The sequence below is a fragment of the Delphinapterus leucas genome, chromosome 5 (genome assembly GCF_059928025.1).
Source record: "Delphinapterus leucas isolate spDelLeu-1000000601 "Yukka" chromosome 5, BTC_Dleu_Yukka2, whole genome shotgun sequence".
NCBI lineage: Eukaryota > Metazoa > Chordata > Mammalia > Artiodactyla > Monodontidae > Delphinapterus > Delphinapterus leucas.
Genome location: NC_143133.1, coordinates 122,141,847 through 122,213,935, shown reverse-complemented (window position 1 = coordinate 122,213,935; position 72,089 = coordinate 122,141,847).

Genomic DNA, 72,089 nt, shown 5'->3' with positions numbered 1-72,089 from the left:
CCATTTTTGGATTGGGTTGTTTGTTTTTTTTTATTGAGCTGCATGAGCTGATTGTAAATTTTGGAAATTAATCCTTTGTCAGTTGCTTCATTTGCAAATATTTTCTCCCATTCTGAGGGTTGTCTTTTGGTCTTGTTTATGGTTTCCTTTGCTGTGCAAAAGCTTTGAAGTTTCATTAGGTCCCATTTGTTTATTTTTGTTTTTATTTCCATTACTCTAGGAGGTGGGTCAGAAAGGATCTTGCTGTGATTTATGTCATAGAGTGTTCTGCCTATGTTTTCCTCTAAGAGTTTTACAGTGTCTGGCCTTACATTTAGGTCTTTAATCCATTTTGAGCTTATTTTTGTGTATGGTGTTAGGTGGATAGACCTAGAGTCTGTCATAAAGAGTGAAGTGCTGACCTCTCAGCAGAAACCCTACAAGCCAGAAGGGAGTGGCAGGACATACTGAAAGTGATGAAGGAGAAAAACCTGCAACCAAGGCTACTCTACCCAGCAAGGATCTCATTCAGATTTGATGGAGAAATTAAAACCTTTACAGACAAGCAAAAGCTGAGAGAGTTTAGCACCACCAAACCAGCTTTACACCAAATGCTAAAGGAACTTCTCTAGACAAGGAACACAAGAGAAGGAAAAGACCTATAATAACGAACCCAAAACAATATAGAAAATGGGAATAGGAACATACATATCGATAATTACCTTAAATGTAAATGGACTAAATGCTCCCACCAAAAGACACAGATTGGCTGAATGGATACAAAAACAAGACCCTTATATATGCTGTCTACAAGAGACCCACTTCAGACCTAGAGACACATACAGACTGAAAATAAGGGGATGGAAAAAGATATTCCATGCAAATGGAAACCAAAAGAAAGCTGGAGTAGCAATTCTCATATCAGACAAAATAGACTTTAAAATAAGGACTATTACAAGAGACAAAGAAGGACACTACATAATGATCAAGGGATCAATCCAAGAAGAAGATATAACAATTGTAAATATTTATGCACCCAACATAGGAGCACCTCAATACATAAGGCAAATACTAACAGCCATAAAACAGGAGATTGACAGTAACACATTCATAGTAGGGGACTTTAACACCCCACTTTCACCCATGGACAGATCATCCAAAATGAAAATAAATAAGGAAACACAAGCTTTAAATGATACATTAAACAAGATGGACTTAATTGATATTTATAGGACACTCCATCCAAAAACAACAGAATACACATTTTTCTCAAGTGCTCATGGAACATTCTCCAGGATAGATCATATCTTGGGTCACAAATCAAGCCTTGGTAAATTTAAGAAAATTGAAATTGTATCAAGTATCTTTTCTGACCACAACGCCATGAGACTAGATATCAATTACAGGAAAAGATCTGTAAAAAATACAAACACATGGAAGCTAAACAATACACTACTTAATAATGAAGTGATCACTGAAGAAATCAAAGAGGAAATAAAAAAATACCTAGAAACAAATGACAATGGAGACACAACGACCCAAAACCTATGGGATGCAGCAAAAGCAGTTCTAAGGGGGAAGTTTATAGCAATACAAGCCCACCTTAAGAAGCAGGAAACATCTCGAATAAACAACCTAACCTTGCACCTCAAGCAATTAGAGAAAGAAGAACAAAAAAACCCCAAAGCTAGCAGAAGGAAAGAAATCATAAAAATCAGATCAGAAATAAATGAAAAAGAAATGAAGGAAACGATAGCAAAGATCAATAAAACTAAAAGCTGGTTCTTTGAGAAGATAAACAAAATAGATAAACCACTAGCCAGACTCATCAAGAAAAAAAGGGAGAAGACTCAAATCAATAGAATTAGAAATGAAAAAGGAGAAGTAACAACTGACACTGCAGAAATAAAAAAAATCATAAGAGATTACTACAAGCAACTCTATGCCAATAAAATGGACAATCTGGAAGAAATGGACAAATTCTTAGAAATGCACAACCTGCCAAGACTGAATCAGGAAGAAATAGAAAATATGAACAGACCAATCACAAGCACTGAAATTGAAACTGTCATTAAAAATCTTCCAACAAACAAAAGCCCAGGACCAGATGGCTTCACAGGTGAATTCTATCAAACGTTTAGAGAAGAGCTAACACCTATCCTTCTCAAACTCTTCCAAAATATAGCAGAGGGAGGAACACTCCCAAATTCCTTCTACGAGGCCACCATCACCTTGATACCAAAACCAGACAAGGATGTCACAAAGAAAGAAAACTACAGGCCAATATCACTGATGAACATAGATGCAAAAATCCTCAACAAAATACTAGCAAACAGAATCCAACAGCACATTAAAAGGATCATACACCATGATCAAGTGGGGTTTATACCAGGAATGCAAGGATTCTTCAATATACGCAAATCTATCAATGTGATAAACCATATTAACAAATTGAAGGAGAAAAACCATATGATTATCTCAATAGATGCAGAGAAAGCTTTCGACAAAATTCAACACCCATTTATGCTAAAAACCCTGCAGAAAATAGGCCTAGAGGGAACTTTCCTCAACATAATAAAGGCCATATATGACAAGCCCACAGCAAACATCATCCTCAATGGTGAAAAACTGAAAGCATTTCCACTAAGATCAGGAACAAGACAAGGTTGCCCACTCTCACCACTCTTATTCAACATAGTTTTGGAAGTTTTAGCCACAGCAATCAGAGAAGAAAAGGAAATAAAAGGAATCCAAATCGGAAAAGAAGAAGTAAAGCTGTCACTGTTTGCAGATGACATGATACTATACATAGAGAATCCTAAAGATGCTACCAGAAAACTACTAGAGCTAATCAATGAATTTGGTAAAGTAGCAGGATACAAAGTTAATGCACAGAAATCTCTGGCATTCCTATATACTAATGATGAAAAATCTGAAAGTGAAATCAAGAAAACACTCCCATTTACCATTGCAACAAAAAGAATAAAATATCTAGGAATAAACCTACCTAAGGAGACGAAAGACCTGTATGCAGAAAATTATAAGACACTGATGAAAGAAATTAAAGATGATACAAATAGATGGAGAGATATACCATGTTCTTGGATGGGAAGAATCAACATTGTGAAAATGACTCTACTACCCAAAGCAATCTACAGATTCAATGCAATCCCTATCAAACTACCACTGGCATTTTTCACAGAACTAGAACAAAAAATTTCACAATTTGTATGGAAACACAAAAGACCCCGAATAGCCAAAGCAATCTTGAGAACGAAAAAAGGAGCTGGAGGAATCAGGCTCCCTGACTTCAGACTATACTACAAAGCTACAGTAATCAAGACAGTATGGTACTGGCACAAAAACAGAAAGATAGATCAATGGAACAGGATAGAAAGCCCAGCGATAAACCCACGCACATATGGACACCTTATCTTTGATAAAGGTGGCAGGAATGTAGAGTGGAGAAAGGACAGCCTCTTCAATAAATGGTGCTGGGAAAACTGGACAGGTACATGTAAAAGTATGAGATTAGATCACTCCCTAACACCATACACAAAAATAAGCTCAAAATGGATTAAAGACCTAAATGTAAGGCCAGAAACTATCAAACTCTTAGAGGAAAACATAGGCAGAACACTCTATGACATAAATCACAGCAAGATCCTTTCTGACCCACCTCCTAGAGTAATGGAAATAAAAACAAAAATAAACAAATGGGACCTAATGAAACTTCAAAGCTTTTGCACAGCAAAGGAAACCATAATCAAGACCAAAAGACAACCCTCAGAATGGGAGAAAATATTTGCAAATGAAGCAACTGACAAAGGATTAATCTCAAAAATTTACAAGCAGCTCATGCAGCTCAATAACAAAAAAACAAACAACCCAATCCAAAAATGGGCAGAAGACCTAAATAGACATTTCTCCAAAGAAGATATACAGAATGCCAACAAACACATGAAAGAATGCTCAACATCATTAATCATTAGAGAAATGCAAATCAAAACTACAATGAGATATCATCTCACACCAGTCAGAATGGCCATCATCAAAAAATCTAGAAACAATAAATGCTGGAGAGGGTGTGGAGAAAAGGGAACACTCTTGCACTGCTGGTGGGAATGTGAATTGGTTCAGCCACTATGGAGAACAGTATGGAGGTTCCTTAAAAAACTACAAATAGAATTACCATATGACCCAGCAATCCCACTACTGGGCATATACCCTGAGAAAACCAAAATTCAAAAAGAGTCATGTACCAAAATGTTCATTGCAGCTCTATTTACAATTGCCCGGAGATGGAAACAACCTAAGCGCCCATCATCGGATGAATGGATAAAGAAGATGTGGCACATATATACAATGGAATATTACTCAGCCTTAAAAAGAAATGAAATTGAGCTATTTGTAATGAGATGGATAGACCTAGAGTCTGTCATACAGAGTGAAGTAAGTCAGAAAGAAAAAGACAAATACCGTATGCTAACGCATATATATGGAATTTAAGGGGGAAAAAAATGTCATGAAGAACCTAGGGGTAAGACAGGAATAAAGACGCAGACCTACTGGAGAACGGACTTGAGGATATGGGGAGGGGGAAGGGTGAGCTTTGACAGGGCGAGAGAGAGTCATGGACATATACACACTAACAAACGTAGTAAGGTAGATAGCTAGGGGGAAGCAGCCGCAAGGCACAGGGATATTAGCTCGGTGCTTTGTGACAGCCTGGAGGGGTGGGATAGGGAGAGTGGGAGGGGGGGAGACGCAAGAGGGAAGACATATGGGAACATATGTATATGTATAACTGATTCACTTTGTTATAAAGCAGAAACTAACACACAATTGTAAAGCAATTATACCCCAATAAAGATGTTTAAAAAAAAAAAAAAAAAAAAAAAAAAAAAGAGTATCTGGAGCAACTGCAAATTGAAGGAGGATTATCTTGGATTACTTGATATATTTTAAGATTTATTTTTCCTCTTTTTAATGCCCTGATTTTGTTTCTATAAAAATATTCATTAACAATAAAAACATGGATTATAAAAAAAAAAAAAAAAAAAGAGTGAAGTAAGTCAGAAAGAGAAAGACAAATACCGTATGCTAACACATATATATGGAATTTAAGAAAAAAAAATGTCATGAAGAACCTAGGGGTAAGACAGGAATAAAGACACAGACCTACTGGAGAATGGACTTGAGGATATGGGGAGGGGGAAGGGTGAGCTGTGACAGGGCGAGAGAGAGGCATGGACATATATACACTAACAAACATAAGGTAGATAGCTAGAGGGAAACAGCTGCATGGCACAGGGATATCAGCTCGGTGCTTTGTGACCGCCTGGAGGGGTGGGATAGGGAGGGTGGGAGGGAGGAATATGCAAGAGGGAAGAGATATGGGAAGATATGTATAACTGATTCACTTTGTTATAAAGCAGAAACTAACACACCATTGTAAAGCAATTATACCCCAATAAAGATGTTAAAAAAAAAAAACACCACTGAGGAACATAAAGCCAAAAAAGATGAACAAATGGCAATACATATTCTATCATTTGCTAGGAAAACGCAGTATTAATTCTATGAGGTCTAATATCAAAATATAATCACAGTAAAATGTTATTTTTTTTACCTTACTGGAAATAGTGATGCTAATTCCAAACTTATTCTAAAAATAAAATAAAATAATTTAGCATCTGTACATTCAGAGTCTCACAAATCAATGGAAAATACAGAATTCAAAGATAGACATGGCTAAAACAATGATGTAGTGTGTGAGTAGAATACTTTTTGCTATTTATTTAAATCTTAATTTACTCTTTTAAATGCCCGAAGTACAGCTCGTATGTAGAGACTATGAACTCCACAGTTTAATGATGCTTTACAAAGTGAACATATAGTGATAATCCAATGAAGATACAGAATATTACCAACATCCCAGAAGTCTCCATATCATTCTCTCCCAGTTATTAGCCTTTCCAAAAGCAATTTACTCATTTGGTTAAGCTTTACATAAGTGAAAGCAAATAGTACATATTATTTTGTGTCTAGCTTCTTTCACTCACCATTAAGTGAGTGAGATTTATCACTTTGTTGCTTATAGCCATAGTTTACTACTTCACTGTTGGTGGACATCTTTGTTGTTTAAAGTTTTTGGAAAAACTGACATTCATGGTCTGCACTTAATGGATCAGAGAGTATTTATAAGCTCAGATTTAGTATAATAAATACTGAAAATTCCAACCAGTAGTGAATGAGCTTTTCATTTGCTCCTCATCCTCATCAACTCTTGAAATCATTTTTTTGTTTGTTTTTTTAGCTTTTTATGACTGTTGTGGTAGGTACATGGTGGTATTTAATTGTGTCTTTTTTCTTTATTCCCTCATGACTACTTATGTTGAAATTCTTTACATAGGCTGTTTGGTCATTTGGATATCATCTTTGTAAAGAATTAATTCAAAATTTTCTATTTTATAAAATGTGGGTTGTCTTTTTTCTTATTGATATTTAGAAATTCTTTGATTATTCTGGATACAAATCCTTTGTTGGATATAAATATCTTTTCTCACTCTGTGGTGGCTTGCCTTTTCTCTCTCCTAATGGTTTCTTCTTGCTGAACAAAACTTTAATTTTAATGGAGTTCAATCATCAGTATTCTTCTTTATGATTACTGCTTTTTGCTGCTAGCTTAAAAATTCCTTGCCTCCTCCACCTCCAGAATCATAAAGATATTTCTGCCTTATCATCCAAATAGTTCCAAATTTTGATTTTATGTATGGTATGAGGTAGATAGGTTTACATTTTCTTACACAGGTATATAATTAACCCAGCCTTATTTATTAGAAAGAGCATCTTTCCTTACCAAATTGCAGAGGCATCTTTGTCTTAAATCAGGCTAATTTCTCTACTATTTATTCTATTTCATTAGTCTACTTGTCTATTCTTGAGTAACAGCACTGTTCTAATAACTATGACTTTATTATACATCTTGATGACAATTATATCCTCCAGCAAGGTTCATTTCCTCAAGACTGTCTTCACTATTCTTGATTATCTCATTTCTACATGAGTTGAAATCAGCTTGTCAACTTCACACGCTGAAATTTTTACTGAGACTGCATTGAATCTATAGTTTTACTCAAGGAGAAGTGACAAGTTTACGATATATGATCTCCATTGATTAATCTTCCTTACTTTATCTCATAAATATATTTTTCTTGGTATAGAAGTCTTATTCAAGTTTCTTAGCTTTATATTTTGATAAATGATATATTTTCAAAATTACATTTCTTAATTGCTTCTAAGTGAAAAATAGTTAACTTTTATATTGATATTTAATCCAGTGACCTTTTTAAAGTCACATATTAATTTTAATCGTCTCTTTCTAACATTCTTTTGAATTCCTATGTACTATATAATGTCATCTGTGAATAATGACAGTGTTACTTCATCCTTCTCAATACTTGTATCTTTTATTTCTTTTTCTTCCATCACTGAACTCCCTCGAATGAAATATTGAATAGAAATTGTATTACAAAGCTTCTCCATCTCTAACTCATTCCTAGTTTCACAGTGAAATTTTACAATATATCACCATTAAACAGGATGTTTACTGTAGAATTTTGGTCAATACTCTGTTGTATTAAGTAAGCTCCCTTCTGTTCTTGGTCTGCTAATTATTTTTAATATTCACGAATAGCTGATGAATTTTGTTAAATATTTTTTTAGTGTCTACTGTTATGGTCATATGATTTTCCTCCCAGATCTTGTTAATGTGGAGGATCACACTGATTCATTTTAAATGCTAAACCTATCTTGAATTTGTAGAATAAATCAAATTTTACAGGATGTCTTTTTTAATATGCCTGAATTCAAATTTTTAATGATTTTTTTTTTCCTCACTGTTTATAAGTTGTCCCATTCTCTCGCCATTCCTGGGACTCCAGTAGTGTGAATATTATTTATTTCTTCCATACACCTTATATCTCTTATGGCTTTTAATATATTTTCAATGATTTTTTTTCTCTCCAGACTTCAGTTTGAAATTTTCTACTAAACTATCTTTTTCTTCACTAATTATCTTTCCTTTTCTGTCTAGTGTGCTGTTAAAGCCTACTGAATTATAATTTCAGTTATTTTATTTTTAATTTTGGAATATTCATTTGATTTTTCTGTGTGTAGAGTTCAAGCAGGTCTGCTAAAATTCTCCACCTTTCTATATTATTGACCATGTAAATTAACATTATTTAAAAATATCTGTTACCCCAATGGTCTGTTTCCATTTCCTATGTTTTTCTCTAGGTTTTTTAGTTATTTTATTCTGTTACTTGATATAACTAGGTCAATATTATTGAACCTTTTAACATTAGTAAAGGCTCTGGATATTAAGTTTTTCCTGAAGAGATTTTCTTCTGGCAGGCAATTCATACCACTTTTACTTACTGTGGGATTGAGGAGATATTTGCTGATATCCTTCTTCACTGTCAAACCCAAGCAAAAGTGGAAACATTTAAAAATTTCTATTTCCAACATGATTTTTCAAAGATTCAGTTTCTTTTCAAAGTGTAAGAGGCTTGTCGCTCCACAGCCTGGCAGAGAGAGACTTGTTCAACCAGTTCAAGTGAAGAAAGAGTACCTACTAATTAGGTTAGTTTGGGCAGCCATTTATCATTTTCAAAGCATTCAACAAAATTTGTATCAATATTTCCTTAAATGTACTACTGAAATTCACCTTCCACCTCAAACACTTTGACAATTTGCTGAGAACTCTCTCTACAATGAATCCAGATTTCTGTATGTACTAAACGATGCATGTGCTCTTTGTCCCAGTTTTACATGCTCAAGGGAACTGATCATCCTTTAACAAAGTTAATCATTTTATAGTGTCATTCAGACATTTTAGTTTTCATTTCCTCTCCTAGTTTTTTTTTTTTTTTAAACATCTTTATTGGGGTATAATTGCTTTACAATGGTGTGTTAGTTTCTGCTTTATAACAAAGTGAATCAGTTATACATATACATATGTTCCCACATCTCTTCCCTCTTGCGTCTCCCTCCCTCCCACTCTCCCTATCCCACCCCTCCAGGCTGTCACAAAGCACCGAGCTAATATACCTGTGCCTTGCGGCTGCTTCCCCCTAGCTATCTACCTTACTACGTTTGTTAGTGTGTATATGTCCATGACTCTCTCTCGCCCTGCTCCTCTCCAAGTTTTTTGAACCCAGCATTTATCTGTGAATAAAGCACTGTATTATGACAATGTCAAGATTTTATTTTATAACAATAGACGAAACCTCTCCTGGAGCCAGCCACCTATGGGATAACATCGGTAAAGAAGCCAACACAATTCCTCCTGGACAGCACTTTCTCAATATGAAGACAAAAAAATTAAATGTACCTTGACCTTTTTTGTTTCAGATGGAAACTTGCAGCAAGTAAATATCGTTTATGAATTTTGCCAACATTTACAATTTTTACAAGAGCTAGAGCTTGATATCTAATGGTGAAATCTGCTTACTCACCAACCTGGAAGGAGATGTCATTTTTCCATTTACTGATCTCAAATCTCTTCAGTTTCAGGTGATACTTCTTCAGTATTTCAACTTATACTGATGGAGAGTGGAGTCTTTGATTTATCCAGCTGCATCTTGACCTAACATTTTCTCACTATAACTTTACATGCTTCCATCCTTATGTTCTCACCAACCATGTGAAACTTTTCTTTTTTGGGGGGGGGCAATAATTCCTGCTACTAAATAACTTGATTCTTGAAACATTTCATTGAATGCAGGTATTTTTTTAAAAAAGAGCTTTACTGAGTTTAAGATTCCAAGAACTATTTCTCAGTACTTTCCTTGTTGAGTGACTGTGGTTTGTAGTTATGTCATTTTGATCTTGTTGCTTCACTTAGAGATTGTTTGCAACAAACTATGTACAATGGGATTAGATAACTTGGATTGTCAGCTCCTATAAAAATAATTGGATTTCATGGTAAATATAGGAAGTTTTTGGTTTTATTGCTATAGTTTCATTTTTTCCTTTGTTGCTCTCACTCACTAACTTTGAAATGACTTTGAAGATTGTGATTGTTTATTTCCAACCTTACCAGAAGTATCTGTAGACCTAAGATAAAGAATCATCCTCTTCCATCTCACACCTCGTGTCCAGAAAACACCATACTGGATCCTCAAACATGTTTGTAAAGAGAAACATTAATAAAACAGATGGGTAATAAATAATTTTACGGAAAAAAATCACAAAAAGTATTAAAAGTTCACAACTCTTCCAGCCTACATATCCACATTTTGCAACATTTACAATAAGAGCAAAGCCACAGGAGGACTCCTGACCTACAGTGAATAAAAATTTTATCTTTGAATCAAGATAGACATTTTCTCTACCGTGCTCATTTCCTTCTGGGCACCAGAAGCACTTTTTTTTTTTTTTTTTGGCTGTGTTGGGTCTTCCTTGCTGAGCGCGGGCTTTCTCTAGTTGCAGCGAGCGGGGGCTACTCTGTTGCAGTGTGCATGCTTCTCATTGCAGTGGCTTCTCTTGTTGTGGAGCATGGGTTCTAGGCACGTGGGCTTCAGTAGTTGTGGCACGTGGGCTCAGTAGTTGTGGCGCACGGGCTTAGTTGCTCCGCGGCATGTGGGATCTTCCCAGACCAGAGATCGAACCCATGTCCCCTGCATTGGCAGGTGGATTCTTAACCACTGCGCCACCAGGGAAGCCCATGTTTAATACATCTTAAATTCTATACCTACCTTGTCAAATAGCGTAGCCATGAGCCACGTGTGTCTATTTACATTTACATTTAATGAAGTGAAATCTAATTAAATTTAAAACTCAGTTCCTAAGTCACAGGAGCCACACGTCAAATCCTCAATACCAGCATGTGGCTATGGGCTACCATATTTACATCATTACAGAAAGTTCTACGGACAGTGCTGTTCCACAGGTATACCAAGGTTACATATTTTCTTTTTCAAAATAAGGTTCAGTTTACTGTGTTCAAAACATATTAACTCTGTTACTATGGCAACTGTGAGGAATTTCTTCCAATTTTCCTTGGAAGATTTACAAAATATTTCTAAGAAATAGAAGCATCTAAACAACACTACACTTATGTTTTCTTTTAGAATACACACACACACACACACACACACACACATATAGTATATTCATAGTTTTGTACTTGAAGGTTATTAAAATGTGACTTGTAATTTATCCACTGCTTTCTCCAAAGGGCTCAGCCCTTAGAGAGATAATTTTAAACTAATTCCAACTTTCTGGCTTTTATCTATCTCTTTCCACTCTCAGTAGTGTTGTAATCAATAGAAACATGTCTAACTCACTTAAACTTTCTAGGCTTCTTTTCACTCTGTACTGTAATAATGAACTTTGCTTCTCGGTGCTTGAGTTGCTGGAGATGCAAGGGCAATCAAATGTTTCTTGCTTTAAAAATAATATTTTACTTTGATAGAAAGAACCAAAATCCTAGGTATAAGATACATTACTTATAAAATTACATGGTGGAGAGAGACCTTCAACATGGCAGAAGAGTAAGACGTGGAGATCACCTTCCTCCCCGAATACATCAGAAATACATCTACATGTGGAACAACTCCTAAAGAACACCTACTGAACGCTGGCAGAAGACCTCAGACCTCCCAAAAGGCAAGAAACTCCCCACGTACCTGGGTAGGGCAAAAGAAAAATGAAAAAACAGAGACAAAAGAATAGGGACAGGACCTGCACAACTGGGAGGGAGCTATGAAGGAGGAAAAGATTCCACACACTAGGAAGACTCTTCACGGGCAGAGACAGGGGGTGGCTGAGGGGAAGCTTCGGAGCCACGGAGGAGAGCGCAGCCACAGAAGTGCGGAGGGCAAAGTGGAGAGATACCCGCACAGAGGATTGGTGCCGACCGGCACTCACCAGCCCAAGAGGCTTGTCTGCTCACCTGCCGGGGCGGGCGGGGGCTGGGAGCTGAGGCTCGGGCTTCAGTCGGATCCCACGGAGAGGACTGGGGTTAGCGGCGTGAACACAGCCTGAAGGGGTTAGTGCGCCACAGCAAGCCAGGAGGGAGTCCAGGAAAAACTGTGGACCTGCCGAAGAGGCAAGAGAGCATTGTTTTCTAGTGCACGAGGAGAGGGGATTCAGAGCACCGCCTAAAGGAGTTCCAGAGATGGGCGCGAGCCACAGCTATCAGCGCGTACCCCAGAGACGGGCATGAGACGCTAAGGCTGCTGAGGCCGCTACCAAGAAGCCTGTGTGCGAGGACAGGTCACTCTCCACACCTCCCCTCCCGGGAGCCTGTGCAGCCCACCACTGCCAGGGTCCTGGGATCCAGGAACAACTTCCCCGGGAGAACACACGCTGCGCCTCAGGCTGTTGCAACGTCCCGCTGGCCTCTGCCGCCGCAGGCTCGCCCCACATCCGCATCCGTACCCCTCCCTCCTCCCGGCCTGAGTGAGCCAGAGCCCCAGAAGCAGCTGCTCCTTTAACCCCGTCCTGTCTGAGCGAAGAACAGATGCCCTCAGGTGACCTACACAGAGAGGTGGGTCCAAATCCAAAGCTGAACCTCAGGAGCTGTGTGAACAGAAAAGAGAAAGGGAAATCTCTCCCAGCAGCCTCAGGAGCAGCGGATTAAATCTCCACGATCAATTTGATGTACCCAGCATCTGTGGAATACCTGAATAGACAACGAAGCATCCCAAAATTGAGGCGGTGGACTTTGGGAGCAACGATATATATATATTTTTTTTCCTTTTTCTCTTTGTGTATGTATTTATATGATTCTCTGTATGATGTTGTCTGTATAGCTTTGTTTTTACCATTTGTCCTAGGATTCTGTCTGTCCGGTTTTGTTTTCTCTTTTTATTACTTTTTAATTTTTTTAACAATTATTTTATATTTTTAATTTAAATAACTTTATTTTTTCTCTCTTTCTTTCTTTTTTTTTCTCTCTTTACTTCTGAGCTGTGTGGCTGACAGGGTCTTGGTGCTCTGGCCGTGTGTCAGGCCTGTGCCTCTGAGGTGGGAGAGCTGAGATCAGTATACTGGTACACTAGAGACTTCCCGGCACCACATAATATCAAATGGTGAAAGCTCTCCCATATATCTCCATCTCAAGGCTAAGACCCAGCTCCACTCAACGACCAGCAAGCTACAGTGCTGGACACCCTATGTCAAACAACTAGCAAGACAGGAACACAACCCCACCCATTAGCAGACAGGGTGCCTAAAATCATAATAAGGTCACAGACACCCCAAAATACACCACCGGACGCAGTGCTGCCCACCAGAAAGACAAGATCCAGCTTCATCGACCAGAACACAGGCACCAGTCCTCTCCACCAGGAAACCTACACAACCCACTGAACCAAATTTACCCACTGGGGGGCAGACACCAAAAACAACGGGAACTGTGAACCTGCAGCCTGCGAAAAGGAGACCCCAAACACAGTGAGTTAAGCAAGATGAGAAGACAGAGAAACACACAGCAGATGAAGGAACAAGGTAAAAACCAACCAGACCAAACAAATGAAGAGGAAATAGGCAATCTACCTGAAAAAGAATTCAGAGTAATGATAGTAAAGATGATCCAAAATCTTGGAAATAGAATGGAGAAAATACAAAAAATGTTTAACAAGGACCTAGAAGAACTAAAGAGCAAACAAAGAACGATGAACAACACAATAAATGAAATTAAAAATTCTCTAGAAGGAATCAATAGCAGAATACTGGAGGCAGAAGAACAGATAAGTGACCAGGAAGATTAAGTAGTGTAAATAACTACTGCAGAGCAGAATAAAGAAAAAAGAATGAAAAGAATTGAGGACAGTCTCAGAGTACTCTGGAACAACATTAAACACACCAACATTCGAATTATAGGGGTCTCAGAAGAAGAGAAAAAGAAAGGGACTCAGAAAATATTTGAAGAGATAATAGTTGAAAACTTCCCTCATATGGGAAACGAAATAGTTAATTAAGTCCAGGAAGCACAGTGAGTCCCATACAGGATAAACCCAAGGAGAAACACATCAAGACAAATATTAATCAAACTATCGAAAATTAAATACAAAGAAAAAGTATTAAAAGCAGCAAGGAAAAACAACAAATAACACACAAGGAAATCCCGATAAGGTTAACAGCTGATCTTTCAGCAGAAACTCTGCAAGCCAGAAGGGAGTGGCAGGACATAGTTAAAGTGATGAAAGGGAAAAACCTACAACCAAGATTACTCTACCCAGCAAGGATCTCATTCAGATTCGACAAGGAAATCAAAACCTTTACAGACAAGCAAAAGCTAAGAGAATTCGGCAGCACCAAACTAGCTTTACAACAGATGCTAAAGGAACTTCTCTAGGCAGGGAACACAAGAGAAGGAAAAGACCTACAAAAACAAATGCAAAACAATTAAGAAAATGGGCATAGGAACATACATATCGATAATTACCTTAAATGTAAATGGACTAAATGGTCCCACCAAAAGACACAGATTGGCTGAATGGATACAGAAACAAGACCCATATATTTGCTGTCTGCAAGAGACCCACTTCACACCTAGGGACACATACAAACTGAAAGTGAGGGGACAGAAAAAGATATTCCATGCAAATAGAAATCAAAAAAAAGATGGAATGGGAATTCTCATATCAGACAAAATAGACTTTAAAACAAAGACTATTACAAGAGACAAAGAAGGACACTACATAATGATCAAGGGATCAATCCAAGAGAAAGATATTACAATTGTAAATATTTATGCACCCAACATAGGAGCACCTCAATACATAAGGCAAATGCTTATAGCCATAAAAGGGGAAATTGACAGTAACACAATCACAGTAGGGGACTTTAACACCCCAATTCTTTCACCAATGGACAGATCATCCAAAATGAAAATAAATAAGGAAACACAAGCTTTAAATACTACATTACATAAGATGGACTTAATTAATATTTATAGGACATTCAACCAAAAACAAGAGAGTACACTTTCTTCTCAAGTGCTCACGGAACATTCTCCAGGATAGATCATACCTTGGGTCACTAATCAAGGCTTGGTAAATTTAAGAAAATTCAAATCTTATCAAGTATCTTTTCTGACCACAACACTATGAGGTTAGACATCAATTACAGGAAAAAATCAGTAAAAAATACAAACACATGGAGGCTAAACAATACACTACTTAATAACCAAGAGATCACTGAAGAAATCAAAGGGGAAATCAAAAAATACCTAGAAACAAATGACAGTGAAAACATGATGACCCAAAAACCTATGGGATGCAGCAAAAGCAGTTCTAAGAGGGAAGTTTATAGCAATACATCCCTACCTGAAGAAACAAGAAACATCTCAAATAAACAGCCTAACCTTACACCTAAAGCAATTAGAGAAAGAAGAACAAAAAACCCCCAAATTTAGCAGAAGGAGAGAACACATAAAGATCAGAACAGAAATAAATGGAAAACATAGAAAGAAGCAGTAGCAAAGATCAATAAAACTGAAAGCTGGTCCTTTGAGAAGATAAGCAAAAATGAAAAACCATTAGTGAGACTCATCAAGGAAAAAAGGGAGAAGAGTCAAATCAATAGAAGTAGAAATGAAAAAGGAAAAGTCACAGATGACACTGCAGAAATGCAAAGGATCATGAGAGATTACTACAAGCAACTATATGCCAATGAAATGGACAACCTGGAAGAAATGGACACATTCTTAGAAAAGCACAACCTTCTGAGACTGAACCAGGAAGAAATAGAAAATATAAACAGACCAATCACAAGCACTGAAATTGAAACTGTGATTAAAAATCTTCCAAAAATCAACAGTCCAGGACCAGATGCCTTCAGAGGTGAATTCCATCAAATATTTAGAGAAGAACTAACACCAATCTTTCTCAAACTCTTCCAAAATATAGCAGAGGGAGGAACACTCCCAAAATCATTCTACGAGGCCACTATCACCCTGACACCAAAACAAGACAAAGATGTCAGAAAGAAAGAAAACTACAGGCCAACATCACTGATGAACATAGATGCAAAAATCCTCAACAAAATACAAGTAAACAGAATCCAGCTGCACATTAAAAGGATCACACACCATGATCAAGTGTGGTTTATCCCAGGAATGCAAGGATTCTTCAATATACGCAAATCAATCAATGTGATACATGATAGCAAGAAATTGAAGGATAAAAAAACATATGATCATCTCAACAGATGCAGAAAAAGCTTTCAACAAAATTCAATACCCATTTATAATAAAAACCTTCCAGAAAGTATGCATAGAGGGAACTTTCCTCAACATAATAAAGGCCACATATGACAAACCTGCAGCCAACATTGTTCTCAATGGTGAAAAACTGAAACCATTGCCACTAAGATCAGGAACAAGACAAGCTTGCCCACTCTCACCACTATTATTCAACATAGGTTTGGAAGTTTTAGCTACAGCCATAAGTGAAGAAAAAGAAATTAAAGGAATACAAATTGGAAAAGAAGAAGTAAAACTGTCAATGTTTGCAGATGACATGATACTATACATAGATAATCCTAAAAATGCCACCAGAAAACTACTAGAGCTAATCAATGAATTTGGTAAAGCTGCAGGATACAAAATTAATGCATAGAAATCTCTTGCATTCCTATACACTAATGATGAAAAATCTGAAAGAGAAATTAAGGAAACCCTCTCATTTACCACTACACGAAAAATAATAAAATACATAGGAAGACATCTACCTAAGGATACAAAAGATTTGTATGCAGAAAAATATAAGATCCTGATGAAAGAAATTAAAGATGATACAAACAGATGGAGAGATAGGAGCATGTTCTTGGATTGGAAGAAACAACATTGTGAACATGACTATACTACCCAAAGCAATTTACAGATTCAGTGCAATCTACAGATTCAATGCAATCCCTATCAAACTACCAATGGCATTTTTCACAGAACTAGAACAAAAAATTTCACAATTTGTATGGAAACACAAAAGGCCCTGCATATCCAAAGCACTCTTGAGAAAGAAAAATGGAGCTGGAGGAATCAGGCACCTGGACTTCAGACTACAGTACAAAGCTACAATAATCAAGACAGTATGATACTGGCACAAAAACAGAAATATAGATCAATTTAACAGGATAGAAAGCCCAGAGATAAATCCACACACATACGATCACCTTATTTTCAATAAAGGAGGCAAGAATACACAATGGAGAAAAGACAGCCTCTTCAATAAGTGGTGCTGGGAAAACAGGACAACTACATGTAAAAGAATGAAATTAGAACACTCCCTGACACCATACACAAAAATAAACTCAAAATGGATTAAAGACCTAAATGTAAGGCCAGAAACTATCAAACTCTTAGAGAAAAACATAGGCAGAACACTCTATGACATAAATCACAGCAAGATCCTTTTTGACCCACCTCCTAGAGAAATGGAAGTAAAAACAAAAATAAACAAATGGGACCTAATGAAACTTCAAAGCTTTTGCACAGCAAAGGAAATCATAAACAAGACGATAAGACAAACCTCAGAATGGGAGAACATATTTGCAAACGAAGCAACTGACAAAGGATTAACCTGTAAAATTTACAAGCAGCTCATGCAGCTCAGTATCAAAAAAAACGAACAACCCAATCCAAAAATGGGCAGAAGACCGATACAGACATTTCTCCAAAGAAGTTACACAGATTGCCAACAAACACATGAAAGGATGCTCAACATCACTAATCATTAGAGAAATGCAAATCAAAACTACAATGAAGTATCACCTCACACCAGTCAGAATGACCATTATCAAAAATCCACAAACAATAAATGCTGGAGAGCCTGTGGAGAATAGGGAACCCTCCTTCACTGTTGGTGGGAATGTAAGTTGACACAGCCACTATGGAGAACAGTATGGAGGTTCCTTAAAAAACTAAAAATAGAACTACCATACGACCCAGCAATCCCACTACTGGGCATATACCGTGAGAAAACCATAATTTAAAAAGAGTCATGTACCACAATGTTCATTGCAGCTCTATTATAATAGACAGGGCATGGAAGCAACCTAAATGTCCATTGACAGATGAATGGCTAAAGAAGATGTGGCACATATATACAATGGAATATTACTCAGCCATAAAAAGAAATGAAATTGAATTATTTGTAGTGAGGTGGATGGACCTAGAGTCTGTCATACAGAGTGAAGTTAAGTCAAAAAGAGGAAAACAAACACCGTATGCTAAGACATATATATGGGATCTAAAAAAAGAAAATAAAAAGGTTATGAAGAACCTAGGGGGCCAGACAGGATTAAAGACGCAGACATAGAGAATGGACTTGAGGACATTGGGAGGGGGAATGGTAAGCTGGGACGAAGTGAGACAGTGTCATGGACTTATATATACACTACCAAATGTAAAATAGATAGCTACTGGGAAGCAGCTGCATAGCACAGGGAGAGCAGCTCGGTGCTTTGTGACCACCTAGAGGGGTGGGATAGGGAGGGTAGGAGGGAGACGCAAGAGGAAGGGGATATGGGGATATATGTATATGTATAGCTGATTCACTTTGTTATAAAGCAGAAACTAAGACATCATTGTAAAGCAATCATACTCCAATAAAGATGTTAAAAAAAATTACATGGTGGACATCGTATGCAGAGAATTCTCTTGTGTTTATGCACAGCTCAATAAGTGCAACTATTTATAGAATTCAAGGAAGCATACAGACTCTCCCCAGTGTTAAATTTGCTCCCTGGAGGCAAATTCACTATTCAGGGATAATCAAGACTTTTAGAACGTTGAAATACCACCATGATCCACTATTCATGGTATTACAGTCCAAAAAACTCCTAAAGTAGTTTGGTGAGATTGTGGCAAACTCATTTGGTGGCAAAACATAACCTGATCTGATGGGAAGGGGTGTGATTTTTAGCCTATATTAATCCCATACAGTCTAATTATTCATAATTTGCTGAAGAAATGCAAATATGTTTGATTATGGGATGTTACTTCAGACCCTGCTGGGAGTATTTACATACCAACTTTTTCAATGAAGTGTTGCTCTGTGTCTCAAATAAAGATATAATTTTTAGGGGCTTCCCTGGTGGTGGAGTGGTTAAGAATCCGTCTGCCAATGCAGGGGACACGGGTTCGAGCCCTGGTCCTGGAAGATCCCACATGCCCTGGAGCAACTAAGGCATGCACCACAACTACTGAGCCCGCGCTCCTGAGCCCGCGAGCCACCAATACTGAGCCCGCGTGCCACAACTACTGAAGCCTGCCTGCCTAGAGCCTGTGCTCCGCAACAAGAGAAGCTACCACAATGAGAAGCCTGCGCACCACAACAAAGACGCAATGCAGCCAAAAATAAGTAAAATAAATAAATTTTTTTAAAAGATACAACTTTTAGAAGGCAAATATAATATTACTCATATAATCCAAAAAGGGTAATATTTTATGGCTGAGAAAAATAGCATCAAGAAGACTTCAATTTGACATATTTAAGAAAATGTTATGCAAGAAGTTTTAAAATCCAGTTTACTCTTGGCTCAGATATTTACCAGTTTAGTGACTACAAAAACTCTCAAAAGCACAGATTCCTTGGAAAATCATGGTATTTTTTATTTTCGTTAGTTTATGCATTCACCTTTTTCAACAATTGTATACCACCAAGTCATATACGCTCAATCAGAGTGAAAGGTGAGATCTGTTATCATAATATAACTTGAAGTATGATCAAATTATATATTTTTTAATTTAGAAGAATAAAGCCTTGAATTTGATTTATAATGTCTATTTTTTTAAAAATTATTTCAGTGCTAGGAAACAAATCTGATTAGCTAACAGTACCATAACAACATGGCTCAGATAATGTTTTCAGGGAAGAACAAATGGAAGGAGAAAACCCTTTGTTAAGTTTGATGATCCATCCTGCTATATTTCCAAAGATTATACTGTCATAGAATGTTTTATCTTCTATTTCATTTATAAACATTCAAATCCGTATTTACAAAATAGTCTCACAGCTGCAGTTGTTGGAGAGTCCCAGCTGGAGAAGGTGGGACGCACAGGACTTTCAGAATGGTTGACATTTCAGATAATGGAGGTCATTGTTTCCAGTAATTCTTCCTTGGGATGAAAGAAATTACACAAGTGGATGGAGGAGGCAACTTATTCTAGGAAATTGTCCCTGCTACAGAGGCAATTTTGAGTTTTGTTTGCAAGTATGTGTACATAATTCTGAGTAGCACATTGATAGCTAGCCATTAAATTGATTATTACTGATCAGCATTTTTCTGATTTAATATTCAATTTCGCAAATACTTGTATTGAACAATAGAAATTTATATATCAGGGACAATATTGGATTCAGTCCCACTCAAATGTGAGGTCAGCAGTGGAGGGGTAATTAGTAACTTCTTGGAGACATGAAGAATATTTATTAAAATTAAGTTGATCAAGATATAAAATTTTTATAAATAAGTAAACTATATGTAGACATAAAGTTATTGTCTTGAGAATTCATTTTTCCCTAAGACAAATATACCCAGTGCAGTTTAAATTCATCTAATTTTACAATATTTTACTATAAAAAAACACATAAATGTAAAAATAAACTAACAATAGTGATAATGACATATAATGCTATTTATAAATAGAAAATGTCTTCTGAGAAACTCAAAACATGTTACTAATATTATGTTAATAATCTTCTCCATGTACCTTCTTAGTTTAAAATTCTATGCGTTAAAACACATCTCCTCGAGAATAATTCAGAAGTCTTCTAAGATACAGGTTCTTGCTGACAACTTTTACTGAGTATTCAGATTATGCTGATGCAGGTGGCCAAAGTACCACCTCTTGGGATTCTCCTGCCTCAAAGATTATTGAGTTTAAGTTGAAATTTGCAGGTGAGGAAATGGAGTACAGTGGTTAAATGAATTTGATGTGAGTCACATACTTTATTAGTTCTTCATCTGGGCCTCAAAGTAACATTTCCTGATTCCAATTCCAGTACTCCTAATTTTGAATCTGTCTCCAAATAAGTTGTGTAGGGCATATTTCCAAAATTTTACACTTGTGCAGATTTTGTTTCAAATGGGGAAAATTCTAACAGATTCTCCACTAAGACAAATTTTTCTTGTGATGTTTTTAAATACATGTGTAAAAACGAAAACTAAAAATTACTGTTTATATTTTTGGTTCATCTCAGAAACTAAACCAATTCATAAATAGAATTTTATAATTGTTTAACAGAAACTTACATAGTCATTACCATAAATCAGTATTATAAAAATTTTAATAATATTTGTAAATATTAATAAACAAAATTATTAAACCAACTACTTTCACATTATTAACATTAATTTAATGTTGCAGAGGGTATAATTTTGCTGAAATTAAATTAATGCCCACAACATTAATATAGTGGTAACCGTTCTGGTGTACATCCTTTTGAATGTGCATGTTCTACAACTAGTAATAACAGTGTCTGACCTTTATTGGATTATGTTCCAAACACTATTCTAGCACATTATATTTTAAACTCATTTAGTGTTCATAACAGTCCTATAAAAATGTATTATTATATTCCCCAATTTTCACTGAGGAAACTTGGACAGGAAGAAGTGAAATCACCTGTTCAAGCTAGCAAGTAGAGAAGCCTGGCTGGAGAGTCCATTTTCTTAACCATTACTATCTAATGCTTTTGACTTCAGTGTGTCATGTTGTACTTCAAACACCCACTGCTATTATCTAGTTCATCTACTTTAAACTGTCATTTGTACAGTGCTTCTTGACCACAATTTCATCTTCACTCTGTGCAAATTTACATATTAATTGGCCTCAGTCATTTTCTTGATGGCACTAGACACAAAGCAGTGTATTTCACCGCCTATCATTGCTGTGATGTAATATAAAAGCCTCCATTATTAAAGCCTCCGTTTATTAATTTCAGAAATCAAAATCCTTTTTATAAAATGGCTCTCCATTGTGCATATAATTTTAACGTTCAGAACTGATAAAATAATTTGAGTATAACAGGGGATATAGGAAAATTTCTGTCATTTGGAAATTTGGCTTTATTAACCTAAGACCAAATAGAAATGGTAACCCAAACATTAAAAGCAAAATATTGGCTCTTGTGTAATCACTTATGATTCACATACAAATGTAAATACAGGGATCAAAATCATAAAGAAAATCTAAGAGCTCCAGAATTTATCATGGACAGTAAATCACAACATTAAAAAAATAGTTGAGGATCTGCTGATCTCCAAGAACACAATCAAATACTAGTAACACATACTCCTAGGGAAAGGACTGAATAAGGCTGTATGGTCCTCTCACATTCAGAATGTATGAATGTGCAACTGCTATATGACTGCACACTTAGAGACCTTTTGGGATCAATTAAGTTTTGTTTGTTATTTCTGAGAATGTGATACACAAATTCTGATGCAAAATACATCTCCACAGATATTTCTACCCAGCAGAATACATCGTCCTTATGCTTCAATACAACACTGCTTAGGAAAATTTGTGACGTCAGCGATCTGCCCTTTAAAGCCCTCTTAAGTATCACATCAGGGTCCTTTCTGAGGGTACACCTTCCTAATTCTCGCTTATGCTCCATGGCTTTTCTGAACTTTCACATTGACATGCGGCGTAAAGAGGCATACTCTGGAGCATGCCTTCTAGACCGTACCCCAACTTCCAGGATTCTGGTTTATATTATATTGTTGATGACTAATAATAGCTCAATGAATCTAAATTAATTACAAAGGAATGCTCAGTTTTTAATCAGAGAGCACCACTACTGTTTAAGTTGTACCTCAAATAATGTAATTGCTTGTAGAATTTCAAACACACACGATAGGGTACATGGTAGGGCAGACATTCAAGAATATATATATATATATATATATATATACACACACACATATATATATATTTTTAGGATGGTGTGTTATGTATGCATATACCATTTCTGAACCTCTCATCTATAACAGGTAGGCAAATACCTATACCATCTGCATGTGTGGCCAACTGTGCTCTCAGCTGAACTGCAGTCACATTTCTTTTTTTTTTTTTAACATCTTTATTGGAGTATAATTGCTTTACAATAGTGTGTTAGTTTCTGCTGTATAACAAAGTGAATCAGCTATATGTATACATATATCTCCATATTCCTTCCCTCTTGTGTCTCCCACGCACCCTCCCTATCCCGCCCCTCTAGGTGGTCACAAAGCACCAAGCTGATCTCCCCATGTGATGCAGCTGCTTCCCGCTAGCTATTTTACATTGGTAGCATATATATGTTAATGCTACTCTCTCACTTCGTCCCAGCTTACCCTCCCCCCTCCCCATGTCCTCAGGTCCATTCTCTACGTCTGCGTCTAGATTCCTGTCCTGCCTCTAGGTTCATCAGAACCTTTTTTTAGATTCCATATATATGGGTTTGCATACGGTATTTGTTTTTCTCTTTCTGACTTACTTCACTCTGTATGACAGCCTCTAGGTCCATCACCTCGCTACAAATAACTCAATTTCAGTTCTTTTTAGGGGTGAGTAATATTCCATTGTGTATAAGTGCCACAGCTTCTTTATCCATTCATCAGTCTATGGACACTCAGGTTGATTCTGTGTCCTGGCTCTTGTAAGCAGTGCTGCAATGAACGTTGTGGTACATGAATCTTTTTGAATTATGGTTTTCTCAGGGTATATGTCCAGTAGTGGGTTTGCTGGGTCGTATGGTAGTTCTATTTTTAGTTTTTTAAGGAACATCCATACTGTTCTTCATAGTGGCTATATCAATTTACATTCCCACCAACCATGCAGGAGGGTTCCCTTTTCTCCACACCCTCTCCAGGATTTATTGTTTTCTCCACACCCTCTCCAGGATTTATTGTAGATTTTTTGATGATGGACATTCTGACCAGTATGAGGTGATATCTCATTGTAGTTTTGATTTGCATTTATCTAATGATTAGTGATGTTGAGCATACTTTCATGTGTTTGCTGGCAATCTGTATATCTTCTTTGGAGAAATGTCTATTTAGATCTTCCATTTTTGAATTGGGCTGCTTGTTTTTTAGACATTGAGCTGCATGAGCTGCTTGTACATTTTGGAGATGAATCCTCTGTCAGTTGCTTCATTTGCAATTATTTTCTCCCATTCTGAGGGCTGTCGTTCTGTCTTGTTTATGGTTTCCTTTGCTGTGCAAAAGCTTTTAAGCTTCATTAGGTCCCATTTGTTTATTTTTGTTTTTATTTCCATTTCTCTAGGAGGTGGGTCAAAAAGGTTTTTGCTGTGATTTATGTCAAAGAGTGCTATTCCTATGTTTTTCTCTAAGAGTTTTATAGTGTCTGGCCTTACATTTAGGTCTTTAATCCATTTTGAGTTTACTTTTGTGTATGGTGTCAGGGAGTGTTCTAATTTCGTTCTTTTACATGTAGCTGTTTCCCAGCACCACTTATTGAACAGACTGTCTTTTCTCCATTGTATATTCTTGCCTCCTTTATCAAAGACAAGTTGACAATATGTGTGTGGGTTTATCTGTGGGCTTTCTATCCTGTTCCATTGATCTATATTTCTGTTTCTGTGCCAGTACCATACTGTCTTGATTACTGTAGTTTTATAATATAGTCTGAAGTCAGGGAGCCTGATTTCTCTAGCTCCGTTTTTCTTTCTCAAGATTGCTTTGGCTATTGGGGGTCTTTTGTATTTCCATACAAATTGTGCAATTTTTTTGTTCTACTTCTGAGAAAAGTGCCATTGGTAGTTGGATAGGGATTGCATTGAATCTATAGATTGCTTTGGATAGTATAGTCATTTTCACAATGTTGATTCTTCCAGTCCAAGACATGGTATATCTCTCCATCCGTTTGTATCATCTTTAATTTGTTTCATCAGTATCTTATACTTTTATTCCTAGGCATTTTATTCTTTTTGTTGCAGTGGTAAATGGGAGCGTTTCCTTAATTTCTCTTTCAGATTTTTCATCATTAGTGTATACGAATGCAAGAGATTTCTGTGCATTAGTTTTGTATCCTGCTACTTTACCAAATTCACTGATTAGCTCTGTTAGTTTTCTGATAGCATATTTAGGATTCTCTATGTATAGTATCATGTCATCTGCAAACAGTGACAGTTTTACTTCTTCTTTTCCAATTTGGATTCCTTTTATTTCTTTTTCTTATCTGATTGCTGTGGCTAGGACTTCCAAAAGTATGTTGAATCATAGTGGTGAGAGTGGGAAACCTTGCTTTGTACTTCATCTTAGAGGAAAAGCTTTCAGTTTTTCACCATTGAGAACAATATTGGTTGTGGGTTTGTCATATATGGCCTTTATTATGCTGAGGTAGGTTCCCTCTATGCCTACTTGTTGGAGAGTTATCATAAATAGGTGTTGAATTTTGTCAAAAAATTTTCTGCATCTACTGAGATTATGATACGGTTTTTATCCTTCAATTTGTTAACATGGTGTATCACATTGATTGATTAGCATATATTGAAGAATCCTTGCATTCCTGGGATAAACCTCACTTAATCATGATGTATGATCCTTTTAATGTGCTGTTGGATTCTGTTTGCTAGTATTTTGTTGAGGATTTTTGCATCTATGTTCATCAGTGATATTGGCCTGTAGTTTTCTTTCTTTGTGACATCTTTTTCTGGTTTCGGTATCAGGGTGATGGTGGCCTCGCAGAATGAGGTTGGAGGTGTTCCACCCTCTGCTATATTTTGGAAGAGTTTGAGAAGGACAGGTGTTAGCTCTTCTCTAAATGTTTGATGGAATTCACCTGTGAAGCCATCTGTTACTGGATTTTGTTTGTTGGAAGATTTTTAATCACAGTTTCAATTTCAGTGCTTGTGATTGGTCTGTTTATATTTTCTATTTCTTTCTGGTTCAGTCTCAGAAGGTTGTGCTTTTCTAAGAATGTGTCCATTTCTTCTAGGTTGTCCATTTCATTGGCATATAGTTGCTTGTAGTAATCTCTCATGATCCTTTGCATTTTTGCAGTGTCAGTGTTACTTCTCCTTTTTCATTTCTAATTCTGTTTATTTGACTCTTCTCCCTTTTTTCCTTGATGAGTCTGGCTAGTGTTTTATTAGTTTTGTTTATCTTCTCAAAGAACCAGCTTTTAGTTTTAATGATCTTTGCTACTGTTTCCTTCATTTCTTTTTCATTTATTTCTCATCTGATCTTTATGATTACTTTCCTTCTGCTAACTCTGGTTTTTTTTTTTTTGTTTTTCTTTCTCTAATTGCTTTAGGTGTAAGGTTAGGTTGTTTATTTGAGATTATTCTTTTTTCTTGAGGTAGGCTTGTATAGCTATAAACTTCCCTCTTAGAACTGCTTTTGCTGCATCCCATATGTTTTGGGTTATCATGTTTTCATTGTCATTTTTTTCTAGGTATTTTTTTATTTCCTCTTTGATTTCTTCAGTGATCCCTTGGTTATATAGTAGCATATTGTTTAGCCTCCATGTATTTCTATTTTTTACAGTTTTTTCCTGTAATCTATATCTAGTCTCATAGTGTTGTAGTCAGAAAAGATACTTGTCATGATTTCAATTTTCTTAAATTTACCAAGGCTGGATTTGTGACTCAAGATATGATCTATCCTGGAGAATGTTCCATGAGCACTGAGAAGAAAGTGTATTCTGTTGTTTTTGGATGGAATGTCCTATAAACATCAATTAAATCCATCTTGTATAATGTGTCATTTAAAGCTTGTGTTTCCTTATTTAATTTTGGTTGATCTGTCTTGGTGAAAGAGGGATGGGATATTTATTAAGATATTTAAGTGTAGTTTAAGGTGGGCACAGTGAGCGTTGCAAACAGTCTTCGGGTATTGTCATTTGATGCTTTCTATTTCAGAGAGCATGGGTGTTTCAGGAAGTTCTTGGAATGTACAATATCTCTATTCACAACGTTTATCTTCCTGGGGCAATACTAACGTTATTGATAAAAAGTACTCTGTATAATATAGACAGTGAGCTCTGTAAATGATTTCAATTCTCAAAAGTTATATCTGGCAATAAAGAGATCTTAATTTACTGAACTATACTTCCCATATCTTCATCTATCTGGAAAACGCTAATTTTTCAAATCCTGATTATACCCTCAGTATTCTCTGTGTTATTACTGAAGGACTTGTCTTCCTCAAACAATAGACACACAGTGTTTTTTATCCACCACAAAATACAAAATATAAATTAGTCAAATCAATATATTGTTTTAGAACTAACATTGAATCAGAATGGTCATTTCATTATTTATGACATTTAAAACTTGATTCATATCTATTTCTTTCATCTACATCGTCATAATCACACCTCACCCTTGTTAGAGCCTTTTGTTTATAAATAATCTTCAAGTGCTATTCTGCCTCTTCTTGATTCCCTGAACTTCAGAACGAAATGCCATATGGACATCCACAGAAGCCATACTCCACTCATCAGTCTAACGGTTCAGTTAGTAATGCTAATTGGAGTATAAAATAACAAAAGTCTAGAGTTAGTATTTCTTTTCTTCATGTTGAAATATACAGCCCACGTATATTATTGAGTCTGTAAAAGTAACATCATTATTTTGGTGTAGAATTCCTAGAAATTTATTGTGATCCATCTGACTTGTATTAAATTCTAGAGAAGTGCAGACATTTTGCTGGAATTAAAATGACAAGGGGATCTGGACAAGATCGTGTCATTTCTCTCTGCTCCTCCTGGCTAAATACAACGTTAGAAATAATGCAAAAGGCAACCAAGGGGAAGTTTTGAAAGGTGGTAAGAGGAAGATGGATTGGTCTAGGACCCCAAGAGTAAAGAAACAACAAAGCAGAAGGGTGTCCTATGTCTCCTCTCTAACAGTAGAAAGTAATCAAATTTCAGTGTTTCCAGAATCCAAAATCCAAACCTGGCAACAGAAGGAAGCATAGGTATGCTCATTTCTCCCCTGGATTGAATGGGAGTCCCTCTGACAACCACAGATGAGCCTAGCACCACTGGAAATGCTTTTGTTAGCAGGAGTTCTGCTAAAAATAAGTCTCCAGGAAAAGTGCTCTTTATCCCCACAGGGTCTGAAACTTCCCTCTCCCACTTAGAGATACCAGGGCAGCCAAGTGGGACTGGCAATAGGCACCACACTACAAAAAGTAGCCTGGCCCTGGATACTCTTTATCCCTGTTTGCTTGAGAACCCCCTTTGCTTCTCCTTTGGTTGCCACTGATGCCCTCTACCAGGTACCACCAGCCAGTATGGCCAGGATGTGGAAGAGGCTAAAAGAGGGCATCTACCATTATAAGCCTGTAGCCCAACAAGGAAGATCTCACCACAAAAGTGTGTGGCCAATGTGCCTGTTGAAGTGGCCATGGGAAGCAGCAACAGCAGGGCCTTGGAAACCCCAGAGAGACCAGATAAACCAAGCAGACCAAAATAAAACCATGAAGGCTCTGGAAACAAGCTGTATTTAAAATTGCAGCCTATAGATATAGGTTAGAACCTACATGCTAACCATAAACAGGATGATGACCTACTAAAATAAAAGGCTTAACTAGGACTCAGACACTCCTTAACATATAGACAAAATAGCCAACATACAATAAAAAGCCACCTGGCACACCAAGAACCAGGAAAATCATAACTTGAATGAGATAAGACAGTCAAATGTCCTAAAAGTGTTCTAACAATTAATTATAAACTCTCTTGAATAAATGGAAAAAAACCTCAGTAAAGTGACTGAAGTTTTAAAAAAGAGCCAAATGAAAATTACAGAACTAAAAGACACAGTAACAAATAAAAATAGCTTAATGGACTCAAGAGTAGAGTGGAGATGACAGAGGAGAGAGACAATAGTGGAGGTGATAGAATCAGTGAACTTAAGGACAGAACACAGAATTGACCTAATCTAAACAACAGAGAAAAAAACACTGAAAAAAAAAATTGTGCAGATTCTCAGAGATCTGTGGGACAATACCAAAAATCCAGCATGCATATAGTCAGTGTTCCAGATGGCAGAAAGAGAGTGGAGCTGAAAGAATTTTAGAAGAAATTAATATCAGAAAACTTCCCTAACAGAGAAACACTAATTTATAGTTCTTATCTGAAACTATGCAGGCCAGAGGAAATAGCATAACATTTTTTCAGGTGATGGAGAAAAAGGAAGTGTCAACCAAAAATTCCATTTTCATTGAAATTACTTTTCAGGAATAAATGGGAAGTAAAGGTATTCTCAGATAAAGAAAAACTAAAATAAATTTTGCTAGATGACCCTTTAAGCTTGCCTAAAGTAAGCTCCTGAAGCAGAAAATAAGTGATAGAAGGAGGAATCTTGGAGCATCCAGAAGGAAGAAAGAGCAATTGAAAGAATAGATATATGGGTACATACAAGCAACTAACCTTATCATCTTGAGCTTTATAAAAACTATTTGATCACTGAGAAAAAAAAAAAACCACCATCTGATACTCAAGACAATGATATTAAATGGGGGAGGAACAAGGGCCAAAATGGAGAAAGATTTCCAAACTTCACTCAAAGTGTTAAATATTGATACCAGTAGATGGTAATAAGTCATTTATGAATATTGAAATACTCAGCAACCACTACACCAACTATACAAAAAGATATGCTCAAAAGCACTGTAAATAAATCAAGATAAGGTGCAAGTAGCCTACAAGAAGACAAGAGGAACAGAAGAACAAGAACAGAACAGAAAATGAATACTAAAATGACAGATTTAAGCTTTAACATATCCAAAATTAACTTAATGTAAATAGTCTAAATATACCAATCAAAAATGAGACATTAGCAGTGGATTTTTAAAAAGTTACTCAATTATACACTGTTTATAACAAATTTATTTCAAATTCATGCCATAAGTAGGTTGAAAGTAAAAGGATAGGAAAATATATAACATGCAAACATTAATCAGAAACAATGGGAGAATAGGTATATTAATATTTCATAAATTAGATTGAAGATCAAAGAAACTGACTAGAGACAAAGAAGAACAGTGCATAATGATAAAAGAATCAATCCACAAGAAAGACAAAATGATCCTCTATATGTGTATGTAAAAGAATCACAAAATACATGAAGCAAAAACTGATAGAAGTGAAAGGAGAAAAAAACAAATCCACAATAAATGTGGAAACTTCAACACACCTCTCTCAGAAACTGATAAAACTACTAAGCCGAGAATCAGCAAGATTATAGAATTTGTGAACAACAGAATCAATCAGTAGGATAAAATTCAGATATATAAAATTATCCACCTGACAACAACAAAATGCACACATTCTTAGGTTTCCATAGACGATTCACCAAAAGAAACCAGAAAGCAACATCTGATGATAATGGAGTCAAGCTAGAAATTAGTAGCAGAAAGCCAACACGTGGAACTTTGATAACAAACCTCTGAGTAATCCATAAAAAGAAAACGAATAAACCCAAGGCAAACAGGAGGAAGGATAATAAAGATAAGATCAGAAATGAAAGAAATTCAAAAGAGAATAACAGAAAATCAGTAAGACCACTACACCAACTAAAACTAAAAAAAAATAGTTCTTTAATACAATCAACACAATTGATAAACATTCAGCAAGACAAACAAAAGTTTAAAAAGGGAAGAAATAAATCAATAATAATGGAAATGAGACAGGGGATATCACTACAGATCTTACCATCATTAAGAGGATAATAAGGGAATACTATAAACAACGTTACACTAATAAAGTTGGCAATTTATTTGAAATGGAGTAATTCTTCAAAAACCAAAAACTACTAAAAACAAGCAAACTTAAACAGATAATCTGAATAATCTTATAATCATTAAAGAATTTGAATTTGTAATTTAAAACTCCTGAGAAAGAGATCTCTGGGCCCACATCATTTCACTGCAGAACTCTACCAAATATTTAAAGAAGGATTAACAAAATTTTCCACAGGCCCTTCCAGAAAGCAGAGAGTACCTATCTCAACTTCTTTCATGAGACCAAAATCAGAAAAAGACAGTACAAAAAAAGAAAACTACAGCTCCATATCTCTCATGAAGGTAGAAGCAAAAACTCTCAAGAAAATAAAAGCAAATCCAACCCAACAACGTAAAACTGAATTACATACCATGACCAAATGAGACTTTTTTTCTAGGTAAGTATGTCTGATTCACCATTCAAAAAATTAAACAATACACCTACGATATCAACAGGCTAAAGAAAAAAATCACGTGATCGTTTCAATTGATGAAGAAAAAGCATTTGGCAATATCCAAAACCCATTAAGGGAAACAAAACAAACAAAAAAAAAACCTCTGCAATTTAAGGGTAGAGGGAAAGTCTACTTGATAAAGAACAACTACAAAAAAAAACCTATGGCTAATATCTTACTTAATGGAGAAACTCAAACAATATTTTCCCTTTCAGACAGGGAACAAGGCAATGATGTTCACTTTGACCACTCATTTAACATAGTACTGGAAATCCTAGCTACTGGAATAAAGGGGAATAAAAAGACATACAAATTAGAAAAAAAGAAACAAAATTTTCCTATTTGAAGTTGGCAAGAGTATCTAGGGGAAAACTGCAAGGACTATACCAAAAAAGAAAAAACCTTCCTGAAACTAAAAATGTAATAAATCTCAGGATGTTAAGATCAACACACAAAATCATTCTCATTTCTCTATACTAATAATGAACCTACAGAAACTGAAATTTAAAACAAGTAACAGTAGCAATCACTCCAAGAAAAGGAAATGCTTAGGTACACAATTAACAGAACACTAAAGCATTATGTACTAAAAATAACAAAATACCAGTTAAATCAAAGAAGACCTAAACGAATTGAAAGATATACTGTGCTCATGCATCAGAACACTCATCACAGCAAAGGTATTAATTCTTCCCAAATTGATCTATGGGTTTAATGCAATTACTGTCAAGTCTCAGCAGTATTTCTTTTATATAGACTAGCCTATTCTAAAAATTATATGGAAAGGCATAGACCTTAGATGAGCTAAAACCATTTTGACAAAGAAGCATAAAGTGAGAGGATTCACTCTACTTGATACTATGTTTTACCTATATGGTCATAGTAGTTAAGACAGTGTGGTATTGTAGGAGGAATAGATTAATGGAATTAAATAGCAAACAGAATTTAGACCCACACAAATATTCTCAACTGATTATTGGCAATGGTGTAAAAGCAATTCAATGGAGCAATTCAATTCAACATCATTTTAACAAATTGTGTGGAAGCAATTGGAAATCTATAAGCAAAAACTGAATGTCAACCTAAATGTTATAGCTTTACAGAAAAATTAATTCAAAATAGAATAAAGCTTTAAATGTAAAATATGACCACAAAAGAATTAGAATAAACATGAGGAAAAATATTTGGGATCTAGGGCTGGACAGTTTTTGATCTCAAAGCACGACAGACAGAAGGAAAAATTGATAAATTTGGACTTCTTCCAAATTAAAAAATGTTTTCTCTATGATAGATCCTACATGGATAAAATGACAAGCCATGGGCTGGGAGAAAATATTCGTAAAGCACATATCTGACAAAAGGAAGAGGTATCTAGAATATAAAAAACAAAACAAAATAATCCAATTAGAAACTGGGAAAAAGATATGAACAGACATTTCACTGAAGAGGAAATACAGATGGCAAATAAGCACATGAACAGAAGTTCATCATTAGCCATTAGGTAAATGCAAATAAAACAACAATTAGATATCACTATATATCTATCAGAGTGGCTATTATTTTAAAAAAAGATAGTGGCAGTACCAAATGCTGCTGAGGATGCAGAGAAACTGGATCATTTGTACATAGCTGGTGGGATGTAAAATGTTACAGCCACTACAGAAAACAATTTTGCAGTTTCTTATATAACTAAAATGCAAATATAATATGACCCAGCTCTTTCACTCTTGGGTATGAGAGAAATGAAAACATGCTTATTACACAAAAACATACATCACTGTTCATAGAAGCTTTATTTGTAATAACAATAAAACACTCCAGATGTTCTTCAGAGGTGAATGGTTAAATTATAGAAAATACATACTATAGAATACTACTTAGCAATAAAAGGAAGCAAATTATGATACACTCGGCTTAGATGCATAGGTAGGGAATACTACTGAGTGAAAACAATTCCAAATGGTTTTGTACTTTATTAAGGGCAACTTGAATGATCTTCATGGTGATGGACCTGTTCTGTATCTTGACTGTAGTAGTGGATACAGAATCCTACCCATGTGATAGAATTGCATATAACTAAATACACACACACATGCACAAACGAGTAAAAGTTACACTGGGAAATTGTGAATAAAATCAGCACTTTGTATCGATGTCAGTGTCCTGTCATGAAACTGTACTAGAGTTTTATAAGTTGTTATTGAGTGAAACAGGGTAAATGTTACACTGGATCTCTCTGTATTATTTATTATGACTGCATGTGAATCTTCAATGATCTCAATAAAATTTTCAATTTAAAAAAATGATATGGATCTTGAATTTCAGAATTCAATTTAATATTTTCAGAGATAGACAACTCATTGCTTTCAGGGAACTGTAAGCAGTTCCCCTGTAAGCAGGGAACTGTAAGCATCAAGAAGCCAACATTTCTTCTACATATTTTCTCTTTATCTCTCTCCCTTTCTCAAAGTCATTTCCTTGTTAATCTCCTGTCCTTCCCAGCCTTAATGTGTCTTGTACATTGCTTTATTATTACACAGCAAATATCCAATCATGGCTGTGGAGTTTTGCCCAGGAATTGGTTGTCATCCTGGAGAGCTTTTTAAAAGAGACTTAAAATTGATTTAAAACAAAACACAAGATTTTGACAGTCACAACCACAGAGAATGAATATTACAGAGAAAGGCACAAGTATGAACACTTGCACCAAATTTGGAAGTGCACACTTATTAAATGACAAATATTTTTAGCAAGATAGAGCATAGAGTGGTTACATGTTCACTGTGGGGTTAGAGTAGATGTGACAAGAAAATAGGAGAAGACAGTAAAAAACTGAGAGTACTACTAAGGATATGGAAATTATTATGTAATTATATAGGCCAAGAAAAATCATCATTAGATTTTCAACCGAGATGTATTTGAAAGACAGGAGGTTGAATCTGAGTAACTTGTTGAAATGAGAGGTGGATCAATGAAAGGAGCGATAGAAGATTCTAAATGTTTTATCTTGAGGACTAGAAATCTCATATTACCATTTTCTGAGAAGAAAAGAAAACACAGGCAGAGAATTCAGCTTATGGGAATGGAACATTAAAGAGATTTTAATCCCTTTCAATGAAATAATTCATAGCTTTAATTAAATGTCTAAATTTTTAAAAACAGCATTTAACGTAATTCTATTCAGAAATTAGTAAGTGGAATTTTTACAAAATTGTGGACAAAGCATTTTTATTCAATTTACCTCCTTCAAATACCAAGGTATTTTGGTTCTATAATTAAATTATAATGAAAATAATATTATGTATATAAAATATTTATAGTGATATACAAAAACATATTTCAAACTAAAATTTACTCTCAATATATTTATTTAAAGTTTCATATACAAAAAGTTTTCAAAAATTTTCAAAATCCTAACAGCAACTAGCTTTTTATCTTATCAGATATAGATATTTCTTTATTTTAAACAAACTGACCACCTGTCATTTCCACTATTTTCAGGTTCAAAATAGTTATTCCTCTTGGTATATTGTGTATAGTAAGCTCATTCTCCACTGCCCTTTAACTTTATTTTGTCCCAGGGTAATATTTTCTGTAGATACTGCTATGTCAGCTGAAAGAATCATTTTTCCCCTGGCAGGTTTTTGTGGCTCTGTCAAACAGGGTGAACCTTTAGGAGGTTTGAATATAAATAATAGGTCTAGATATAAACTATGGTTAATCAGGTAATTAGATAAGAAATAATACTCATAAAACCACATGCTAAGGGGACATGGGATATGACTAAATAAATATACTAATATTTTGGATTATACTGAGTTATGCCAGGGCAAACTTTCTTTTTTGGTCACCATTATTTTCTCCTCATTCCATACAGTAATTTCTGTTTCTTAGGAGGCACTCAATACATATTCACAGAAATTAAGTGTAAATTTTTTGTCCTTAATATTTTTTGTTGATTGCTTCCCCTTTATTTTTCTATGTCCTTCTGCTTCCACTTTATTTCTCTACATCCTTCTTTCTCTCCTTTTTCTTTCTGACTTTACCTTTCTGTATTGTTCTCACCAACTGAGTGAACACCACCTTTTGCACCTTATTTTATGAGTTTCTGAATTATCTCATAAGGACATACAAACCCCCAAACATGGGCTACTAAACACTAGCCCAAGAAACAGGTATTAGATACGACATAAAAAAAAAATCTGACAAACAGAAAAGTGATGAAGAAAAGCAGGGGAAAAGGAATCACAAGAAAATAAGAAAAAAATGAAGAAGAAATGAAGCAAGGAAGGGATGGGAAAGGAATGAAGAGAGGAGAGCAACATCTAGAAACACACACATAGAAGAGCATGAGAGATGAACTGATGGTGACAGGGCCTGAAGAAAAAAAATAATAATAATAACAACCATATCCTGAGATACAGCAACTTGCCTATTCCTGAGATGTACAAAAGAACTAATGATAAGTCAGAAATGGGCAAAAGGAATGACATCTATTTTTTTAAATATTTTGGGTTTTGTATTATAGCAAAAATTCTAAATTTTGAGTCAAGTTCACCATGAATGACAGATAGTTTCTACCTAGGACATAAAATATAAATCAGGGGTATCAAATATAATAAGTGTTCTCTAGATCTAAAATAAGTAAATGCCAACACATTACAATCGTAATAGCACTGTCTCCACCAAGAGGTAGGAAGCACAGTGCCTGAGAGTCCTCTTCAGTTCCTGAAAGCAGCATATTCCAGCACAAGGGATACTGCTCTGGCCCATATATCTGGTGTTTCAAAAAGGCTTCTGGCTTTGAATGAAACCCAGGCAGGCAAGGGTCCTGTAGTAGGTTTCCCATTCATATACCTTTCCTGTGGCATGCTTATTCAAGAATTGTGCCCAACTTTTATTAGTTTTTGCCTTAAAAATATCGAATTGTGGGATTCCTTCGTCATGTGCTCTAGACACAATCCTTCGTCATATAGTCTGGGCTTATTTTCTTAACCATGTCTTCTGATAAGCAGATTTTTTGGTCAAACTTATTATGGTTTGTTTTTGTTATTGCTTTCAGTATCAAGGTATATTTTGGCCACTCCCAAGTTGTGATAATATTCTCCCCTTTCTTTTCTAAAAGTTTCACTGCTTTTAACTTTTATACATAAATCTATGATTAGTTTTTTTATACACTTTGAGGTAGAAAATAATTGTGTTTTTCTTTTCCATATCAATATACTTTTGTTCTAGCACCACTTCTTGAAAAGACTTTGCATTCCTTATTGTTATACCCTCAATGAACTTACCATTCTTTGGTAATATTCTTTGTCTTAGAGTCAGTTTTGTCTCTCATTAATACAGAAACTCTAAATTTTCTGCTCTCTATTTTCAATTAACCACACCTAATTTTTGCCCATTTTTCACTCCTTCATTTCCTTTTAGGTTATCAATTTCTTATTAATATTTAATTTTAATTCATAATAAGTTTCTATACCTCTCTGAAACATTTTTAATGGTTTCTCTGGGGATTACAGTATGTAACCAAAATTCATCAGTTAACTTAGAATTATTAATGTACTACTTCATGTACAATGCAAGAAGCTTGCAACCTTATAGTTTTAATTACTCCTGACTTAAGTTCTACTTTAGTCATATAGTGCACTTATTTATAAATCCCACAACACATCATTTTGCTTTAAAAAGTTATCTATGTCTTTAAAAATTAAAAGATGGAAAAAGTATATAGTCATATGTTTATCCACATATTTACCATTTCTAGTACTCTGCCTTTCTTCTTGTAGATTACAGTTTCCATATGTTGACATTTCCCTCAGCCTAATGATCATTTTTAGCATTTCTTGAAGTACAGGATCCCCTTGCACTAATTCCTTCAACTTTTATTTATCTGAAATTGTTGTCATTTGGCCTTTGGGTCTTGACAGTTTTTTAAGATATCAAATTCTTGGTTGATAGAATTAAAAAAAATTTTTTAAGCCACTTTAAAGATGTAATTCCCTTGTTTTTCCTTTATTGCTTCTGATGAGAAGTTAACGATCATGTGTATGCTTCCTCTCATATTTAATATGCTTTTGATTTTTTTTCTATCTGCTCCCAAGTTTTTCATTGTCTCTGTTTTTCTGCAATTTTACCATACTGTTCTTATATGCTTGACATTGTATTTGAGGTATTGTAGATAGTTTAGATTTACTTATCTTCCTCTGAAGGGTACTGATTTCTCTTCAAATAGATGGTTAATTTGGCTGGATTCAAACTCCAAACTTGTTTGTCCTGCATTTCTCTTAGGCCCTCACTCTTTTTTGCGGTACGTGGGCCTCTCACTGTTGTGGCCTCTCCCGTTCTCTCCGGTTGCGGAGCACAGGCTCCGGATGCACAGGCTCAGCGGCCATGGCTCACGGGCCCAGCCGCTCCGCGGCATGTGGGATCTTCCCAGACCGGGACACAAACGCGTGTCCCCTGCATCGGCAGGAGGATTCTCAACCACTGCGCCACCAGGGAAGCCCCTAGGCCCTCACTCTTGATTTGCAATTGTTCTTGGCATCTTGACCACTCACATCCCGGGCAAAGGTAAAATGGAGATTTTGTGGGCTCCCTCTTTGGTGGCTTCTTCCCTTTAGGATAACCCCTCCCCCAACACAGACATTCCAGACACTACAGCGCTGCACTACTTCATCCTCTGATTCTTCAAGTCAGTATGGTTGTGGTTCCTTTTGAGTTGTAGTCACTCTACACCCAACAGACTGACAGTGACTCTGATGAAAAGTCATAGAAACATAAATTTCACCCAGCATAGTTCTCTTCTTTCAAGGGTCAGCTCTTCTCTGGTTTTGGAAACGTATTGTTTTTCCTCTAGTGTTTTCAAATGGTTGACTTGAAAAATGTTTTGTACAGATTTAATCATTACTATCTGCAGGAAGGTTGGTTTGACATAAGCTAATCTGCCATTTCCAGAAGCAAAATCTTGAATTTAGCTTTGGCTCCCTCTGTCCCTTGTATCTACTATCTTTTTTTCCCCATGTTCCTCATTTCACTGTCTTTTTGTTTATATTAGGGAGAATATGTTTTCCATATCTGTGATTTTTGTTTCTGCAGTACTGCTTCTACGTTGTAGGCACACAAGATACCTCTTCCATATCCTTCTTTATCTTGTTGAATTCCAGATTAACCCATAAAAATTGTAAAATTTCTTTTATAAACAGGTATAACTTAACATCTATTCTAAGAATTGCTTTGGTGTTGGTAGGCAAAGAGGGACCTCATAATGCTCCTGTAGGGAATATGAAGTCTTCTCATACTCAGCAACAAAGGGAAATATGAGGCTTTTAGTCATAAATGACCAAATATTAAAAATGCTATTTCAATTTAGTATTAGTAATATATATTTTAAAGGTGTTCAAGTGTTAAATATCTGGGATTATAATTGAGCTTGCCATAGTTCTTCAAGAAAATAAAGCATTGGGCTTCCCTGGTGGCGCAGTGGTTGGGAGTCCGCCTGCCGATGCAGGGGACGCAGGTTCGTGCCCCGGCCTGGGAGGATCCTACATGCCGCGGAGCGGCTGGGCCCGTGAGCCATGGTCGCTGGGCCTGCGCGTCCGGAGCTTGTGCTCTGCAGCGGGAGAGGCCACAACAGTGAGAGGCCCGCGTACCGCAAAAAAAAGAAAAGAAAAGAAAAGAAAGCATTAAGAATATTTTTTGGTTTAGACTTTACATTTTTAAATATGTAAATTTAAAATGTGGTAAATATGAAGGCTGATTTTCTCTTCAAAATGAGGGTCAATGATACACTTTTCCTCCTAGCCATATGAATCATCCATAATCCATTTCCAATGTTTGAATTTCTTTTGATAGTTCTAATATCATTGTGTTGGATTTCCTAACTTTTTAACCATTCTCATTCAAGGCAAGATGTTTTCGGACTGGCTATAATTTTTTTAAAGATGTTTGTCCCTACTCACTATCCTTTGGGTGATACAAGATTCTCATTCAAACAAATTTTAGGAGCATAGGTTTAAATAATTACTCTTGTTCAATCTGCCTACAAATATTCCTCTAATTTAGCTCTCCAAGTTTAAAAACTATTCCATACTTTCATTAACTGTGTTTTTTTTGTTGTTCAGTTAGCATAATGTAATATATCAGGAACTGAGGTCCCCATCATGAAATATTGGGCTGGCCAAAAAGTTCATTCAAGTTTTTCCATAAGATGTTGCAGAAAAACCTGAATGATCTTTTTGGCCAACACAATATTAATTACCAGGACTACTCCTATTCTAACCCTGGTCTTAATGGTAAGTGTACAACTTCCAAAGTCTCCCACAAAACCACTGTTTCCATTTTCTAATTCCTTATCCATATTCTGTGGTCACTGCTAACCACAAATAGATGTAGACAGGTGCTGGTAAAGGATGAAGTGGAGACAGTAGAGGTACCTGGACCAGTGAAACCAGTGCCTCTAAAGTAGAAGTTTTCTTATCTTTATGTTCCTTACAATGCTGAATTTTGCAGAACATGATGGGAAATGAAATATGTTGTAGACCTCTTTGATTAGCATATTTGATTTAAGCATCAATATTTATACTGAACAATAATTATTTCCACCTTCTTCTCTCTTATAGATGTTAAAATAATTCCCCATATGCTAGCACCACATAGAAGCTTATTATCATCTTTTGCTGTATTATTTCATGAATTTTAATGGTGGGATGGGAAGAACTATAACTAGGTTTTAAGCCTAAAATACTGGATGTATTCCTGTTGAAACATCATCTCTTAGAAATAAAAGTTTCATCTAGAGTAGAGAACAAAATAAGGCATCTAAAATGTCATTTAATATGTAGACCAAATAGAAATACGAAATTTTGGGATTCAACTGTAAACCAGAAACCAGATATCCAAATGTATATATTTTTTTCTCAATACAAAGCAACTTATCCTAATATCAGCATCCTATTTTTAAAATGTCAGTCAAAACTAAAAACTGTCTAAGGAAAGTAGGATTTTTAAAACCAAATAAAGTTTTTTAAAGTACTATGTACAGCTAAAAAAAAGTGTCAATATGAGAAAAGAAAAATAAAATTTTCTTAAGAGTAGAAGAGTCCCTAGGCCATTCTTTGTATTTCCATCTTTCACATTAAGCATAGTTTAAAATAGTTTATATCTAAATGAGAGCAGCCTGACACAGTTCACAATATTTGGTTTAAGTCCATACTTCATTCTTAACCCAAAAAAAAAACTATGTGCCAAGAATGAGAGGTACATATGATGATTTGGGCAATTTAAAGTGCACCTTTTCTTGAGGCCTGAGGTACTTAGTCCTGGACACATACAACATACTAAAATTTAGTTTGAGTAAAGGGATATGCAAGTGAAAGGATTTTGCAAAAGAGGATTGAACTTGGAAAACCTACAGGAACAAGCAAGTGAAATCTCAGGTAGATCACTTTTTAATGAGTGGAGGTTGAGGAATTAAAAATTTCTTTCTTTTAAACTGTATCTTTGGTCACCCTTGAGAATGTCTTCTGGGAAGGATAGCTGCTCTCCAAAATGAAGATCACAGATTTAGAAAATAAAGATTAGATCATTGTCCAATGCTCACTTATTTCCTGAAAGTGAAAGGGAAGTTATTGAGTAAAAGATAAACTTCCTTTCTTTTCTTTTAAACAAAATGGAACTTATGTTTCTTTGGATGGTTTGATGTTTTCGTATCGGTAAAACTGCTTATGCTTGGTTTATATTTGAAGACTGAAATGAAACAAGTTAAAGGTACAAAAATGGTAATGCTTCTTAAAGTCCAGATATCGTGATGAATTTAATAACACTTCATCAAATGTTTTACACTCCATTGGTATTTGAACTTTGTAGTACATTTTCCAATTTTCTCTATCCTCGTTCTCTTTATTCAACATTCTTTCAAGTTTTTCTTTAGCACTAGTTCTTTTCTTTAGTGGCAGTTCTTGATTTGTTGTCTTGTCTCCAGCCTACTACATACAAATCTGTATTGCTATGGTCAACAACGAAATGACTGTTTTCTTGATCTCTAAACCTTTCAGACCTGTACTTGAGAACAAGTATTAATTTCCCCTTCCCTGATAGTGAACATCTAGACAGATCTGAACAAACCAAAGAAGAAAATCCCTAAGCACCCTTCCTCTCTTCCCAATTCTGGCTTCCAGTCTTATTCGACATACTTTTGGTAATTAGCACTTCACTGCTGAGATTTACAATACATTTTTTAATACTTTCAAATGTATAAATATCTAATTCCTTTATAATTTTGGAAACATAATTTAGGAACTTAAGTTTAAAGGAAATTTCAAATGAGAATTGTAACATCTATTTATAAAATGAATACATAGCAAAGATTTTATTAACTCGTTAATAAATGAAGGAACGAGTAAGAAGTTAACTGGTCCAAAGAAGAATATAAGGAATATATTTATAGATCCGGAATATTGAAATGGGCTTGCAAACAGGTGTGAAACTGACTTGTAATTCAGTTGGGAAGGAACCAAATTGAACCTCCACATGACAAATTTCTTTGCATACCTATAAATGTGAATTATTTTGCATTGCTATCATTTATCTACAATTTACAAAGTTGCAAGTAGCTTAAAAGCAAAGAAAGGCACAGAATCCCTATAGGATCAGATAAACTGGAAGTGTATGTTATAAAGAATGCAGTTTTCCATTGGAAACACTTTTATTCCAATGTCATAAATAGTTCTTTCACAAAGATTAAGCATATTGATTACCTTTACACACTAACTGCTTTTTTTCCTCTTTACTGAGATATACTTGATAAATAAAAATTGTTTATATTTAAGGTTTACAGCTTGATATTTTGATATAAGTATACATTGTAAAATAATTACCACAATAAAGCTAATTAATATATCCATCACCTCACATAGTTATTGTCTTACCCTCCCTTTCTTCCTTCCTTCCTCTCTTTCTTTCTTTCAAGATACTTAAGATCTACACTCTTAGCAAGTTTCAAGCGTACAATACATTAGTGCTCCAGAACTTATTCATCTTGCATAACTGATACTTTGCATCCTTTGATAAGCATCTCCCTATTTTGCCCTTCCTTCAGTTTCTGGCAAGAACCATTCTAGTCTCATTATCCTTTAATGAGTTGGACCATTGTAGATTCCACGTATCAGTGAGATCATGAAGTATTTGTCGTTCTGTGTCTGGCTTATCTCACTTAGCATAATGTTCTCCAGGTTCATCTGTGTTGTTGCAAATGGCAGGATTTCCTTCTTTTTTAAGGCCGAATAATATTCCATTCTTTCTTTTTATCTATCTATCTATCTATCTATCTGCCACATTTTCTTTATTTGTTCATCCAGTGACAGGCATTTAGGTTGTTTTTATATCTTGGCTAATGTGAATAATGCTGCAATAAACATGGGAATGCAGATATCTCTTCAAGATAGTGCTTTCATTTCCTTTGGATATATAGTCAGAAGTGCGATTGCTGGATCATATAGCAGTTTCTTTTTTAGTTTTTTGAGGAACCTCCATACCGTTTTCTATAAAGGCTGTATGAATGTACATTTCCATCAACAGTGTACAAGAGTTATAAGACAGACCCCTGAATAGCAGCTGGAAAAATGGGGGCAGTAGTGTGAGGTCCAAACCCTTTGCTCCTCAGGGAGGAACTCCAATTTGGGGGTTCCCTCCTGATCGTATGGTACTGTGCCAGGGATGGAGTTTATGACAAGATTGAGTCTCAGCTTTTCCTACCAGTCTATGTGGGTGTTTTTTTCACTTGCCCAGCATACAGGAATCTCTCAACCAGTTTCTGGATTTCACAAAAAGGGAATTGATGCTTGTGTAGCTGCTAAATCGGTGGTCTGTGGGGAGAAAGAGCATCTGGAGCTTCCTATTCCGCCATCTTGCTGATGTTCACAACTTGACTAGTTCTAAAATATATTCTCCAAATGAGAATAGAAATATTCCTTATGTTTTTATAAAACAAATAACGATAAAACTGAATAGTTATGAATAAAGGAATTTATTTCGTGCATGAAATACATTTTGTCATTTGATATTAGGAAACAGCATATATGTATCGTATATATCTACAGATATATATATATATACATATAAAATATATATTAGGCTAAGATTCCAAGATTAACACATGTTCAGGTCACATTAATAAATGAAAAATGGTTGCATTATTTTATGCAAGTAGTCAGCAATTGTGTTGCCACAGGATTTGGTTCTTAGAAATAAAAAAAAGCTGTATCAATCCTGAATGTATCAATTCTGAGACGTTATGTCTGAGCTTCTTTTCTCATGCATGATAAAACACTCGTTTCTTAGATGAAGCATAGACTCATTATATGTACTCTCTACTTTGCTCTATTAATACTCTCACTTTGCTATCATGTATAATAAAACAGCTGGTGTAAAACATAAGTCAGATAATATCTGAAGGAAATAAAGAAGAGACTTGAAAGAAGGCTTTAGTTAGCTTTGCAAAACGTTATTCATCATATATCTGTACTATTATAAGTTCAGGTTTTCATTCCTTTTGTTTGATTTAATTATTTTGGATAAAATGTCAAGATAGTAGGCAAGTCTTTCATTTGATTTTTTCCTTTTTTCTTTCCCCCTTATAGTGCATCACTGCATACAACATAATTTCGTCTTCAGGCCAGCATGACAGCTGAAAACAGTGGACAGCTAACATATGTAGGAGTATTTCTTCTACATAGGATGAGCACTATCAACAGATTATAACCGACCTACACTTTTAGCAAAAGAGGAAAAAAATCAATTTTTAAAAACAAAGTTCTGAGTTCCCTGAAAACTGGGCATTTGTGCCCTATGGTTTACAAGCAAAGAGCCTAAAAGCCATTTTACTGACTTTTATGACAATGCATTTACATAGAGCCTGAGAAGGACTATTCACTCTTTTGCAAGACAAACAAAACAACAACAACAAAAAAAAAACTGCACAATTAAAGGGATATGGGCATAGGACTGCATGAACCTTGGGGGATCTGAGTACCTAAAAAGATAAAAAAACATATAAATAAAAGTGGTGAGCTGGACTAACTGAAGTAGAAACTCCTGCTTGGCAGTTGGTTGAAAACAGAAGTCCTTAGAAAGCAAGTGGGGAAAAAGAAAGGGATTAGTAATAGCAACCAAAACAAACAAACAAACAATTCCTCAATGAAAATACAGTCATTGTCACCACAGGTCTTAGTAAACTACATCATTTTGAATTCCCCAATTCTACCTTCGTCCTGCTCTTTGGTGAAGCAAAGAAAAAAAGCAATACTCTAGGGTTTTATTGCTTCAAATGACCCAGTTCATCATGAGGTGATCTACCACTGTGTTAAATATGTGTTATATTTTGCCACAAACTGACCCTTCAGAGAACATTTAAAAGAGTTTCTAACCCTAAACTTTAACTGCACATGTTCACTTGTTCAAAGTGCTTTGTTCAGTTTAAATAAAAACATGTTGTTTACAATGGTTTTAAGCATGTTGTGCTAAATTAACAGAGGTAATACAAATATGCATTTAAAAATAATTTTTTGGCAAAAACAAATTTACCTGAAACATTGAAGTAGGATTATACCGCCTATATTTCATTTGCCTAAGTTTTACTATAAAATTTGAGATATTTGCCTTATAAAAATGAGAATTGCATTGCCTCTAGTTGTAACATGAGAAATAGACTAAACCAGAAAGGACTGTAACTGCAGCAAAGTTAAATATCACAAATGCACAGCCAGAACTGCTGGGAGTAAAATATGATGACTTTTAGGAAGGTAATGTCTAAGACGATATGGTGATCAAACTGTAATGTGGAAACTTTAGAACAACTGGGTTTTTTAAATGACAGAAATTCTCTGATTGTTACACATATTTAGGTTATATGATATATGATACCTGGAACACTCCCTTGTTGTTCATTATGTCTTTATGGCCCATCAGGATATATAGATCTCTGTAGTAGAGAAATTCCACAATTCTCAAAGTGGGCTTCTGTTCTAAATGAAACCATTGATTTAAATACAAGTGAAGTCAACCTACTGCAGAGAACAGGATCCATTTTTAGTAATATGAGAAAGAACTCCACAGATTGGTTGTGTTTACTGTCAGTTATATGATATTCATTTTATAAATTATTTAAAAAACAAAGATTGATCACATTGCAAGGCCCTCTGATTCACCAGCAGAACTGCTGTTTGTTTCTACATACCATATTCTTAATTTATTACAGTCATCATTGCTAATAAGTAATTTATTTGAATTACACAGGTAGATAAAAATTTATTCATATTACACCTTGTCAGTTCCCTAGTTCCTAATTAAAAATACTATATATATTTATATATAAATACATACGTCACCAAATTATAGTTTTAAATAAGATGTGGATTTTCAACCTAATAAATGGATATACTTTTAAGGTAGCCTATTAATATGATTGTAATTATTTTCCAGTATTTATTATGTGCTTATGGTTATATCTATAAGTAAAATATAACTAAAATGTGCTTTTCTGTGTAAGCCATTACGAGTTTACAAGCAGAGCCTCAATTTGTTCAAACTAACATGGCCAGTAAGAGCAAAACTAGGAAAAGCATCTTGGTTCTGATAACCCAATCCACTATTTTTTCAAATGTTATTTTCTAATTTCTTTACTATTGAGTACTATAGAGCAAGATTTTAATTTTCATCACTGACAAGGAGAAATTTTTAAAAATTAGTCTCCAACCATATCATATTTCAATCTATTCAACTTTCCTACTCATTTAAGATGTACTAAGAAACAAATTATACTGGCTAATGTTACTAAAACACTAATATTCAATATTAAATACCATGTATATCAAACTCACTTTACTATACAATAATTGCAACAATTAGTTAATGGAGCTGTTATAGGTAGTGTCCTGAATAATTCCTATGTAATGCCCTATCTAAATCTCAAGTGTCCTATAAATAAGTAGCTTTATTATTCTTATTTTATAAGTGAGAAAACTGAGGCAATATATATTAAGTAACTTTTCTGATAACTTTCATCTAGTAAGCAACAGAGTCACATTTGAATCCCAAAGACTAGGAATGGATTACCAAAAAATAAAAAGTAAAAAAAAAAAAGCCAAACAAAAAAAGTACTAACTTCTGCTGTTAGCATCTCCCTTTACTAATGAATCATGATAGAAAGAAATGTCCACTTCCCACCAAGGACATGCTAAGCTCACAAGCATTTTGCTATTACATTTGCCATTTTTAGAAAGTGCCCATGATACTAAACCATAATATCTGTAAACTATTACCATTATTGCATTTATATTTTGGGTTAAACTGTTGACATGTTCAAAAGTTATAAACATCAATAATCATGTTGCAGGATGATAATTACTGAGCTGGCAGCAACACTTCCATGTGGCCATGGGTACTGGGAGAGGGTCTGAAGTACAGTATAAAATACCTGCAACATAGGATGGGCTGGATGTTAAATATTAAAGGGCAAAAATAAGGTGGGATAATGAAAACAAAGAAGCCTAGTGTCCAAGGTAACTCTTGGCATGTCAATATATCATAAGCAGATTGTCCCAAGACTAGGTTCAAGGAATTGTCCATCACAATTCAGAATTGTCTGAAACAAATTTACAAAAATACTTTATTCTTCCTGGTAACTAAATTAACCAGAAAACTTAACATTGTGAATAAATGACAATTTTCACTATAACTGAAGTGGGAATAGATCAGGGTAAAATCTAATGCCCTGGACTAAAATCTAATGCCCTGCACTATAGTTTTCTTTGTTTTGACTTTGTGGTAATAAAAAATAGCTGAAAACACTTTTCTCTATCCACTTGCAGATTGTGTGAAGTTGCTTCACACTCTTCTAGGATATAGTTAGTTTCCCTAACATGTACGTTTGTTTTAAAATTTATTTATTGTATTTAAAAAATTTTCATCCATCTAGTATTTTTACTTCTTTAAAAATAATATACCTTAAAAATGAAATTATAACTCCAAAAGACGTGTTGCCTCAGTATATGAATTTTACTCTGGGCAGTGAGTCCAAGATAAACAAATGCTATGGAAGATGCTTTTGATTAGAAAACAATGCATCCTTGGTGCTTTACTTTCCTTCAGAATAGATGACATATATTGCTGAGAATAGACCTCTGCAATCTATCTAAAGAAGAAGCTGTGAAATTGTTCAGTAGTCAAGAAAGATCTGTGATAATGAGCTACTGACAACTCTGCATGTAGAATAGACTGGAATCTACTTGGTAAATTGTACTTTTAGTATAGCAACATTATCTGAGTCCATTTTTAAAAGCATCTAAAACAAATAAATACTCAAGAACGTATGTTTATCTTTTTAAGATCAAAGCTTAGCTTATCTGAACAATTCAGACTGATTTATTTTCTACATATTCTACTTTCTTGACTGAATACACTTAATATTTAAATTTCACTTGGCTCATCAGAGACACCATTATAAGCAAGACTGTTTGTCTTAAGATAATAATGATCTCAAGGGATCTTAAGAGGCAGTTTAGGCCCTAAATGGACTCACTGGGTCTTCTAAAGAAGTATATTATGCACTAGTGAATGCAAATATGCTTACTGATCTTTTATACCCAAACACTACAATAGGTTCAGAGGGGATTAAAACATGAATACAAATTTGCCCTTAATAAATTTATATAGCATTTTAAAGGATATAAGATTTCAACATAAGCAGAAAACAATATACAAAATATTACTTCAAGAAATCATAAATAAGCAATAACTACAGTTGAGAATAAGAGGTGACTTGAGATGAAGTGCAGAAAGGAAGGAAAACTCAGAAATACAGTTACAGTTTTAGGCATCAAAACTACGCAAATGAATGGATTGCCACGATAAAGAATGTAGAGAGTAGCATGTCAGAAGGAAAATAAAAACCCATAGGATCAACTTAAAGAATGAGGACATGGGGAATACTTGTACACAGAAGAAATTATATAGAGTTGATATATAGAGGACTTGAACAATAAAAGGTCATGGAAGTCAATGAAGAATATTTGAAAGAGGAAACAGAAGTCAATAGTATTTAATGCTATAGAGAATTCTAGATAAATGGAGTCTGGAAATGGGCACTTTGATGATTAGAAAGAGCTTAGGAAACTTCAACTTTTATTAAGGTGACTGGAGTGGCATGCAACACACCAAGTATTACTTAGAAATGGGGAAGTGGAAATGTAAGAGATAGATGAATTTTACTTCTGAATTTAATATTGTCCATCACCTTAACAAGCTGTAATTTAAGATAAGGATGGTAAGACTAACATATTAGTAGGTTTATTGTGAGAGTTACGTGGAGAATGGAGATAACAAGAAAAATGTGTGAGGTGGTTGATAAATACCAACGAATCTCTGTTACTGAGTGACATACCTTCCATCATGACAATGGCATTTTTAAAGTTAGGTTTTGCCAAAATTGTAGGTGTCTTTATTCAAAATCTCAAGGGTGTGAAGTGCTCCTTTGAAAATCTTTTGACGTAAGATTTGTAATCTATGTTTGTCTTCAAAGGGTAATAATAATTTTTTGTGTGTTCCTGTTGTTGTTTATACATATATTTATAGTTTTTTTAATTTTTGAAGGAGATTTATGTAGGTTTTTAATTATGAGAGGGCGAGTTTGAAGATCTATAAGAGTAAAGAAATGCAAAATAACATGAGGTCTCTAAAGGGGAACACAGGATAAAGGAAGAATTCACTTTGTGAGTTGACAAGCATGTGGCAGACTCCTTTCACCTTAGGCAAAAAGAAAGAAGAAAACTTGTTTCCAATAACACCCTAGATTCTTTTTCCATATGGCTTCTTATTATTCTGCCATTTCTCATAACCACTTTTAAAATAATCCAATAATCTAATCATGGTCCTTATCACATTGCTTTTCCTATTACTCTCAGCAGATATCCTTGTCTTTTATTTCTCACAGAACTAAGTTTCCTGCCTGTATTAGTCAGCTACTGCTACATAACAAAACACCCCCAAAACGCAGTGGCTGGGAGCAGTAAACATTTATTCTCATGCTCATAGGTCTACAGGTCAGCTAGAGTGGCTCTCAGGATTAATTGTAATTGCTTTACTTTAGTCTGCATAGGTCAGCTGGGACTACCCTGTCCCATATGTCTACGCTGGCAGTGCAGGGGTTACCTGTGCTATGGTTTTCTCATCACAGAGGTCAGAAGCTCCAAGAGAGTGCACAGAAAGATGTGATGCGTCTTAAGGTCTGTTCTTGGATTTTTGCACTGTGTTATTTTCCATTGCCATTTCAATTGACCAAAGCAAGTCTCATGGCCAAATCTAAAACCAATGCATTTAGAAGAATACTGTGCCCATAGTGAGAAGTAGGGAGGAGTGAATATTTGCTGAACAATCATCTAACAATCAGAATCTACCCTCTTCTTTAGAAATATTCCACATGTTCTCTTGCACACAAAACACAGGTACTCCTATTCTAAGACCTAATAGACTTATCTGTCACAATGGTATCAGACTTTAAGACAAGAATCTCATCGTCTGCATCATGTCCAGATGCAGATTCTCTTGACCTAAAGATTTATGAACCAAAGAGACAAGCCATTTACTCTCCACCTACCTAAGTTACAATGGTGAAACAAAAAAGGATATCCACAATACATATTTTCATTCCACAATGAGAAGTATAAGAGGCAGAATTAATAGTTAATAGTCCACAAGAAGCCTAATTCCTGCTGGGCAAATGTTTCCAGATGCCCCTATCTTTGATTTAATTCCACATTTGCTCCCTGAGAGTGGCTACTCATTCTCCATTGATCACTACCACACTTGGTGCTACCCTCTGGGAGGCCCTTCTTTATCTTTAACCCTCCCTAGCTACTTTTGAAGCAGTACTGCTTGGTGGATAAACAGTTTTCTCAGACTGCTTCTTGTCTATACAAAGGTGGTGGCTCTGAGGTATTTTTACATTGATAGGCTATCTCATTTGATCTAGGCTGGGAGTGATTTTGTTAATATAGGTTTCTGTAAGCTGTGGATTTCTGATGTGTTTCATGGCAGTGAATTCCAACAGTCAAAAGGCAGAACCACAAGGGTTTGGATTTTTGCTGTCGTTTGTTTGTCTGTTTGGGCATGCTGCTCTTTCTCTTTAAATATAATTATAGTTGATTTTACTTATCTGGCTTCTATAGGACCACACCCTTGTGCTTTCTAGGGGCTCTTTGTCCAGCTCAATAAATGAAGTTTAATTCACTTGAAGATCTTCATAAAGGGTGTTACATTCTTATCTAGTGCTCTGGATTTTTGTCTTTTTTCCTGAATCTATGTTGTAATGTTTTATGCCTATGATTTTAACCCTGCAATTTCTAGTTTCTCTATATTCCTTCCAAGTACGATTTAAAACTGCACAGCTCTTTACTGAACTCATTTTTTCCCTCTGTAGTATCTTACCAAATGCAACTAGCCATTTATGCTATGAAAACTTTCTTGCCCAATACTACAGTTTCCTTAGATATTTTTTTCTCTCTTCCAAGTTACCAAAGGCAAATGTTTTACCAGATGTTTTTCCATTACATACCACAGCTCACTATTATCCATTCTCCAATAAGAGTTTCACTGTTAACTATTAGCCAGTCTCAAAGCCAGTGTGACCCATTCTAAGTCATCCCCATTCTTAGCCACCAATTAATTTATTACTTAGCTATTGTTACACAAAATTCAGTGGCATAACAACAATAACTATTTATTCTCAATGTGAATTCTTATTTATTCTCAAAAACTATTTATCTCCACAGGTGTTCATGTTCATTGGAGGACTCTGCTCCATCTGCTTTATTTTGGGGCTCAGGCTAGAGGGGCAGAAGCTATGTGGGGTATGATCTTCATAGTGGAGGTCGAAAGTTCTCTGAGAGTTGAGGAAAAACACTTTATAAATCTTAAGACCTACATTTGGAACTCATGTCCTGCCTCCAGTGTTGAAAGCTTCTGTCATATGGGGAAACCCCAAATCAATAAGGTATGTAAACAGACTCTGCCTACAGCAGGGCAGGAAACATAGTGACTATTTGCTGAACAATAATTCAAACATTCACACTGCCTCACCTACTCTCATGTTCCCAGATCCTTGTCCATTTCCTTCTTTCAGCTATCACAGTGGGATAAGTGCCTTCCATCTTTACTCTGGTTCTATCCACATTGTGCCCTTTCAAGGATACCACTGTCATCATGCCATCTTTGTAATAGTTTCACTACCTTCTTTGACAGCAATTTCAGGCTTAACCCTAGTTTTGAAGTAACCTTCAGTTGAAAGTTCTCCCTTGGCACTATATCCCCTCTGATTGATTTCAGCTCTTGAAACCTATACCAACTATCCCCACCTCCCTGCCTAAGACACACACACAAAACACGGATACACATATGTACAAACAATACTATGAGTTCCTTTTATTTAGGGACCATATTTTACTCCTATTTTTTATAAATCCAAGTCCATGTACAGTATATGTCACATAATAACTGATAAATGTTAAGCAAGTGAATAAGAGTTGAATAAGATTATATGCTATTTTGTAGTTGAATAGTGGAATGTAAGGTGGGGAAAATTTTTCTATCCACTCTCACAGTTAAAATGCTTTCATTTCTTGTTAATGTCTTTGCCACTTAGCAGGTAAACTCAGTTTTGATTTACTTATTTTAATCAGCTGTGAGCCAGAGTACTTGATCACTGAGCCTATTAAGCTCACATGAGATGTGGGACTCAGTGGCTAACAGCTCTTATGAGAAAAGGTTGTGTATGTGGCATGAGCAGAAATCCTTGAACTCTGTGACACGTGATTGGCTGTAGTCTCTGTGAAGATAGGGTGAGGTCTGTGGTTTTCACCATTCTATCCAGCACGTATCAAATAGTAAATGTTAAATGAGTGAGTAAATGAATGAATGAATGATCCTGGGTGATTTCCTTCTTCCAAATAATATGATTATCAGATGAGTGTCCTCTGCATCTATGTGGGATTATTGTGTATTTTTTATTCAGGCATAAAACACACTACAAATATGAAACATTAGGCTCTCTTTCAAATTATATTCACTATAAAACTATAAGATAGGAAATAATTTAGGAAGTTAAAATTGAAAATGGGTTATATTTTTTCTTTAAAAATTTTATTTTTGAACAGATGTTTGTTAACCAGCTTTTACTGCATTGAAATATAGTTCCCTGCACTATATTGGCAATACCAACTGCCACTAATAAGTTGGGACATGAACTTCATTTATTAGCATTTTGAAATAAAAATGAGAAACCTATAAGAAAAAGAAAAAGAAATAACTATAATATTTCTCTTTTAACTTGTGCAAATGCAGGTTGAAAGGAGAAACTTTGGTTCACTTATCAGACAAATTAATCATAACCTCCTCTACAACAAATACATATCTTGCCCCATTATTGCTTTACAATAAAATATAAAAGAGCAATTGAATGTCAAGATACTCCCCACTGGGGCAAACAAATTTTTTCTCTTTTCAATTTCCATGGACAATATTGCTGAGGTTCTTCAATAGATGATCACTTATCAGAAAAAGTCAGCATTAGAAATTGGAAGCTGATTGGAAATTCACAAGAAAAATAACAGAAAGTTATCTTCATAAATCACATTACTTCATCAAAATCATTGCACATAAAAAGCATTAAGGGAGGGGCCTTCAAGATGGAGGAGGAGTAAGATGTGGAGATCACCTTCCTCCCCACAAATACATGAAAAATACATTTACATGTGGAACAACTTCTACAGAACACCTACTAAACGCTAGCAGAAGACCTCAGACTTCCCAAAAGTGGCTAACAGGGTCTTGGTGCTCCAGCGGGGTGTCAGTCCTGAGCCTCTGAGGTGGGAGAGCTGAGTTCAGGACATTGGTCCAAAAGAGACTTCTCGGCCCCTATAATATCAAACAGCAAAAGCTCTCCCAGAGATCTCCAACTTAATGCTAAAAACCACCTCCACTCAACAACTAGCAAGCTACAGTGCTGGACACCCCATGCCAAACAACTAGCAAGACAGGAACACAACCCCACCAATTAGAAGAGAGCCTGCCTAAAATCATAATAAGTTCACAGACACCCCAAAACACACCACCAGACATGATCCTCCTCACCAGAAAAACACGATCCAGCCTAATCCAACAAAACACAGGCACCAGTCCCCTCCACCAGGAAGCCTACACAAGCCACTGAACAAACCTTACGCACTGGGGGCAGACATCAAAAACAACAGGAACTACGAACTTGCAGCCTGTGAAAAGGAGACCCCACACACAGTAAGTTAAGCAAAATGAGAAGACAGAGAAATACACAGCAGAAGAAGGAGAAAGGTAAAAATCCACAAGACCAAACAAATGAAGAGAAAATAGGCAGTCTGCCTGAAAAAGAATTCAGAGTAATCATAGTAAAGATGATCCACAATCTTGGAAATAGAATGGAGAAAATACAAGAAATGTTTAAGAAGGACCTAGCAGAACTAAAGAGCAAACAAACAATGATGAACAACACAATGAATGAAATTTAAAATTTTCTAGAAGGAATCAATAGCAGAATAACTGAGGCAGAAAAGCAGATAAGTGACCTGGAAGGTAAGATAGTGGAAATAACTACCACAGAGCAGAATAAAGAAAAAAATAATAAAAATTGAGGACAGTCTCAGAGATCTGTGGGACAACATTAAATGCACCAACGTTCGAATAATAGGGGTCCCAGAAGAAGAAGAGAGAAAGAAAGGCACTGAGAACATACTGGAAGAGATTATAGTTGAAAACTTCCCTAATATGGGAAAGGAAATAGTCAATCAAGTCCAGGAAGCACAGAGAGTCCCATACAGGAAAAATCCAAGGAGAAACATGCCAAGACACATATTAATCAAACTATCAAAAATTAAAGACAAAGAAAAAATATTAAAAGCAGCAAGGGAAAAACAACAAATAACTTACAAGGGAATCCCCATAAGGTTAACAGCTGGTCTTTCAGCAGAAACTCTGCAAGCCAGAAGGGAGTGGCAGGACATAGTTAAAGTGAAGAAAGGGAAAAACATACAACCAAGATTACTCTACCCAGCAAGGATCTCATTCAGATTCAACAGAGAAGTCAAAACCTTTACAGACAAGCAAAAGCTACGAGAATTCAACACCACCAAACCAGTTTTACAACAAATGCTAAAGGAACTCCTCTAGGCAGGGAACACAAGACAAGGAAAAGACTTACAATAACAAAAATAAAACAATTAAGAAAATGGTAATAGGAACATACATATTGATAATCACCTTAAATGTAAATAGATTAAATGCTCCCACCAAAAGGCACAGACTGCATGAATGGATACAAAAACAAGACCCATATATATGCTGTCTACAAGAGACCCTCTTCAGACCTAGGGACACATACAAACTGAAAGTGAGGGGATAGAAAAAGATATTCCATGCAAATAGAAATCAAAAGAAAGCTGGAGTAGCAATTCTCATATCAGACAGAATAAACTTTAAAACAAAGACTATTATAAGAGACAAAGAAGGACACTACATAATGATCAAGGGATCGATCCAAGAAGAAGATATAACAATTGTAAATATTTATACACCCAACATAGGAGCACCTCAATACATAAGGCAAATGCTAAGTGCCATAAAAGGGGAAATTGATAGTAACACAATCATAGTAGGGGACTTTAACACCCCACTTTCACCAATGGAAAGATCATGCAAAATGAAAATAAGTAAGGAAACACAAGCTTTAAATGCCACATTAAATAAGATGGACTTAGCTGATATTTATAGGACATTCAACCAAAAACAACAGAATACACTTTCTTCTCAAGTGCTCACGGAACATTCTCCAGGATAGATCATACCTTGGGTCACAAATCAAGCCTTGGTAAATTTAAGAAAATTCAAATCTTATCAAGTATCTTTTCTGACCACAACACCATGAGTTTAGATATCAATTACAGGAAAAAATCAGTAAAAAATGCAAACACATGGAGGCTAAACAATACACTACTTAGTAACCAAGAGATCACTGAAGAAATCAAAAAATACCTAGAAACAAATGACAATGAAAACACAACGACCCAAAATGTATGGGATGCAGCTAAGCAGTTCTAACAGGGAAGTTTATAGCAATACAATCCTACCTGAAGAAACAGGAAACATCTCAAATAAACAACCTAACCTTACACCTAAAGCAGTTAGAGAAAGAAGAACAAACTCCAAAGTTAACAGAAGGAAAGAAACCATAAAGATCAGATCAGAAATAAATGAAAAAGAAAGGAGGGAAACAATAGCAAAGATCATTAAAACTAAAACTGGGTTCTTTGAGAAGATAATCAAAATTGATAAACCATTAGCCAGACTCATCAAGAAAAAAGGGAAGAAGACCCAAATCAACAGAATTAGAAATGAAAAAGAAGATGTAACAACCAACACTGCAGAAATACAAAGGATCATGAGAGATTACTACAAGCAACTATATGCTAATAAAATGGACAACCTGGAAGAAATGGGCAAATTCTCAGAAAAGATCAACCTTCTGAGACTGAACCAGGAAGAAACAGAAAATATAAACAGACCAATCGCAAGCACTGAAATTGAAACTGTGACTAAAAATCTTCCTAGAAACAAAAGTCCAGGACCAGATGGCTTCACAGGCGAATTCTATCAACTGTGTAGAGAAAAGCTAACACCTATCCTTCTCAAACTCTTCCAAAATATAGCAGAGGGAGGAACACACCCAAACTTATTCTACGAGGCCACTGTCACCATGATACCAAAACCAGACAAAGATGTCACAAAAAAAGAAAACTACAGGCCAATATCACTGATGAACATAGATGCAATAATCCTCAACAAAATACTAGCAAACAGAATCAAACAGAACATTAAGGGGATCATACAACACAATCAATTGGGGTTTATCTCAGGAGTGGTAGGATTCTTCAATATATGCAAATCAATCAACGTGATATGCCATATTAACAAACTGAAGGATAAAAACCATATGATAACCTCAAAAGATGCAGAAAAAGCTTTTGACAAAATTCAACACCCATTTTAAAACCCTCCAGAAACTAGGCATAGAGGGAACTTACATCAACATATAAAGGCCATATATGACAAACCCACAGCCAACATCGTTCTCAATGGTGAAAAACTAAAACCATTTCCCCTAAGATCAGGAACAAGACAAGGTTGCCCACTCTCACCACTATTATTCAACATACTTTTGGAAGTTTTAGCCACAGCAATCAGAGAAGAAAAAGAAATAAAAGGAATCCAAATTAGAAAAGAAATAAAACTGTCACTATTTGCAGATGACATGATACTATACATAGAGAATCCTAAAGATGCTACGAGAAAACTACTAGAGTTAATCAATGAATTTGGTAAAGTAGCAGTATACAAAATTGATGCACAGAAATCTCTTGCATTCTTATACACTAATGATGAAAAATCTAAAAGAGAAATTAAGGAAACACTCCCATTTACCACTGCAGCAAAAAGAATGAAATACATAGGAATAAACCTACCAAAGGAGACAAAAGACCTGTATGCAGAAAAGTATAAGACACTGATGAAAGAAATTAAAGATGATACAAACAGATGGAGAGATATACCACGTTCTTGGATTGGAAGAATAAACATTGTGAAAATGACTCTAATACCCAAAACAATCTACAGAATCAATGCAATCCCTATCAAACTACCAATGGCATTTTTCACAGAACTAGAACAAAAAATTTCTCAATTTGTATGGAAACACAAAAGACCCCACATAGCCAAAGCAATCTTGAGAAAGAAAAACGGAGCTGGAGGAATCAGGCTCCCTGCCTTCAGATTATATTACAAAGCTACAGAGATCAAGACAGTATGGTACTGGCTCAAAAACAGTAGGATAAGTCAACGGAACAGGATAGAAAGCTCAGAGATAAACCCACACACATATGGTCACCTTATTTTTGATAAAGGAGGCAAGAGTATACAATGGAGAAAAGACAGCCTCTTCAATAAGTGGTGCTGGGAAAACTAGACAGCTACATGTAAAAGAATGAAATTAGAACACTCCCTAACACCATACACAAAAATAAACTCAAAATGGATTAAAGACCTAAATGTAAGGCCAGAAGCTATAGAACTCTTAGAGGAAAACATAGGCAGAACACTCTATGACATAAATCACAGCAAGATCCTTTTTGACCCACCTCCTAGAGAAATGGAAATAAAAACAAAAATAAACAAATGGGACCTAATGAAACTTAAAAGCTTTTGCACAGCACAGGAAACCATAAACAAGAACAAAAGACAGCCCTTAGAATGGGAGAAAATATTTGCAAACGAAGCAGCTGACAAACGATTAATCTCTAAAATATACAAGCAGCTCTTGCAGCTCAATATCCAAAAAACAAACAACCCAATCCAAAAATGGGCAGAAGACCTAAATAGACATTTCTCCAAAGAAGATATACAGATTGTCAACAAACAGATGAAAGGATGCTCAATACCACTGATCAATAGAGAAATGCAAATCAAAACTGCAAAGCGATAGCATCTCACACTGCTCAGAATGGCCTTCATCAAAAAATCTACAAACAGTAAATGCTGGAGAGGGTGTAGAGAAAAGAGAACCCTCTTGCACTGTTTGTGGGAATGTAAACTGATACAGCCACTACAGAGAACAGTATGGAGGTTCTTTAAGAAACTATAAACAGAACTAGCATATGACCCAGCAATCCCACTCTTGGGCCTATACCCTGAGAAAAGCATAATTCAAAAAGAGTTATGTACCACAATGTGCACTGCAGCACTACTTACAATAGCCAGGACATGGAAGCAACCTAAGTGTCCATCGACATATGAATGGATAAAGAAGATGTGGCACATATATACATGGAATATTACTCAGCCATAAAAAGAAACAAAATTGAGTTATTTGTGGTGAGGTGGATGGACCTAGAGCCTGTCATACAGAGTGAAGTAAGTTAGAAAGGGAAAAACAAATACCATATGCTAACACATATATATGGAATCTAAAAAAAAAAAAAAGTTCTGAAGAACCTAGGGGAGGGCAGGAATAAAGACACCAATGTAGAGAATGGACTTGAGGACACGGGGAGGGGGAAGGGTAAGCTGGAACGAAGTGAGAGAGTGGCATGTACATACACTACCAAATGTAAAATAGATAGCTACTGTGAAGCAGCTGCATAGCACAGGGAGATCAGGTCAGTGTTTTGTGACCACTAGAGTGGTGTGATAGGGAGGGAGGGAGGGAGACGCAAGAGGGAGGAGAAATGGGGATATGTGTATATGTATAGCTGATTCACTTTGTTATAAAGCAGAAACTAACACACCATTGTAAAGCAATTATACTCCAATAAAGATGTTAAAAAAAAAAAGCATTAAGAATCTCTATTGTAACTCAAATCACATTTCTAAAAGACTTTCCCAAGATTTGTTTCAGTCTTGACCTATACACACACACAAACACACACACACACTGCTAACATAATTGGCGGACTTCTTAAGGATTTAAACATAGATCAGTGCACACTAGGGTTGTGCGTTTTCCAGCATATAATAAATAATTATTTTGTGTCAGAGGATGGAATTTAGTTTTTACAACAAAGAGATTTCATGAAATAATCACTTTTGAACTACATTTTTAAAGGAAGTGAATGAAGAAAAAAATGATTGTCAAAGAAAACTTTTCCCCAAATTAAAAGTACAATATATCGAGGTTTAATGTATAAAGTATAGAGGCTAAAATTATGTATTAAAATATTTAAAATAATAATATTTCCATCCAATTAAAGGAGGATATACATATTACTACTGAATAAAAAGTATTAATCGTAATACATATATTGAATTGCCTTAAAATCCAAACTCTCAAAAACTTGGAATCAAAGTTTTCAAAGAGGATGATTTGAAAATCCTAATAGACAGAATCAGCTAGCTGCGTAGTGAAAATCTAACTGAAAACACAAACTAGTGGGAAGGGATCTAACTTTTATCGAAAGCCTGCTATATACTAGGTATCTAGCGATTTTCTGTGAATTATTTGATTTTGTACTCACAACAGGTGAAGTAGGATCAATTATCCTCAGTTTACAAATGAGAAAACTGAGGCTCAGAATATAAAGCTTAAAAGATCTGAACTCTCACATATAAATAAGAGAGGCAAGATTGAAACCAAAGAACTCTGTGACTCCAGAGGTTTTCCTTTTCAGCAACATATTTTCTCCCTGATAATATATTTTGCCTTGCATAAATCTCAATAGCAGTAAGAGCAATAAGAAATGTTCACCATCAAAGTCCTTAATTTTCCCTGTGTATTGGCTGGACAGCTAACTAATGAGAGATGTGTTGCAGACGTCAGGGCGTAGAGCTTTTAGAGAGAACCAGAAACACAAGCTAGACTTAAAGATATAAATAGATGTTTGGGAATATTTATAAGCATATAGCAGTTGAAAATATGTGTTTCGAATGTAAGCCCCCCACAGGACAGACAGATGGCTGGGCCTGAGAAATAATGATGAATAAGGCAGGAGAAAGATTATTCAGAATAAGGAATATTAAAAGAGTTCAGCACTCAAAAATAATAATAATAAAGGAAAAGTGGAGAAGGAAACATTATCAAAGTTAGACATTGCGAGAAGTTCTTCCACAAAGAGAAGTACTATCTATGGAACCACTTTATATTTTTATCATTTGCTTGAAATTGTAGGGGAACAGGTTGCAGTTCTTGTCCCCAAGCTCTGATAATGTGGATTAGTAGTGAGAAAGTATAAGGGTAGATGTTTTCCCTTTTTTCCTCCCCACCCAGATTGAGGGCAGAGGCAGACAATTATCTCACTATCCCTCACGGTAAGCAGCCCTGCAGACTTTAGTTGAATCAACTCTATACAGTGGTCTCCAATTCCATCACCCACCCTACAAAGGATTTACAAGTGTGAATGGGCAGCCTGATAAAACCACTAAGATCTAGAATCTTAGAGCCAGGGAGAGACATTCCAGTCTTTATATCACAGTGTTTGTGTGTGTTCTTGTCATTTCAGGTCTCCAAAAAAAAAAATCCCCTTATATTCCCACTATCTCAATATTGTTTTTGCATCAATATGCTTCCAAATACACTTATCTTGTCTATGGATTGAGATATCAACTCTATGGGAATGAATCACAAAATTAAATCTCTTAAGCATGAAGAACATATCTCTATATGCACATTGGATATTCTTGTCTCATATTCAGCATGTGTAAAATGTGGTCCAGAATTTCAAGCTTACAGCATCCTAGCTATATGAAATCAAATTACCTAACTCCCCTGTGCCTCAATTCCCTCATCTCTAAAACTGGAATAAAATAACCTTTCCTTGTACAGTTGTCCTAGAACCAAATGGATTGTTACATATAATAGATGTGCTTCACACAGTGAATGGCATATGATAGATATTCAGTAAACTATACATTTTTACCTCTACAAATGTTCTGTTCTTTCTCTTTCACCATTTTTATAGTCAGGGTAAGCTGACCAAGCTGTCATAAAATCAACCCATAATCATAGTCAATTTACACATGAAAAAGTTCATATCTCACTTAATTTGTGATGAGGATTGGATGACATTCTACGGTTGCTTCTATCCATCAAGTGACTTAGGATTCTAGTCTCTAAGTGATTCAGCCATCTCAGCTCTAGATCTCCTCTGTTATCAAGGTCAGGGAAGAAAGATCCAGAGAGCTGCATACCACTTAAGTTATTCTTTTCTCAGGAGGGACACACATTATTTCTGCTCACAGCTCATTGACAAGAAGCAACTAGATTATCTTACTTTACAGCAAGAGGAATGGTCAGTACGGGAACAAACATAGATATCTGGTGAGTATGAAATATCTGTGCCACAATTAAGAAATTACCATTCACCCAGTGAGCCAAGATGGCAATCTTGAACTTATTGCTGACACCTCCCCTTTCTTCTTTATCTATATAATTTCTCCAACTAAGTCCTCTTATTTCCTCCCTTTAATGTCTCTCAGATGAGCTTCCTCATCTCCACTTCCGCTTCTGCTCCAGGGGACACAGATTCTTACATGGCATTCTATCTCATGTCTGACTCCAGCTGTCTGCACTATAATCTACCCTCCTCAGTACTTCTAGAGTTACCATTATAAATATACGACTATGGGGTTTCTTGGTATAAGTCTTCTGTTTTCTTACATTTCCTGTAAGCAGTCTCCTTCTGAATATTAATGGTTTTGAAAGATAGGAAAGAAATCCCTGGGTGTTCTTATACAAGCAATTAAATGCTTTGGCCTGTAACTGATACATCTTGATATCCATTCACAACTCGCTTGTCAACACTGCCTTAAAGGTCCTTAAAAATCTAAAAATCCTGACTATCTTAGCCTATTTTCTGTTCACTATTATTGTGACCTCTGCATCTTAGTTTTTTAAAATTAATTTCAACAAATATTTATTGTACACATACTATGAGTCAGGGATCATATACTTTCACATGAACATTCATCTTTTCATGCTTTACTCATGTTCTTATCGCCTTAAATAATATATTTCCCTTCTCATATAATACCACAAAAAGTCTTTAAGGCGGGCTTCCCTGGTGGCACAGTGGTTGAGAGTCCGCCTGCCGATGCAGGGGACACGGGTTCGTGCCCTGGTCCGGGAAGATCCGACATGCCGCGGAGCGCCTGGGCCCGTGAGCCATGGCCGCTGAGCCTGCGCATCCGGAGCCTGTGCTCCGCAACGGGAGAGGCCACAACACTGAGAGGCCCGCATACCGCAAAAAAAAAAAAAAAAAAAAAATCTTTAAGGCATGATTTAAATTTCCCCATGTAGGAGTACTTAAATATCCATTCTATACCCACCCAAAGCTAAATTAATTCCAGAGCATGTTGTTCATTTCTTGATATAGTGTTAATACCTGAATTACTACAGCTGTTGAAAAGTTTATCATACACTATAGACTGTTGGCCCCTTAAGGGTGAAGAACTGATATAATTCATCTTTGCATCCCCAGAACTTGGCACAAATTATGTACTTAAAGTTGTGAATTGAACTAAAAGGTTGGCAACAGTTCTACAGAGTAAACGCTTGAGGGAACACTTCAAAATTGAAGTGCTAATTCTAAAGCTTTTCCACGATTAGGCTTCCACTCCATAAATCACTACCACGTAAGTAGACTGTGGCAGATGCATTGGCTCAGGCAGTTCAATAGCCATTCCGACCTCTTTCTAATATGCTTTCTTGTAATGCAGATGCTGAATTACTAAAACAGAACAAAACAAGAATATAAAATTCCTTGTTATGATTTAGATTCCCCAAATCAGACACACTTGAAAAGATTTGAATTCAAAACTCAATTAAGTGTAAAAAGAAGCAGGGCACAAGGCATCCACTGGGGTGTGAGTGTGTGTGTGTGTGTGTGTTGTGTATGTGTAGTATAGCACAGGTGTTGTGATTATGAAGCAAGCAGTTGTAGTACTGATTTCTTGATTCAACAGGAAGTTTCCTGATCATGGCGGGAACAGCAGTCCTTGGAAACCCAGTTCTATTGTTGGTTTGGAGGTTATTCTTCGCATCTTAACCGAGAGTCTGTTCCTACTGCCTCCCAGTAGTTCAGTAAGAAATTAAATTTATTATAATACATTATTTTATTTGTATGCCAGCTCGAGTGAGTTCTGTCTTTGCTGTTAAACCTTAACTAATACAACAGTGTGTGCCTGGTAATAAGCCTCAAGGAAATGGGCATCTGGTATTGAATGTCTGACCTGGTTGTGTTTGAAGACAAAGAGGGTCCTGCTAACATCAGAGTACAGAACACTGTTATTCCATCATATGCTATGTCAAAGCAACAAATTAAATGATTATCTGCAGTCTCCCGGCAGAAAGTGTTTATTGAAGCAAAGTATGTGATAAGCTGATTAGCTGCTGCAGTATATCCTTATGACAAAAATGCCTAAATTTCCATGTTATAACATAGAAGAAGGAATTCTAACACCTCAAAGATTTAACAATGTTGGTGTGGCTTAATCATACATAATTCATTTATACATTCATTAAGTGCGACTCCCTGAGAGAGTCCCAAGGAGATTCCTTTCACCAAATCATTGAAAAATCCATTGGTAAGGAAAACCATAGCATTCTATTTGCTATTCTTCGTAGTATGATAATGAGAATTGTCTTGATATGGCTTCAGATTTCAATAAGTATGATGAGATCTAAGAATCCAGAGGCCAAGTGGATATATTTAACAGACGGAAGCAAGGGTATCATGGTTTTCCTAAGTTAAAGTAATCAGAATTTTTGACTAATTGCTCATAGACTACCAAAGATTAACATAGGCGGGGAGCCCACTAAAGCCTTACCTTAATTTTTAGGCTTATAAATACAATCTTCATAACTACAAGTTTTATGTCATATTTATTATAAAGAGTGCACTATTTATAACCAAAACTATTCTATAATATGAAGTAAAAGTAAAACTGAGGCTCTAGAAGTCTCTGAATCCAGTGCATCTATCTCTACAGCACTGGCACCCCTCTTCAAGCCACATTTGCACATGTTCACTTAGAGAGTTCCCTATGACCACTTGACTGTGAAAGAAAAAAAAAAAGAGCCGCGTTTACAAACGGCCCTTCATTATATGCTAGAAATAGTTAAAAGTGTGCCTGTAATGCCGAAGCAGTCTATTGACTGGAAAGGAGAGTGGAGAAGGTACTGTCATTTGGCAAAAATTCTAATGATACCTATGGTTGTCACATTGCATGGAAGAAGAACTGGCTGCAAGTATGAGTCAATGTTTATTCAAGAACAGAGGGTAACAGGTTAGCCAGATGGTCAGTGAATTAGATATATATATATATATATATATATAAACAGGTAGGTTACCAAGAGTTTGGGGGAAGAGGTATGTTTATGAACTCAAAATAGACTGAAAATGAGAGGATATAAGCTTCTCTTGGTAGGAGAAGCTCTCAGGTGAATAAGACAGCATTATTATGATGTTACATGGCCTCTTCTTCCTAGGTATCTCATGTATACTTAAAAGGTTTAGGGCAAAAAGTGATCATGTTGGTAGGAATAAAGATTATGAATGAGGGCATGCAGACTTCTTTTCTCTTCTCAAAGCTTATTTGGCTAAGCCACTTAAACTGCCCAATGCCAGCAGCAAGGAGCAACACTGAGGTCTCCAAATAACAGTGTATCTCTAGGGGACCAGTAAGTAACTTGGGGCATGTCAAATATGGAAGGTTTTCTTATTTGAAGAGACATTTATGCTAGTTCATTCTTCTCTGCATGTCAGCAATGCCACTATAATCTTACTGAATGTCTTATTCAACATCAGGATACTCTACCTCTAAATGAATGAACTTGTTTTCCAGCCAAAGTAGTGAGGCAATTGGTTTACACTCAGAGAACTGACTAATCTAACTCTATCACCTGGAAGTAACTGGTGAAATGGGCTCTTAAAGACTCTGCTTTTTGCACTACTTAGAAACAACCATTTGAAAGTATGACATCCTAGAGGAGACAGAATATTCTACAAATCAGTGACAAATATACGAGGCTGGACTAATTCTCCCATAGTTAGAACACATGGAACTAGAATATTTGGGTAAATGAGAAGTAATATTTCTATTATACCTAATGACTAACTCAACAATATATTTTCTTCTTTTCCTTGCATCACAAAGTTCTATTGGTTTAGAGTTCTCAGCTAAACGCTTCCACCAGATAAAACAACAGTAATGTCACTGAGATCACCCCCTGGTCATTTTGGGCTCCTCATGCTGCTAGACCAACAATCCCCAAAAGGGGAATAATACAGTATTATCTAGGATGACTGGTTCTGCTTATCAAGGGCAAATGGGTTTGTTTTAACATAATAGGAGTAAGGAGGAGTATTTCATGTACTGCCATTCCAGTGTTATTAGTTAATGGAATGCTGGAGTAACCACATATATGCAGGAGCATCAAGGGTTAGATCCACTAGGAATACAGTTTTGAGCCACCCCAACATGTAAAGAATCCTGAAGAGCAGAGGTAGTAACTGTGAACAAAGGAAATAAAGAATGGGTGGTGGAAGAAACAAACTGAAAATCTTATTACCTTATGCAAATATAGAGACTAAAGAAGCTACCCATATATGCTTCCTATATGCTTTTATGTTAACCAGATATCTTTTGTTTCTCTCTCCCTTTGTCCAACTATCTTAGTAGAATATATCAGTTTTATCTTTATCCCCTAAGTAAATATACTGGCTTCATCATTTTAAATGATTTAGAGAAGGAATGAACATCATGCAGAATGTGCCTTTTCAGTAAAATTTGGATACTACTTCATTTGCATGAAGGACATTTATATTTATTAGGAAGGTACCTGTTGTACAGTTATTATTGCTTAGAAATTTAAGTATAGAAGTAGGTTACTGAGTAGCAATTGTTGGACTGCAGTAGATACACAATATTGACTTGATAATGAATGATCCATTCTGTCTTCTACGAAAATTCCTCTGCAGAAAGGGCTCAAAAGCTTACGAAATTAATTTTTTATTCTTCTTTGAACCTAGAATTTCAAAAGTGATCTAGGTACTGCAAGTCAGGTAGATTTGAGCAAAACTCGCATTAGAACTAAATTACGTGGGAAAAAGAGTAGGGCTTGAGGCATCCATTTTGCACACAAGCATTATAGCAGAGGTAATGAGGAGCTGTAGCAGGGACTTCCTGATGCTCAACGTAGCATTCTTACCGACCACAGAGGGAACAGCAGCTTTCCTGGCAGCCTAGTTCTGGAGCATATTTTTAAGTAGCAGTTCCTGAAAGATCAGGCTAGAGACTGTTTTTTCAGCCCATCCCAAACTTTTGTAAGCATTTAATGCTCAGCAACAAATCCCTTTCTGCTAATATAAAACAGAGTGGATTCTCTTCTCTTCAACTGAATCATATCATAAATTGAATATTGAATACTGACTGCAGTCATCTCAACCCAGAAAAAAGATATATAGAATTAATGATGTTGTTAATTAAAATATATTTTCAAAGAACCACAATATAGCCTTATATTGAACTTTAAAAATTGCTGATAGTCTTTTTTATGACTAACAGAAAACCCACCAGGAATAAAATAATGACATTCGTGGGATGTGAGCTATTGTTTTTTGAGTGCTGCCTCTGTGTCAAGCATGAAACTAGACACATAAATACTATGAGGTAGAAAAACTGTCCTTGTTTTATGGATACGAAATCTCAAAGTCAAAGAGCTTCAGTAGAGTTCCAAAGCCACACAGCAAGAAAGGCAGACTTATTACAAAGTAGGTCTCTGTCTCTGAAGTCCATGGTCTTCCCTTGTATCACAAATATTTTTTTCTTTCCTCCATTTTTGCTATGTGTCATTACTATGTTTAAACCTATAGAATATAAACTGTAAACTCTTAAAACAGACCTGGCAGAGCCAGGGTTTTACTTTGAGTTTCTACCACCCAATGTTCTCATTGTATTCGCCTCCAGTTTAAAATACCTCAATTAAATAAAACCTAAACATATACATAGCAAAAAAAAAAAAAAAATCACTTTTATGCCTGACAATGTTTATAAAGCCTATGGGGATATAGTGTACTTCAGGAAGTTTGTATAAATCTATACTTACAATATTGAGTGGAATTTTAATGCTTTGCATGGCAGATTATGGACATAATTTAATTCTGTGATAACCTAGAGGTATGTTTTATTTCTTTTTGCTTTCCTGGTTTGGGAGAAACTAAACAAGTAAGAGACACCTTTATTCAGCCTCTGTCCACTGCTGTCCTGTTCAGACCCTTTGCGTCCGACCACAGCCTGCTCTTCTTCCCTACTCATACCCCTGTGTCAGACAAACTGATGCTATCATTTTCACTGAGTCTAGCTTTTGTTTGCCTGCTTCTGAGATTTTACTAAGGCTTTTCATCCTTACTGTCTATCGCATTCACTTTTTTTTTTTTTTTTTTGCCCGTTCAAACGCTATCCATACTACAGAAAAGGTAACATGATTCCTCAATCTGAAATCTTAAAGGAGTTCCTAGTTACCATTTATTTGTCAATGAATCATATACTATGTCTTTGGCATGTTCTCACTTCTAAATTTATATAGTCCTTGTACTGTCAAAAAAACTTTTCAAACTAGTTATGGGTGGGTGTTTTATTCATCCACCCTTTTAGGATATGTACAGGAATTAAGTGACCAAACAACACTTCAAAAAATCTAATGTAGGGCTTCCCTGGTGGTGCAGTGGGTGAGAGTCCGCCTGCTGATGCAGGGGACACGGGTTCGTGTCCCGGTCTGGGAAGATCCCACATGCCGCGGAGCAGCTAGGCCCGTGAGCCATGGCCGCTGAGCCTGCGCATCCGGAGCCTGTGCTCTGCAACGGGAGAGGCCACAACAGTGAGAGGCCCGTGTACCGCAAAAAAAAAATATATATATATAATGTATAATAAAAAACATTATAAGATGTTTTTCTGGACCTCCCTGGCATCACCACTATGCAACTCTCGATAGTTCAGGCTTAATAAATCAGTATTTGTAATTAACTTGAAGTTTTCCAACTATGTTGTTTTTAACACTGATCATTGAGAAACATGTAATAATGTGTGCTCTAGTTTTTTTAAAAAGAAATAAATTAAAGGTAATATGCCAGCAAAACAATTCCACTTGTAGTCCTATTTCAACTAGAATTTGAAAAGAAAAAAATGAAAGAGCAGAGACTGCCTCAACTCTTTCTCTGCTATCTGGGAATAACTCTTCCTGATGAGAACCTTTTCTGTGATTTTTGTCTTAACCGCTAACATGAATAATGTGTAAGCTGCATCACTGAGCAGATCATTCTTACTTAAAGAGCATCAAGTGCTTTATATTTCTCTATGGGGGAAAATGAACATATAGAGCTATATTATAGAATAACATAATTTCAGAGAAGTAAAGGACATTAGAGGACATCTAATTCAGAAACTCATCAAAGCTAAATTTGAAGTGAGGCCATCATCAACATTTAGTGAGCTCCTACCATACTTTATTACACCCTATGGGAAAATGCAAAGGAAACAGTAGACATAGTTTTTGTCCTCCAGATACTACTTCTTGAAAAATACTTAATTCATAATCAAATCTTTTATGTTATTATCTTGCTACATTTCTTAGGTGGTAATAAAAATGATTTGAAAGCTGTTTTAATGTGAAATTATTATAATATTTATCATTTATCAGAATTTAAAGGCTGTAACATATAAAAATTCTTAAATACAAAGTAATATTTTGAAGTATGCTTCATGCAAATGAACATAGCTTTTTTTTTTTTTTTTGGCGGTACGCGGGCCTCTCACTGTTGTGGCCTCTCCTGTTGCAGAGCACAGGCTCCGGACACGGAGGCTCAGCGGCCATGGCTCACGGGCCCAGCCGCTCCGCGGCATGTGGGATCTTCCCGGACTGAGGCACGAACCCGTGTCCCCTGCATTGGCAGGTGGACTCTCAACCACTGTGCCACCAGGGAAGCCCTGAACATAGTTTTTATATCCTTTTAAATAACCTTAATAATACATATGTTCAAATGAAAACAGCAACTTCAAAAGAGCTCTTTCCATATTACTTGTCAATCATAAAGACATGACACTTTCTTATGTATTACAAAAGTGAAATATTGAATTAATGGCAAATACTTATGATCTATTCAGGAACTTTTAAAAATACAGTGTTACCTCTATGATATAAATCATAGCAAAATCCTTTTTGACCCACCTCCTAGAGAAATGGAAATAAAAACAAATAGGACCTAATGAAACTTCAAAGCTTTTGCATAGCAAAGGAAACCATAAACAAGAACAAAAGACAACCCTCAGAATGGGAGAAAATATTTGCAAATGAAGCAACTGACAAAGGATTAATCTCCAAAATTTATAAGCAGCTCATGCAGCTCAATAACAAAAAAACAAACAACTCAATCCAAAAATGGGCTCAAGACCTAAACAGACATTTCTCCAAAGAAGATATACAGATTGACAACAAACAAATGAAAGTATGCTCAACATCATTAATCATTAGAGAAATGCAAATCAAAACTACAATGAGATATCATCTCACACCAGTCAGAATGACCATCATCAAAAAATCTAGAAACAATAAATGCTGGAGAGGGTGTGGAGAAAAGGGAACCCTCTTGCACTGTTGGTGGGAATGTAAACTGATACAGCCACTATGGAGAACAGTATGGAGGTTCCTTAAAAAACTACAAATAGAACTACCATATGACCCAGCAATCCCACTACTGGGCATATACCCTGAGAAAACCATAATTCAAAATGAGTCATGTACCAAAATGTTCATTGCAGCTCTATTTACAATAGCCCGGAGATGGAAACAACCTAAGTGTCCATCATCGGATGAATGGATAAAGAAGATGTGGCACATATATACAATGGAATATTAGCCATAAAAAGAAACGAAATTGAGCTACCTGTAATGAGGTGGATAGACCTAGAGTCTGTCATACAGAGTGAAGTAAGTCAGAAAGAGAAAGACAAATACCGTATGCTAACACATATATATGGAATTTAAGGGAAAAAAAATGTCATGAAGAACCTAGGGGTAAGACAGGAATAAAGACACAGACCTACTAGAGAATGGACTTGAGGATATGGGGAGGGGGAAGGGTAAGCTGTGACAAAGCAAGAGAGAGGCATGGACATATATACACTACCAAACGTAAGGTAGATAGCTAGTGGGAAGCAGCCGCATAGCACAGGGATATCGGTTCGGTGCTTTGTGACCGCCTGGAGGAGTGGGATAGGGAAGGTGGGAGGGAGGGAGACGCAAGAGGGAAGAGATATGGGAACATATGTATATGTATAACTGATTCACTTTGTTATAAAGCAGAAACTAACACACCATTGTAAAGCAATTATACTCCAATAAAGATGTAAAAAATAATAGTGTTATTTTTAAAATGATTTATCATTAATAGAGTGGATATCTGTATTTTAGGAATATGTAAGTCATTACATTGAAGTCAACCTTATAGTTTAGCAACAATAAAGTGATAAAATGAAAATATTTTATTTATTTAAATATATATGTATATGTATCATATACATGTATGTACATATGTATATACATATACATGTGTATTTATATCTCACAGTAATCTGACATTTTTCTATTATAGCCCTTATTATATAACATTCTAAAATTATATTTGTCTGTATTTTCCACTAATCTAAAAGCACTTTCAGAATAAGGACCATCCTTGTCTTGTTGGTTATTTTATCACCGACTCTTAGCTTGGCAAGTAGCATCAACCAGGCACTCAGTGTTTTTTGATAAATTTCCATATTGTAATATATTCTTAGTATTTATTATATGACTACAATTTACTTCTGTCATAGTTGAAATATTTTAATTCTAAATTAAATATTTAATTATATAATTTTACTCATAAGTTTTAAAATTAAAATAAACACAAAATGAGTATATGAAACTATTATTGAGGCAATAGAATAAAAGTATGTGGACCAGATTATAGAGACAGTAAAATATTTGGTGCAATACAATAAAAATTATTGCATAATAAAAAAATAGCTCAAAATATAATCACTGAATGTGAAAGAAACAGCTTTATATACAAAAAAAATTGTTGGCTCTCAGTGCAAATGACAGCAATAGATGTCATGACTGTAAACATATTTAAAAGGCAGTTGAGGAAATGACACTTGAGGTAGAGGGGTCATGAAAGTAAAAATAAAAATACAACTGATAGGAAATAGTTCGATGGCTTTGAATCCAAGTAAACTTTTTACCAAATTATAAGGTTAACATTAATGTCTCTATAAAAATGAGTAGAGAATCTTAGCTGGGGTTTAAAGAGTAGCATATTGAAACAAAATTAAATTAAAGAGTTAATATCTAAGATTAAAGGAAATGCTTACATCAACTAAAGGTGAGAGAGTATATGGGTTTATCAGAATATTCAGGGCTGGTTCTCCAGGATAAAATAATGCCCCTCCATTCCTACTTCTGTTGAACTCCGTATCAGGCCTGTTATAAACTATCCAAGTTAGAAAGCAGCAACCTCTCCAGCAATGACAGTTTCTCCCTTTATGGAACATCTCCAGGGGTAATACTCTACAAGCTTAAGAAGTTAATGATTTATGAATTTCAACTCTCTTTTGCACTAATTCACGTCCATTTTCTCTCATTTGTGCTCTACAAGTAAATTCAGTAGATAATCTCACCATGAATTTGCACATTCATTTATTCATTAATTTATTATTTCACTCCACAAATATTTATTATCTGTTCTACGTCAGACTTCGGAAGTAGCCATTTACCTCCCTGAAGGACCCTCTTAGAGTTTCCCATGTTTCCTGATTGAATGAGTTTATATCATTGTGGCTTTTCATTCACTTGGAGTAAGATAGTTTGTTTTAACCTTTGCATAATATGGTAGAGTTAAAAGCATCACTGCATAATCTGATATTCTTAACCGAACTGAGATGTAGTTAAGCAGGTAGTTTGACTAATTTTCATGGGAAACCCAGGGCTCCAAAATGAATGCCCTGTTTTCCCCCATTAAATTTTTCTTCCTGTTTTTCCTGCTTCATATTATGTCATCACATTTACTCCATTTTTCAAGCAAAAACCACCAGTCATTTTTGTCTACTCCATCTCTCATCCCTAATCTACTGGCAACAACGAATTTCCAGTAGTTACTTTTTCTCTCAAGACTTGCTTCTTCAGCCTCATTGTTTTGTTAGTATCCTCCTAAATTTTCTCTGCACAGTTCACCCCAGCCC